Genomic DNA, 60,948 nt, shown 5'->3' on the forward strand with positions numbered 1-60,948 from the left:
ATTTGAAGAACAATAGTGTGAACGCCTCAGCATAACATAAGGTGGTGAACAACAATAGTAGGCTAATAATACAAAGAAAGAAACAACAGAGAAAGAAACAAAGACAAATTAAATAAAAAGTGTAGCTTGAGTTTCCGATTTCTTCTTTTTTGCTGACTCTATTTCACATTTTAACCTGTTAGTGACCTAGACACTGGGGAATCAGTGTTACAGAAGATCTTGTGATGGAAATCTGAATATGTAGCTGAGAAAATGATCCAGTTGTCTTTATATATTTTAATAAGAGCTTTGCAAAATATCAGTGTACAGTCACACAGAGTGCAATTGCAGACTGATATCAAACAAAGAGTGTACATGAACTTTATAGAAAAAAGAACAAAGGAGGCAGGGTCAGGATATGTATGTGTGAACAATTCTGGGTGCCATCCTGACTGTCTAAATACCAAGAAGAAGCAGGTGTGTGTTCAAGGACAAACTACCCCTTAGTTTGTATCGGACAATGCCAGATAAGGAGCTTACATGTGGGAACAGATTCACATTCAAGGATATACAACCAGGTCATACAAAGCTCAAACCAGGTTATACAAAGTGCAGAATATGATTTTTCTATTACAGTCTCTTCCAGTAGATATATTTCTACCATTGCATGGTTTGTTCATATCATCCAACTGTAGTAGTAAGTCAGCATTCTGGTAAATGGGGATGGAAGCTTAAAAATGTTATGAATTTGGGCCCCTGCACATCCACATCCTCTCCACATCCCTGATCGACAGCTCTGGGATCAAGCTGACAGCTGCTTCAGTGAACCCACAAGTAGTTGTTTAAGTATGGTGTAAGCATCTAAATCTATTCTCTTCAATTATTTTATAGATGAATCAAATTCTGCTTCTGAACCCAAACTGTTACAATCAAAAAGTAATTCATGAGAAGACATGGAGACTATCTCATCCGCTTATTTCATTTCCACAGTTATTTATTAAGCTCTCTAGTATGGATCCCACAGAAGGGATTTTTTTTCTGAACTGTTTTTTGTGTTGCCTCACAATACATTTTTACATTCCCTCTGATTCACAGAGGAAGGCAGATCTATGACAGTAGCATACAGCATGGGTGTATTATTACATATTATGTATTATGTATAGCTACAGCTGCTGGTTGTGACCATGGCACGAGTGGTGATTAAATCTTTGCCTTGACAGTTCAACCACAAGTCTGTATTAGTGCAGTTAATTTTAGTAGCACAGTTCTCCATGCTGTGTCGTAGTGTGTGCAGTGATTGTGACAGGCTCTAGCATTGCTGTGAATATGGCCTTGGATTGTCTGTATTAGTGCTGATCTGGCTGCAAAATCAAGTATTGACTACATGGTACCACTTCAAATTACTCCCCATGGATACAGGTGCAGCATCTCCAGTCATCCAGCAGGTGGCAGCACAGTACTGCATAAGAATTCTCTCACAATAAGTCAACAGAGATCACAACAGGCTGTAAACCTTCAAAGGCATAATAATCTAATCACATCAAATGTCATTTGTCAAAGCTGTCATTAATTTAGTTATTTCAATCTTCGCTTCTCTCACTGTGAGAGAGCTAGTAAAAGTTACAGTCACCTTCACTGGTAAACCAAAAGCTGAGACATCTTATAATGAGTCGCTGTTACTATTTGTATAGATTTGCACTATGAATATATAAGAAATAATTGCATAAACTAATTTCTTTTATTGAAATTTGTTACCATTGTTATTATTGTTTTATTGTTATCAGTGCCATGCCAGTAAGCATTAACAATTTGTGATGTGTGTTGAAGCTGCACTCGAGGGTCTGTCCTGTAACAAAAATGCAGAGTAGGCGGGGTGTCGAGTGGCGCAGTGGGCTGAGCAGGCACCCCATATGTGGAGGCTACAGTCCTTGCTGCGGTTGGCCCTGGTTCGAATCCCGCATCGGACAGCCCTTTAATGCATGTCATTCCCCCTTTCTCTGCCTCCCCATTTCCTGTCTCTCTCTACTGTGCTATCAATAAAGGCATAAAAAGCCCTAAAAAATATATACAAAAAAAAAAATGCAGAGTAGGCAAATTTCAGTCCAACATGAAACTAGGTTTTTAGTTGTCGGGTAACATATACCACACATGACTGAATGAAACTGTGCCCTAATTTGTGTAATGTCTTGTCACTCACTTACCTCAATTGGTGTTATCTCTAGTTAAAGGTGTAATGTGTAAGATTGTGCTACTTGCTCCACCTCCATACGGGGCAGCATTTCACCACTTCGCCCCTGTCCAGTTAAACATGTTGTTGTTTTCCCCATGTTCCTTATAATTTATAATTTATATATGCACTCATTGTTGTTAGTTAAATTTGTTGATAGCACTGAATTCAGCACAACTCAAAATATGAGTAATTTTAATACAAACAGTATGTTTTTATTTACCTATAAAAATATGAAGGCAAGGGGATACTGCATGACACATGGGCGTCAGGCTACAGCAGTATGAGGAAGGGATGATGACGGGCAGAATCAGAAAATAAGGTTTATTGCCAGGTAAGTTTTTATTTACAAGATATTTGGCTTAGTGTTTGGTGCAGTACACAATAAACATATTAACATGAAATAACAATAAAAAGGTAAAATGCTGCAACACTCAAAAAGATATACATACATAGATACACATACAAAAATAAAACTATGAAAAAAACTATGTACAAAAATGTTGATAAAACCCTGTTGAGCAGGATGTGCAGAAGATCACAGTTTAGAAAATATCTAAACTGTAAAATAGTGTTACTGTAATGTGGTTGTTGATGATTGATGAGGCCAGACGCAGAAGAAAAGGCAGGTGCTGCAGGTTCATAATGCATCTTCTTGATGGAGCACAGTCAAGGTCCGAATTCTGCATCTTGACACACTGAGACATAGATGAGGTTTTATCTGTCCCTGCCTGTGTTTTTCTGTCCATCCTTTGTTCTTCTTCCATCCAGAAACTAAATGCTATTCAGTCTTCTATGAATTTACTCTTGCCTTTTTTATTTTCAGTCTCTTTTTCCTTCTCCTGCAGTCTTTCCCTCAGCCAATTTAGCTGTCTGATACTGAAACTTCCTGTGCTTGGAAAACCTCATTCAGTAACCCAAATTTTAATTTGTTTCACAGATGAATCACCATAATTCACTCTCATGTAATTTATGTTTGGAGCAGAGATACACATTGGTCCATCACTGGGGATGACTGGAATTCTGTTCCTGATACAAACAAACATGTGATAGGACAATTAGTTTAGATCAGGGGTCACCAACCTTTTTGAAACTGAGAGCTACTTCAACGGTACTGAGTAAAACGAAGGGCTACTTCTTTGATACAAACTTCCTGAATAATATAAAGTTGCAGGGTTCACCTTTAATAATAGTATTATTATTATTAATAATAATAATAATAATAAATATTCATATATGTGAAAAGACTGTCTGATCACTTGTTAATGTTAATGATTCCTCACAATAATTATTACCAATGATTTACCATGGTAGGAAACACAGATATATTTAAACATGCAACATTCTTTATTTCTGTTAATCTCAATCTGTTTCAACATTTGAAAGTCAGAGTTATCACATCTCTGATATTTTTGTAAAGATCTTTCTTGACAGTTTTGTATGAATAAGCACATTTGTAGCATTTTAGTCAAAGTCACACCTGTTATATTTTTGTACAAATGATCACTTCTGTAACATTTTTTAGGAAATCTAACTGTCACATCTTCAAATCATGTCACGTTTGTACTAACCACTACCTTTCTAACATTTTTGAACAAATCATGAACTCTGTCCCATGTTTGTAAAAATGATCAGTTATGTAATCTTAAAAAAAAAAAAAAAAATCAACTCTTTCACATTTTTAAATGAATCATATCACATTTGTACTAATCACCAAATCTGTAGCATTTCTAAGAAATCATCACATCTGTTACACTTTTTAAACAAATTATTTTTCACATTTTTGTACAATATTTGAGTTTAACGTTGCCATGGTGTTTCACTGAAAACATCTGTTATCGCTTTCTTTGTCTGTAAATGTCTTTTAGTGGGAAGCCTGGCATTGCATGCTGTTCACCAGTGTATTGTAATCTGGGGTATAATTTGACACTGCAACTCTGAGTGAATCTCGTAGATGTGCATCAGTAAGACGTGTTCTGTGTTTGTTCTTGATGAAGTTCAAGGCTGTTTCACAGAAATAGGTTGAACCAAAAAGACAGGCAACTTTCATAGCTGCTGTGTATACACCTTTGTATTTTTCTGTGTCCACAAGGCACCAAAAGTTTGGGGGCTTTGAGGTGGAGGTCATTTTGCAACGTTAGGATTTCAATCTCCACCTGTCCAGCACTTAGTTGCTTCAGCAATGCATGTCATGTCCACTTGCATGAAAGGATTTGAAATGAATAACACACATGGCTCAAGCTGATCAAAGTCACAAAACCTGTTCTCAAACTCTTGCGCAAGTCTTGCGCAAGTCTGTTCATGACTTGGTTCACTTGAGTTCAAATGGTTCAGTTTCCCAGTGATGTCCATTAAAAATGCATGGTCAAGTATCTACTCAGTGTGCTCGAGCAGCGAAGCGTCTTCCCCTTTGGATTGCATGAACTCTTTGATTTCTGTGTGTAGTAACAGGTCACCATATTCAGCTGACAGCTCCTCCAATAGCACCTTGAATGTCCTGTGTTGTTTGGCTTTGGAGCGGAGGCTATTTATAATCTTCACGACGGGAGTCATCACCTGATCAAAGCCGGTCACTTTTGCACATATTGCCTGCTGGTGAATGATGCAGTGGTGATGTAGCGCACTGAAATAATATTCTTTATTTCTTGCCGATTTCATATCAGTGTGTCCAGTTACACATATGTTTAAATAAGTGCTTTAATTCAGTCAGTATTGTTTTTATTACCATGGTTACAAACATAATTTGTTAATACTTACCTGTGAGAAAGTTGGTGTACGTACCCTTTAGGAAGGGAGCACTATTCCTTTAAGAGAGAGAGACACACAGAGAAGCTGTGTTGTAGCTGTAAAGCAGTAGTGAGGCTAAGTTGTGCTTGATTTTGAACTGTGGACAGTGACTTTGACTTCCATGTGGAGAATGTGAGGAAAGTCCTGTAAAGAGAAAAGAGCTGTGGAATCAAACTTAGACCAAAAAAATGTGACTTCTTTAAGAGAGAAGTGTGCTACGTGGGACGTGCCATTTCAGAGGAGGGATATCGGATGAACCCATCAGATCATTCATCGCTGATTTCTCAAGGATTGCCAGACCTCTCTATGAGTTGCTGTCCCACCCAAAAACTGAAAAGAGACAGACAAAGAAGGGTCGGGGATGTCGCTCCCCCCAACTGCCTCCATCTCAGGCAGTGGAGTGGACAGCTCAACATCAGCAGGTGCTAGACAAGTTAAATGACACACTGTCAGACCCTCCAATAATGGCATATCCTGATCTTGAGAAGCCATTTGTGTTAAATGTTGATGCATCTGAGGAAGGTCTTGGGGCGTCAAGGAGGAGTATTGAGAGTGATAGGATATGGATCACAAACACTCACCCAAACAGAGAAGAACTACAGGCTCCACTCATGGAAGTTGGAATTCCTAGCTCTCAAGTGGGCTGTGACTGAACAATTCCGGGATTATCTCTTTCATGCACCTCACTTCACAGTATACAGCGATAATAATCCCCTGACATACATGATGAAGACAGCAAAACTAAATACTGGGACATCGCTGGGTATCAGAGTTAGCAGATTTCCATTTCACTCTGAAATACAGACCAGGAAATGTCAACCGAAATGCAGGCTTCCTCTCCTGTCGACCAGCAGAAATGGACAAAATTATGAAAGAATGCACAGAGGAGTGTAAACCAGAGGACATTGCAGCAGTTGGAGAAGGACTGCAAGCCAGAGCACAGGTAATACTGACCGGATATCAGCCATCATATGCAATGAAGATGTGCTACCTGAGCTGAACACTGTATGTGAAACTACAGTCCAACCGATGACAGTCGAAGAGATTCAGGCAGCTCAAAGAGAAGATGAGGTGCTAAGCTGAGTCATCACACTAAAACAACAGAACCAGCGCCTGAGATACAAAGATAAGCTTAAAGAGCCAACAGCAGTGAAACACCTGCTGAGGGAGTAGCTTCATCTTCATCTTGATAAGGATGGAATTCTGCGGCGAAAGACAACCTCCCGAACCAAACTTGTGGTTCCTGAAATGTTCAAGTCATTGATTTATCAGCAACTACATGAGGAAATGGGCCATCTGGGAGCTCACAGAATGACATCTTTAGCCAGAGAGAGATTCTTTTGGCCAAAAATGAGAGAGGAAATTGAACATTATGTGACAAAAGTGTGCCGATGCTTGAAACAGAAGAAACCAAATAAAAAAACAAGAACAACTCTGCAAAACATAACAACATCAGCCCCTTTTGAAATGATCTCTATTGATTATCTACATCTGGAGAGAAGCAAGGGTGATGTGGAATACATTCTAGTGAAAGTAGACCACTTTACAAAGTTCACACAGGCTTATACAACACCAAATAAGTCTGGCAAGACAGCTGCATGCAAAATCTTTGATGACTTTGATGGCCAAAATCCATCACGACCAGGGAAGAGAATTTGAAAATGAGCTCTTTAGGAAACTGCAATATTACAGTGGGATACTGTACTCAAGGACAGCGCCATATCATCCCCAGTCCAGCCCAGCAGAGCGCTTTAACAGAACTCTGTTAAGCATGCTTCAGACACTGCAGGAGACACAAAAACCTAACTGGAAAGACAGTTGGTGCTGGTGAAAGTTGGTGTACTTACCCTTTAGGAAGGGAGCACTATCCCTTTAAGAGATAGAAACACACTGAGAAGCTGTAGCAGAAGAAGCAGTAGTGAGGCTAAGTTGTGCTTGATTTTGAACCGTGGCCAGTGTTAATAAATGTTCATAAAAAGAAGAAGAATGCGTTTTCGGCCCATTCATTTTTGAGGGTGCAACAGTAATGTAGAAATTTTGGGAAGTCTGTGTCACCTTTGCATTGCGCAATGAAGCCTGCATGTCGGCCCATCATGGCAGGAGCACCGTATGTAGTCACCGACACCAGCTTTTCCAATGGTACCTTTTTCTCCACGAAGTACCTCTGTCAAGTTCCTGGACATAGCCGACACTCTTCTAACCAACGTACTTGCCCCCAGTTCGACATCGGAGAGAGTGGAAATGACATCGGGACCATTCTTCTCATCTTTGAAAACACAGTGTTTGCAATCAACATCATTGCTCCTTTCAAGACCTCCCCATCCAAAAGGGTTTCTTGTTCTTTATCAAAAAATTTGCAGCTCTAAATGAAGCTTCAGTTGCTTTTTGTGACTTTTTCACCGGGCTCGTGAAAAAAGACTGCTGTCTGACAAAAGCTCCCCTCACCTCACAGGCTTTTTCTGCCCATAGTGCGCTGCCAGGTGGGTAGTTAGCATGGAAGCTTTTGTGATACGTACTGAAGTGTCTCTCCACGTTGTGCTGCTTTGCTGTTGCCACAGTCGCCCCATTTTCGTCCACTTTTCTGCCATGTTTTTATTTTTTTTTTTGGGGGGAAGGTAAAAACCGCATCTAGCTCCCCATCGTAGCTATGCCCACTGGCTTGTCTCAGCAAAGACTGAGATGGTGGTTTGTCTTGCGATATTGGACTTTGAGCCCAGACAAGGTCAAAGTTCATATATACATAAAACATTTTTGTTTTTAAAATTTTATATTCAATATTGTCATTTTCAAATCTACATCAATGCAAGTGTTACTGATTCAAAAAGAACAGCAACACAATTGAATACAATCTTTAGACAGAGCTTCATGGTGACTTAGTGCTATTCTTAGTTAGAACATGCCCTGCGGGCGACTAATGTGGTCCCTGCAGGCGACCAGGTGCCCGCGGGCACCGTGTTGGCTGCCTCTGGTTTAGATCATACAAGTTCTTTATAATCAAACATGTTAGGTCTGTTGTGTGTGTATAATAAATATTAGGGATAGATATGAATAGGCTAAAACAGATACAGTATAAGGCAGTGGATCCTGAACCTGCTGGTTCTGGATCAGTCTCTTTGTCTTCCTTGTAAAAGAAAAGTAAAGAAAACTGACTGACGCATCTAGCTGGACAACAGCCGCAGGAACAGACTAAATTCTACTAAATGACTCACACAGCATCTTGTATCATAAAGTGGTATTACAACATGCAGTTGGTTAGCATGCTCATTTCAGTAGATGTCTCTGAAATACAATAGATGGAGGTCTTGGTCATTACATCATCACCGTGGCTCCTTCACATACTATTGATAGTGTTAGTTTATTTTTTGAACATTTTAAACTAAAATTCTGGCCAGATCTGGCCAGATCTTACACATTGCACCTTTAAAGTTTCCACGAGGGACTAAGGTATAGCAGTTTTGTAATGACAAGGTACATACTGACATACCTAAAATAACATTTCCATACTTTGTTTTGCCAGATACATTTTGCCAAAACCATACCTGTGTAGCATGAATACCACAATTTGAAGTTTGCTCTCGTTAAAGAATGGGGCACCAGTCCTCAGGGAGGACAATTTGATTAAAATAAAGATTATTCTGATCAATCTCACATCCAAAGTTGTGATTTCTCGATTACAGGGATCTCCGATCTTCACTTCAAAGAAACACAGGGCAACGACTGGGTCACGTTGAAAATATTTATTAACTAACTAAACAACGGAGTAATATCATGAACAATGATAATTAACATGAATCTATAACTAACAATACCCTATATCTATCAGCTTAACTATCAGTAATTTGGGCGATGGTGAAAGAGAATGAATTTGATTATGTGTATAGCATTTATTCGTAACGGTGGAATTTATTAGGTCGGAACTAGGATTATTCCGACATCAACCCAGTTCGGAGCAAAGGATGGAGTTGCCTACTTTGAGTTGTGGCGCGCTGTTGAGATCCTGGCTGGAGCCCCGCAGTTAAGTTGCTAGGCGACGGGGACGCTACGCTCCAAGTGGGTTTCTCTCAGAGATGACGGCCGTTGCCAAGGGGAACGGGCTCTGCCGATGTCTCGGTGGGTCAGCGTCGGTGCAGTCTGCCAGCAGACTTTCTTCCGTAGGCACTCTCGAGATCTGGTCAGCCGGTCCTGGTGAGGCGTGTAGCCGGAGGGCCAGAGGTTGACGACGGAATAAGCTCTAGTATTTAATTTACTTTGCCAGCTAAGTTGGAAGGAATTGGTGTTGGCCAAACGACACAAAACCTTCAAGTTATCGAAAAAGAAAACGATGAGATTGCTTATACACACCTGTGTGTGATTCAATTTATAAGGCTTGGCTTGCTGAAATAGTAAAACAAAAATTGCGCACAAAAGTATAAGAAAAATTTGAAGACAAAGAACACGAGGCTGGTACCAAAGCAAAAAGTAAAGTTTAGGCTAGAAACACGTTATTTTGTTAAATTTGATTCTACGCGAAAATGTTGTGTATTCTACTCCCACCATGGCCCATTCATTTTGACGACGGCCTATACCAACTACCTAGCTATGGTTTGGAATATATGAAATAAACTAATATATCATCATCACACTAATGGTACACATAGAATATATTGACTAACAATAAGATAACAATTTGTAACCACACAAATATATAGCTAAGGCTACAACATGAAATAGAAATATCAAAATGAGGTATTAGGCTGTACATCAGTTAATTCCCTAGAGGAAAAAGGGGTCCAGAGTGGTCTTTAGATGGCAGTATTGTAACGTGGTGAATATTTACCTTAGAACTGATAAAACATATCTCAGCCTCCCTTTGGGCTACAGAAATGAACTTTGGATCATACTTTCAGTTCAATGACATTTCAATCATGCTTTATAAATGTGGAATAGTTCATCAGTCCGGCTTGGAATGTAGGATGGTTTATGGCGGGGGTCTGTGGTTCCTCATGAGACCCCCCTTTGGGTAAGAAAGGGTGTTAAAGATGAGAGTGTTGTTTTCTCTTGTGAGAGAGAAACGAGTCAAGAGTGTGAATCCTGATGGTTTAGCACCTTGATGGGCTAAATGTTCCTTTTCATGTTATTTGATAAGAGGTGGCACCCACCTATCAATCCCAGATGAGTGTCAGGGATGCAACATGAATTCAGTGTCAGTCTGTGGGGGAGAGTTGTGGTTGTCTCCCATTTGTTGCAGGAGTGTTGGTTCAGGATGAGTTCCATGAGCTAGCCATGAATTCCGATGGTATCTTTAAAAGCTAGTCTATTGGTGAGGGGAGCTCATTTCGTCCCCGTGTTCTATCCAAGGGATAGTTTGATGATGGGAAAGTGGACATGGGAGGCTCTCCATATACTCCAGAGCACCCCAGTGTCTTTACCATAAATCTTGAACATCCGGTCACTGGCGTCCACCAGTGTCCGCTACACCTGGTTCCTTGGATAATGTTCAGTAGCAAGGTTTTTCCCATGTAAGAGTTCTTTTATTTTTACACCACACGGAAGTTGTTGACAGGTGGTTGGAGTGGATAGTAGTTTCATCAGCCACCTCTTCGTGAGCATTTACAACATTTGGCGACAGCATGAACACCCAGAATGCAGTTTAATATCAGGGATAAATTGGATCCAGGAGAGCTTTGTAGAGTGAATGGGTTAAGTTTCTTTTGTATTTGACCAGAAGGAACCTTTCAGCCATTGAAGCTGCAGGGTTGTCTGTGGAGGCCTTTCCAGTTCAAACTGATATTTCTCAATGTTTGCTCTCACACACTGTTTATACAGAGGTTATGGTGAAGGAAGGGGGCATTTACTGCTGGATGTCCATCTGTCTCTCTCTCTCTCTCACACACACACACACACACACACACACACACACACACACACACACACACACACACACACACACACACACACACACACACACTGTGAGTTATGCTGAACCTGTCCCCATATTGATAGCAAAGTGCTTGTGTCCTCCTCCACTGACACTTTGACCTTAATGACACAATGATATATTTTGAATAAACCAGCTCTCATTTAGCAAGATGATGCTCTTCCAAATGTACTGAATCCTGCTGGATTCTGTTAGTATTTCTGATCTGTTAACACTGGAGCTACTTTGAGTCAGATCTGCGCAACATAATGGGTTAAGATAGGCAAGTGAATCATGATGTCATGTTATGGTCCCTCACAATACTTATGCACTGCTGCAGTGTCATAATAATTTCTACAGATATCCATTCCAAAGACAAGTCGCCGTATTACTGAGCCATATTTTTATGTTCCACCTGCAGTAACCTCTCATCAAGTTACCTCAGGCCAGGGCCTGGATTTTATCAGTATTTATGCCTGTCATGCTTTTGTTAGCAGCACATACGTTTTTCTCCAGAATTTAACACACTGTGGCAAAAACGTTCCTGTGTAAAGAGGTGGAACTAATTATAATAATGACCTGTGCTGAACTACAAGCCTATAAAGTACTTATATCATGAACATTTTACACAGGTCAATAAATCTCTCTTGTTTTTTTTTGTTCTTTTCAGATATGTGTGTGTTAATGCAGAAGGAATATCTATAACACACCCAGATCAGGCATGTCACACTTGTAAATCAGATCTGTGATTTGTCACTGTGAAGAGATCCAAGTGCCAAAATGATACTTAATATTATTACTAATACAGTAATACTGACTGCTTTTACTTGAAGCAGTGTTATATTACTTTTTGGGCCATGTGGGGGCCAACATGGGGTCTGACACATCATAACCATATCAAAGTTTTATAGCTTAATGGGTTAGCAAGTACTGGCCAATTTCCACATACAGCAGTCCACCCCCATTTGACTGTTATCAGGCTTATGAGCAGACAATAGAGACCAATATCATCAGTAGATTTGTAATACTTTCTTTAATTAATTCACATTTTTTGGTTTTTCAAATAATTTAATTTATGTATTCATATGATTATTTTTTTCATAATTTAATTCTTTATTTATTTAATATCGTTGTTGCTCCTAAACATATGGAACATATTACAAAGACGGAGTTTAAGAATGAATTCTAATGTCTTAAGATGAATATTTGTATGGAGGAGGTTTTCTTTCAAGGGACAATTTTCTATAAATTTATGTTTCTATATTTTGTTTCCATTTCACTTTTTTATCTCTAAATATAATTATTTTTATTTTTTTATTTTTTATTTTTTTAAATCCATGCAATGTCAGGAAGTTGTTAGAAATTAAAATTTCCCAGTGTGTAAGATGACATCTTCAGGTACCTTGACCAATGGTCCAAAACCCAAGTGCATTCAGTTGAATTATTAAATCATACAAATTTTACTGAAATCAAACAATTATTGAAATTTTCTGTGAACTACTCAATTAATCTGATTGTTATGACAATATAACTAGTTTATAACAGACTGTCACTTATCTTCAACAATAATGAAATCAGTTTTTTCTGGATCAGATGGATGTAAAGGTGGAAACCTAAACTTCAGTTACTAAATTGTTTATTGAAAGATTAAACAAACACCAAATGATGAAATGGATGAGACCATGAGAGGTTGTCTTCTCATTCGCATATAACATACAAATGAATATTATATGATATAATAAAAAAATCTGGATTTTCTTTTTCAAGAGGCTACGTCCTGGAAAAGCAAAAGGCCTAGATAGTGTGTGTCCGAGGCTGTTAAAGGACTGTACAGCCCAGCTGGCTGAGCCTCTCCAGAGGATCTTTAGCTTAAGTCTACAAACAGGGAGGGTCCGGTCCTTTGGAAAACATCATGTCTTGTTCTGGTGCTGATATAAATGACTACAGACCGGTGGCCCTCACATCACACATAATGAAGGCCCTGGAGCGGCTGCTGCTCCGCCTTCTGAGGCCACAGGTTGAACATGCACCAGACCCCCTACAGTTCAGAACATATTGGAGTGGATGATGTAGTCATTTACATCCTCAACCAGGCCCATTCTTACTTTAATGAGCCAGGTGGTTACATGAGGATTATTTTCTTTGATTTTTCAAGTGCATTTTAATCATTAGAGACTAATAAGAAAAACAAGAAAGTATGAGAATGAAAGTAAAATGAAGTTTATTGTGAACAGAAAGAATAGATTTTTTGGCGCTTAGACCCCGGTAGGAAGTGGATCACTATGAACAAGATCCATAAGTTTAAGGTGCTTCCAATAAGAGGAATCTTCGGAATCTAGACACTGGTAGTGGTGATGAAGAATGGACCCCAGGAATGGGAATGTCTTGATGAGGGAACTTCTGATTGGATTGTTTGATTGGAGATGGTCTGCCATCCATGGTTGAGGTGGGTTGTAGATTATTCGTGGTGCTGAAAAGACATCATTTAACACCATCCAACCCCCCATTCTTAAAGACAAGATGGAAGGGATGGGAATGGATGCCTGCTTCACTTCCTCACATCTCTAACTACTCCTCAGTAGTTAGAGACTGTAGAACCGCAGAAGAAGTAAGAATAAAATATAAAGATTTGAATAATGCCTCAGCATTCACACTATTTATTAAACTTTTCATCAACAATTCAGGTCTTTTTCAACCATTTTATGCCATTCATTTTCTGTATCAAAATTTTGGTACATAACTAGTACTGGAGCTTTGAGAAAACTCAGACAATATATATATATCAATGCGTGCAGCTCAATCAGGAATGGTGTGCTATAACTTTTCTAAGTGATTTGAGTAACCTTAACGACATAAATGGCGACAACAAATCCCATAGTGAATGAATGGAGAGACGTCTTCAAAACGACCAACTTTGGAGCTCTACTGCTGCATCATACTTCAATGTAGAAAAATGGTTGAAAAGTTAAATGCCTTGAGACTCTTTTGGGTTAAATCTGTATTTTGACAACTATTACGGATGACACAGAATCACGGTTTACATTTTGTGTCATTTTTAGACCGTTTCAGACTTTATAATGGGTGTGTATTGCACAGAATGTTCAGAGCTAGAGTGGATGAGTTCATCGCTAGAGTGGGAGAAGCTCTAGAACTCCTATGAACAAATTCTGTTTAACTCGTCCTCACAGCCACATATTGCAATCTACACACATCATGGCTTCCTCAATAGTAGAAATTATTTTCCTGTTTCATACAATGTGTCTAGCTTAGCACACAGACTTACAGAATTTGAACATGAGCCTCAAAGCGATGGGAGTCCCCTCCACCTCTCCCATTAACTGCAAAACAAATTCATGAGCTGATTTCTCCAAAAATGCAGGAGTGACATTTTTCTGTAACTCAGTCCTTTGTCCACATTTTTGGCTCTAGAAACACCAAAGCCAGATATGCAGTGCACAATGATCTCGTGCCGGCCATGGTCTGCTCATGGTTCTGATAGGAGTTTTTTTTTTTTTTTTTTTTTTTTTTGACAGAAACACACAAACATAATCACCATGATTTGGATTAAACTTCAAAATAAAAGTCTCAACATGGTAAGAGGGAATTGTCTCTGTTGTACAAAACCTTATGCAATTTGTATTGCCAAACACAGAGGCACAGACACTTTCAAAAAAGAGTCTCAAAAAGGTCAGAGGTAGGTAATAAAAGTTTGATCTTTGAAGCTATCGTCTATATGGGGATATAGTGGTATAGCTTTATTGCAGATCAACTTCTGTTAGGGCATGTACATGTGTGTATACATGTCTTGCTATGGTCGTAGGGACAAATTTGGATTTGAAACCATCAGTGTGAGGTTATTTGGCCAGTTGTGAAAGCTTCTAAAGGCTTTTTGAGGGACACCTGCAGTGACTGAGATCAGTGTCAGGATACGTCTCTACGACATGAATGAAACTGAAAGTAACGTGATTGAAACGTGACATTGTTTGTCAAAGGCTATGTTCCAACTGACCTGCAAGTAAAACACAACCCTTTAATTCTTCTGAATGAGATGCAGCAGGGCTGCAGAAACCTGCCTCAACTTTTGCAGCAATGTAACATCAGCAGCAGCAGCAAGGTGCTGTGGTGGCCAGTAAGGAACATGCAAGCACGCCCATGGTAGATTATTGTGAAGATGAACTCTGTGTTTCTTCTGTTTACCTTGTGAATGTTGTGACAAAAGATATGTCATGATAGCTTTTCACAGTTGTAGAAACCTGTGTGAGAGGACTATAAACCATTGTGCAGTGTTTTTAGTGTCTGATATGTCTCCACACTCACAAACTTCCTGGTTCAGACCTCCTGTCTCAGCCAGTGGCAGCTGTTTATTTACCTTTGCTCTGGCTATGAGCAAAAAGGGCTCCAATGTTGTCTACATTGTCATCTAAGTTGTGTACTCCAACTATAGAGGACTGTTACACTTACTCGACAACTGAATCAAACACCTCAGCTGGGCTACTTCACTTCATCTTTTCTTACTCTCTTCTGTGATAGTTACAGTTATGCAAATATGCTTCAATTCTACAACTCTCCATGACCATAAAACATTAAATGAAATAACATATAAACCTAATGGCACTAATAATGACAGACAGGAGTAATACGAGTGTTGATTTCATCCTTCAAACCTGGAATTAATCATAATACAAGTGGTTAACTGATCAAACAACAATATAAACATTGCCTAAAGCTAATAGTCTATAAATGTGGATTACACAGCAGTTCTTTGACTGTAATAATAATAATATGGACATTCTGGATGTCATGTAGTGTGTGTTACCTTGTGTGAAGGATGCTGACAGTATGGTCACATGAAGGGCATTGTCTTAAAGCCTACATGTGTTGGGTCTGACCTCTACCTCATGAGCTGGACACCAAATATGTTGGATTTCAGTTGTCTATCAATTTATTGGCTATCATAAATTAAGAAAATATTAATATTAAAAATATTAATAGTAAATAATAACTTTAAAATTAATTAAAGTCCTTGGGGCACCAGCCTAAACTAACAGGCAAAATAGCCAATATGGTTTTAGTCTCAATTTATTACCATTAATCTGGAACTCTGATTAACCATTAGCTTACTAACTATAACCAAATTACCATATCAACAGTAAGTTAAAGTTGAAGGATTGGAATTCTACCAAGTAGAGGTTGGAAATATTCACGCTTGTGCAACATTAAACACACCAGTAGTTATACTTAAAGGCATTTATTTACAATGGAGCAGAGTAAAACACAATGTCTAATCTAGTATATACAGGTGTGTGTATGTGTGTGTGTAGGTGTATGTGTGTGTGTCTGTGGGGACACAGACAAAGGCAAGATGGCCGATTCAAAGTGATCACTGTGACCACATGACCTGAACAAAGAAGACTACACAAGATGGCGGTAAACAAAGAAACTACTCAAAATGGCCGCTGAGACCACCTGGGGTGTGTGAGAGGGAAGGTGTGAGTTTCTTTGTTAGCCTAGCTCATGTAATCTAAAGGTACCAGGTTAGAGGGAGGAGGTTAGCTTCATGCAGGTTCTAGAACTGAGACGTACTAATATGTGTGTGAACATACGTGTACCTGATTAACTGTATTACTGACCACAACCTAAGCGAATGTGGCAGTATAGTTTATGCGTTGCACATAATATACCTTGAACGCACCCTGATGGCCTGAAAGCCTATCCATGAGCAGGGGCCCGTATTTAAGATGGCCCTCTCCCCTGCTCTTCCGCTTTCCACATCACTTCCGGTAAGAGGCCGGCTCCCTTTTCACCACAGCGTGTGTGCTGCTGCGTGCCGCTCCTTTGTGCTCCCGTTTGGCTGTGGTAAGTGTCCTCTCTCTCTGCGTTGTGGTGTTTGCATTCAGACGGCTAATGCTAGTGTGGTCATAGGAAATGCTGGAGTGATGGAGTCATAGGAGTGTGTGTGCGCGCATCCACTTCTGCTGAAGGTATGTTCTGTCTCTGTTGCAACTGCATCATTTTCGGCTTAATTGAAGAGTGCTAACAATATGTTTTGGTTAGGTGAAACCACAGATCGGACTGCTGCTGCTTTGTCTCGGCTCTATTTCCAGCTTGTTTCCCGCCTTGCCTGCTTTGCTGCTGCTCTGCTGCTTTACCTGCTGCTTGGGTGGCGTTTTGACTGTTTGCATCTCTCGATGGACCTTTTAAAGCTATTGGCTTTCCAAAATAAGACTTTTTGCTGCAGTCTACCTGAAGCAGTCAGGTTTCCACCGTATCTCTGCATGGCATTGCTACGCATGCTTGGACTGAGCTTGATTTCCCCTCTTAATGATTTAATTGTATGAGTGTGAGGTGTGGGTTGTATAAATTAAATTTGGGCTAATTACTTAGGTCATTAATTTCTATTTCTTTTTTTGGGTTCCTTTGATTAGTGTCAACCTGATTTCCTTTGTTTTTCTTGTGTTAAATGATATTTTGAATTGTGTATTTTGGTATTTTGCTTTGATTTCTGTTGGGCAGTTATCATTTGGATATTTAGGTTTTTAGTTCTTTTGTACATCTGTTTTCTAGGTTTAACCTGCCCATTAATTGTTTATTTCTTTTGTTTGAGTTGCAACTCCCCTAATTATATTTTATTCCTGTTTCAGTTGTCGGAGGCCAGTGGTAGTGGCGGTGTCGGTGACTGGTGGTGGTGTCCCCTCGTTTGATATGCTGTGCTCCCTGGTGTTGGTTACTTTCAAAGCGTGTGTGTGGGTGATTTATTTCTATTTTATTTATTATTTATTTATTTGAGTGAACCAACTCCCCGTTCACTAAACTTGTCCACCTGGTAAACCTCTGCTCCTGACTAGTTTCCCTTCCCTTGTGTGAAATGATTTGACTATTATTATTTTTAGCTGATTGTAATAAAAGAATATATTTTATACCCTTTGACCACGTCTCTTGCCAAGTGAATAGAACGAACCTGTGTGTCTAGTATTTAAAACCAAAATTCTCTGGGTGAAATTCCCAGGGTGGCGTTGTCGTGCAACAAGTGTAAATTTCTCTCAAAACATATTTGACGTCTGTTAGTGTAATTATTCAACCTACCCTCGCCACACAACATTACAACAACCAGACATCAATCAACAAGTACATTAACAAAGTTAAGACTTCTGCTGCTTAGCTATGCTGTGCTGTGCTATGCTGTGCTGGGAAAGGTTAGGCCCAGTCAGTTAATGTTACCCAGACCTTGGAACAAACAAAGAGGTCCTTTCCAGTGTTGTTGTAAAGTCCAGTGAGTTGGGAGGCTTCCTGGTGGAGTAAAGTCCTGTCTGGCTGTGTTGCTTTGCTGTTATCTCCTTTGTTCTCCTTGCAGAGTTAGCTGTTCCCCGCTAACTCTGCTATGACTCCTGTTCCTTGGAAAATCAGCTGGCATTGTGTCGTAGCTGCTGATTCTGAAGAGAATTTGGTTCACTCTGTTTCTCAGTTAATCCGAAGCAGGTCGCTGCTGTTGAGGAGAAGAGTGTTGCAGGCTGCTGTGAGCAGGCCGGGTGAGAGAGCTGGTTTCTCAGGTAGCAGGGCTGACCTGGGCTGGGGCCTTGTTGCCCCTTGAAGAGCCGAGAGCAGAAGCTGCTCTCCAGAGCAAGCCGAGAAGAGAGAGAGAAGAGGGCCAGAGGACTGGTTTTGTTTGGTGACACCCTAGGGGGTCACATGTCACACGCTGACCCACATTGGCTGGCCAGTAAGGTCCGTGGGGGGAAGGGTCGTCCCCAGGTGTGAATGGTGAGGAACTGTGGAGTGTGAGTTCCTTTGTCCAGTGGAGCAAAGAAACATCTGGTCTCTTGAATGATGAGTCCCAACACATGTTACATGTCAAACATTCTATGGGATAGAAGTTTGGGATTTAACTATTACATAGAAACATTTCATGAGTTCCACAACAGTTAGATATTTATTTATATATTCTTCCTCAGATCTGTGTCTGTGAAGAGCGTTCGGCTGGTCACTACCCAGGATTGGAATATGGGTTGTAGTTTATGACTTGTATCTAGAGAGGGACAGAGGAAGGGAGGTTGGAGAGGCCAGGATTCATACCTTAGTGATAATCAGACCTTTTATTGTTATTTGTCCTCTATAAGAAACAATCAAATATCATTAGACAGTCTTGTTACAAACTGGAGATTTGCCTATATTCTCCAGTTACCTGGTGTCCATTGGTTGATCCTCTGGAGCTGACCCTTTGACCCTGGTTCTGTGTCTCTCTGGCATGCTAAAAGCATGGACTGTTTGTGAGAGAAGGGTCCTTTGTCTCTGTTTCCTATCGATTTGATAGTTTGATGGTGGGAAGTGTAACAAAGTGTCAATTGTGGGTCCATAACTCTGCATGTCCTTACAATGAACTTCTTTAATAGCTTGTGACTGATGCCAGGCCAGGTATGTACGCAACAAAAGGCAATCAGTCGGTTCATTCTGTTGGGCTGGTAGGTGATGGACAGACTACATTGTGCATGGTGCTACGTGAAATAAAAAAACGTTTTCTTGCTGAAACTCTGTACTCCTTATGTCCTCATTTTGCCTCCTATGGCCGCTCGGGCATTCTAACAATTGTGTTCAAACAAACATACACGAATGCACATATACCTACATTACTAAGTATTATATTATCTTACATTCATTTCCTTGAGACTTACCACAACCCTCACCATGACTGCTACATAAGTTTTAACTATACCCTAAACTCAGCCCTGTCTTTGGAACATTAAACCCAAAACTAAGTGAAATAAATCATTAGACCTGTGGAGTCTGTCTTTTTAGTCTGCATGATGACCCTTCACAATGTCACTGTGAATAACATTATTGTCTCCAGTGTGACACCATTCATACACGTGTCTGAGCAGCTGGCCTTGACTTGAAAACTGTGTTTGTCATCAGCAACAGTCATCACCCATGTATTACTCATTAATTCACTTTGGTGCATGACTCTGCATCCTTACCAACCACTGTGGAGTCAGCGGTTTGTGTCTGTATAGCAAAGGTTACTGCAGGCTTATGGGGTTATTGAAGGTTGCATAAGCTGAACTCTAATCAACTTTAATGGCCAAATACTTGGCACTTATTGTTAGACTACACTTTATATGAACTAGCAACAAACATATTTGAGGATTTATATATTTTCTAGGTAAGAAACTTGCTTATGCTGAGAAAATGTGTTTAACCCTATATAATAAAGTTGTGAGAGGGCTCATATATAGGCCTGTAACTTACTTTTTTGATTCCTACACAGTCATGTGACAATACAATATCAATCTTTAAGTTGGTGAACAGCAGACAGTGTCTGAGAGAGACACACAGTTCTCAGCCCTGTGAGCTGCACAAAATAAAGAAGAGATACAGATGGGCATCAAACAGTCTGCAGAAATATAGGGAAGCAATGATCAATGAAGAAATCCAGTGTCTTCCAAACTCCTTTCTGGTCCAGATCTACCCTAAGAATCCAGAAGGTGTAGAGATGTGTCTGGTAAACATTAACCACATATTTGAACATTTGGCTTCATTCAAAATGTCAAACAAAACAACCCAAAAAAATGAACAGAGAGAAGTTGTTTGATTCAGACTGCAAAACCATTAAGAAGATGTCAAACCAAAAATACAGAAATCCAGTCAGGAGATCCACCTTGGTTACTGTGAGACTCTAAAACAATATAAAAACACACTGAGAGCAAATAAAGAACAATATCTACAAAACCAATAACAATTAATAGAAGATTCTCTGGAGTCAAATAAATTCTGGGAAAACTGGAACCTATGTACCACGAAACATCACAATGAACAGTTCATTCAAAACAGAGATACTGAGAAAAATCATTTTGAAGCTCTCTAAAGAAAACCTACAGAGAATCAAGTTAAAGAGAATATTTCTGAAAAATTGAAAGATCTTGAAAAAGCTATAAAGAACTACACAATGTAATTTCCGAGAAATTGCTGTGGGTCAGCTGCTTCTTCTCAAGCTGAAGCTAAACTGCATTGCTGACTGCTGAGAAAAATCTGAAGCAGAGTTTCATTATAAAATGCCAGCAACTATCATTTAAAATGGAGCTGTCTGTCTGTGTTGAATCATAATGAATAACTGAAAAACTAGAATTACGGCCTCACAGTTGTATGCGTCATCCACTCAGACTAGTTTCAGATTACATCCCTGTCCAGAATCATATAAAATATTAACCATTGTGTAAAATTTGGTCATAATTGCCATGTGAAGTCTTGAGTAACGGGTAAAAAGTGTATTCTGAGGTCACCGTGACTTTGACCTTTGACCACCATAATCAAAATAGTTTGTCCTTGAGTTCAAGTGAATGTTCTTACCGAATTTGAAGAAATTCCCTCATGGTGTTACAGAGATATTATGTTCACAAGGCCAAAAGTATGGAAGTATTTCTGTGCCATCTGAGTTTGAATATGAATTTCTAAGATTGAATTTTTTCAGTATCAAAATCAGACTTTGAATTTTAAAAACCATCAAATTACTAGCACTGAATTTTTTTTTGCCTCTGAATTTTTTTCAATGTTGAAATAAATTCAGTGTAAAAAAAAAATCAATTTCTAAAAAAAATTCAGTCTAAAAAAATTCAACATCTCAAAAAATTCAACCTCAAAAAATTCAGTCTAAAAAAATTCAAGATCTCAAAAAAAATTCAGTCTAAAAAAATTCAACCTCAAAAAATTCAGTCTAAAAAAAATCAGGTCTGTCCTACCTGGGTGGGTGTCACATGACCAATGGAGCGTAACATGATTGGCTGGACGTTGGCTGAATTGAGACAGGGATCGATTGCTTCTCCCTGGTGACCCAGATGTTGAGTCTGGTTCTTTTTAGACTGAATTTTTTGAGGTTGATTTTTTTTAGACTGAATTTTTTCGAGGTTGAATTTTTTAGACTGAATTTTTTCGAGGTTGAATTTTTTAGACTGAATTTTTTGAGATGTTGAATTTTTTGAGGTTGAATTTTTTTAGACTGAATTTTTTGAGATGTTGAATTTTTTTAAACTGAATTTTTTTTAGAAATTGAATTTTTTTTACACTGAATTTATTTCAACATTGAAAAAAATTCAGAGGCAAAAAAAAATTCAGTGCTAGAAATTTGATGGTTTTTAAAATTCAAAGTCTGATTTTGATACTGAAAAAATTCAATCTTAGAAATTCATATTCAAACTCAGATGGCACAGAAATACTTCCATACAAAACTATGTGTTTTGAGGTCAACACTGCCTTGAACTTTGACCTTTCAACCCCCAAATTTAATCAGTTTATCCTTGAGTCAAAGTGAATGTTTTTGCCAAATTTGAAGAACTTCCGTCAAGGCGTTACTGAGATGTCATATCCACAAGAATGGGACATTTGTCTGTATGGATGAAAAGAGAACCTGAAACCAATATGTCTCCAGCTCTGGCTGTCACCAGCGCGGATGCATAAAAACTGCCAAATGTTAGTCACATTGATAAACACCACAGACATCACAGAATTCAGTTAAATTCATGAATTTCATGAATAGAAATTAACTAACCTGAATCAGCTGTGTATGTCCATCTGCAGAGGTTGCCATGGTGATTCTAAGTGCTCAATTCCTACTGAATGAGACATGGATTCAGATGAGACACACCTCTCAACCTCTGGCTTGCAAATCAGACGATTAAATCCTATCAGCTAAAGCTTTGTGTTTTCTGAGAGAGGAGACTCTGCTGAGCAGAAGTAGTAATGTAAAGTACTTGTCTGTGGTGTCAAAAGTAGCTCCAAATTAATCCAGTAATTCGAATATATGTAATGTGGAGTCAGTTAGAATGACAAACTGATATTAACTGCCCAATGTTTCCAGAATAAAACTGTGTTTATTTGCCTGCATGTCTGTCTGTCTGTCTGTCGGTCTGTCTATCTACCTGCCTGTCTGTCTGCCTGCCTGTCTTTCTGTCTACCTGTCTGAGTGTCTATGTGTCTGTCTGCCTGTCTATCTGCCTGTGTGCCTCTCTGCTTGTCTGTCTGTGTGTGTGTTTCTATGTCAGTTAGAATGACAAACGGAAATCAACTGCCGATTGCTTCCTGACTAAAACTGGACTGAAACATATTTCCAGGATGAACAGTTGAAATGTGTGTAAATCATTGTCTGTATTTATAGTTGTAGCAGTCCGTAGCTGGACCTTGACAGAAATGACACTAAAGTGGTTGATAAACACCACAGATATCAGAGGAGTCTCTGATCAGGTAATTTAATCCATCTATATGCCCCCTCCCTCCACTCAGAGGTTGCCATGGTGATTTTACCTGTTTAGTTACTGTACTGAGTGAGACAGTGATTCAGCTGAAATATACCTTTCGAACTCAGGCTTACCAGTAAAATATCATAACTGTTATCACACGAACATATAGATTTTCTGAGAGAGGAGACTTTGCTGAATGCAGCAGAGGTAGAAAGAGTACTAAAATATTCTACTCAAGTACTATTACTTTGATGAAATTTGAATTAAATACAAGTAAAATTACCTTTCTAAAAATCTACTCAAGTAAAAGTAAAAAGTAGCTCATTTAAAATTTACTCAGAAAAAAAGTTGCTTATTTACTTTTTTATCAGCGGGAGGGAGGTCTCTCCTGTGTAGTGCAAAAAGGATAAGGGGATGTAAATCTCAAACTAGTTGCTTTTAATCAAAAGAACACCTTTACAAATTAAATTGCAATAACAAAATAAAACATGTCGACATTTAGGGAGGTATAATTTGTCATTTTAGTGCAGACCATCCCAAACATTTTCAAACAATATAACCATTAAAGGTGGCACAAATTGTGGATTCTGCAGATCATCTTTCTTTTCTTCACGAACAAACACCAACAACAGTCATACTGAAAATCTATAAATCAAAACGGGTCAAGGTCAAGTGTTGTGACTTTCCCTAAATGACCCAAAGAAGACCAAACTCATTAGTATCAGGGACCCTCAAGATGTTTTTAAAACTGTGCCATTCTTTGATATCAGACTGTGCCCTATCTGTCAAATAACAAAAAATGTCAAATGAACTCCAAACATGTCAAATGAACTGCATGGCAGCTGCTATAAAAACTCTTAAAATGCCCTGCCCTACTGTAGATTTCAGTTCCTTTATTTGTGTGTCCATCTTTAGAGCATTACTCTTTGAACTTTCTGTTAAGTTTGAGCAGCAGTTGGTTTTTCAAAGTTATATAGTTCATCCTTGCGAGCTTTGCAGTGAACAGCAGTCCAGCACAGCTGAAGAGACACTCATACGCAGCTGAAGCAGGTAGGCCAGCGTTAAGTTTGAGAGAAAGTTTTTTGATGTGTGAAAATTAGTTCAGCAGATCCATCTTGTTTGAGACACAGGTCATCAATCAGTTCATGGTCTTCATTCATCCCACCTAAGTGCTTTTGGACACCATCCTGAATGGCTCTGATGAGTGGCAGACACATCTTGGAGGTTATCTCTAGTCTGCTGAGTTTTGCTTGTAGCTGGAAGATCACTGGCAAAAGCCACCCCATGTGTGTGTTGGTCTCAGACTAGAGGAAGTTTAAAGCTTTCACCAAAGGTTTTCATCACAGTGCAGTACTCGGTCAGGAAAGCAATTTCAGCTGGACTGAGCCTGTTTGTCATAAAGAAAATGTATACAACTTTTAGCAAATTTCCTGCAGAAATAGGTGTAGAATGTGTAGCCAAGTATGTAAATGCATGCAATGTCATGCACCAATGTCTTTTTGGCTAATTTGAGCAGAGCCTCTTACTAAACTATGAGAACTTCTTTTTAACTACCAATGCAATGGTACAAGTATTATTTAACTCACCTCTACATGCTTGCGCAGGTTTGATGTCGAGTTTTTATAAGCTGCTTGTTCAGTCTCTCTGGGCAAACTTACACTGCATAATAAAGCTGTTGCCTTTCTTGTGCTTGAAGCCAAAGTGGTCCCTTAAATATGGCCAGAGGTTCATTCATTTCCTTCGAGTTCAACTTCAGCAGAATTCAATGGAGTTTCACTTTCAGCTGGGTCTGCTGCACCACTGGTGTCTGAGCTGTCCATCTCAATCTTTCTACTACTTTCTATTACATTTGACACATTTATATTTTTTTTACTCAGTAACAGATGTGATTTAAAATTTAGGAAAGTACAATACTTCAAACAAAACATACTTAAGTAAAAGTAAAATTACAGATTACGTAAGTACATAAAACAACTACTCAATTACAGTAATGCGAGTAAACGTAATTCGTTACTTTCCTCTACTGGAACGCAGTGATACAAAATATTTGTCTGTGGTGCCAAAAATGTGGCCTGTGCAGTGATTTTAAAAATGCCTCCCTTTCTGTTTCCTCCTGATTTTCTGCTCTCATTTTACATTAGAGTGAATGGGTCCATTATATGGTACCCAGCCCCTTTGAAGTGCACAGTTCAAATTCTGTGAGTCTCTGTGCTTTGTTTTTCACATTGTTTCAAGATGACAAATTTGTCTACGTTTTGGGAAAGAATTATGTGCGTAGAATGAAATTTGTGACCTTGAGGATGAGTTATGATTTTTTTCAGCAGTTTAGACCCTTCTCCCTCTCTAGCGGTCAGGACCCAATCTAGCCCTGAACATTCCACGTAATACACACCCATTATAATCTCAAAGCATGCTGTTGCAAAACATGCAAAACATGCTGTACCGCTCTTGGTACAGTCATGTTTTAGGAGACACTCCTATGCGTCGTATCAGAGAGTTGAAAAATGACCTATATGGATGTTGTGGTTGGAGGACTTGTTGGTAATTTCCCCGAAAGCTGGAGAAAATTGCTGATCACACCCATCTTCAAGAATGCAGACAAATCTGATCCCAACAATTACAGAGATTACTTTAGATGTAATTAAATCAATTTATTAAAATAACAAATTGGCTATCAAAATTGAAGATAAATGCACAGACTTTGAAGCAAGGCTGCAATTTCAACCCCATCCTCCTCAATATTTATATTAATGAACTTGCAGTGTTATTAGAACAATCACCAGCACCAGGTCTCACACTTCAAGGCACAGAAATCAAGTGTATTTTATGCAGATGACCTGGTCATACTGTCTCCTACTAAACTAATGTCTTCAGCAAAATGTGGACCTTCTTCATCAGTACTATCAGACCTGGACCCTGACAGTTAACATGAAGAAGACCAAAATTATCACCTTTCAGAAAAGATCAAGGTTGCAGAGAAATGACCCAACATTTAAAATAGGGGGGACCCAAATAGAACACCTATACCTACCTATACCTATCTAGCTGTACAGATTAGTTCCACAGGAAACTTCTGCTCTGCTGTGAAGTAACTCAAAGAGAAGGCAAAAAGGCTTTCTATGTCATCAAGTGCTCAGTTCAAATCCAAATTCCAATTAAGACATGGCTAAAATTTTTAAATCAGTTATAGAACCAATTGCATTGTATGGCAGTGAGGTATGGGGTAACGCCCTAACCTGCCAAGAGTTAAATATAGAAAGGAGTCCCCTCAGCCAACTGGTCCTGAGGCTAGCTTACCTCTCACCCTCTGACATCACAAACCCCAGCCAGCATCAGAACAGTTAAACTATCACTCAGAAGATTAGACCCAACCAAAATATAACTAAAGACAAAGAAAAATACATCAACTATTGGAATGATATTACACACTCACAACTAGAGGCATATTTGGCCCTAAACAGACGGTATACTGTGGCAGACTACCTGACCACCTGAGACACTGGATTCTTCACAAAATTTGACCAAAAATTGAAAAATGTCATGCCAATAAAGCCCGTTGAATTGAATTGAATTGAGTTGAATTGAATTGAATTGAGAGATGAGCTGGTGAACAGCAGAGACACTGTGTCTGAGAAAGAGAGACAGGCTGGTGAACAGCAGACATATTGTATCTGAGAGACGAGCTGGTGAACAGCAGACAGACTGTGTCTGAGAGAGAGAGACGGGCTGGTGAACGGCAGACAGACTGTGTCTGAGAGACGAGCTGGTAATATTCCAGCAAAAAGAAAAAAAAAACACATTTTGCTCAGAGAGTGGGTGGAACATCAGCGAATGGGAATCAGCAGCTCAGGGGCCTTGTGGATTAATGTGGTCATGTTTATTGTCATATGAGTAGAGCTGGTAAAATAAATGCTGGGTTATCCTGGTCTTATCTCAGTACTCTACTGCAGGCCACAGGGGCCAGTCTCTATCACAACATCCCCTCTCAAATTAAACATGTACACATTCCTTATTATATAAACCAATGTTTGGAATATAACAGAATAATCAAACTTACTGATGTCGAGGTCATTTGTTTAACTTAAAGTCCAATCACATAAAGAAGTGAAACAGTTTGATCTGTATTTACATTTTTCAACTGTATACCCCCCAGAGGGAGTGACTGAGAGCGTGTGTGTTTGAGCAACCATGAGAACAGATTATAAGCATGAGGCTTCTAATCTGTTTTGCATATGTTAGTAGAAAAGGGAGAGAAAACAGAGAGAAACATCAGACAGACATACAGAACCATCTCGCACAATGAAAACTGTTTGGATAAGGACGGATGCTCTCAAAAAATACTTGGCAAGAGATTGGAACTATCTGTCTATCATATGACGATGTAGGAGAGCACAGAAGAGGAAATACAACACAACAACAGGCCACGGAGCCTTGAAAGGTAGTTAGCATGTAAAGGAAGGGAAATTGGTGCATAAAAAGCTTCAGTCTTACAAAACCAAGACAGTGCCTGTCTGTAGTTCCTCCCTCATAGAACACTGACTGGTCTGTACCACTGTAATTCAATAACAAGCAAACAGCATCGGGACTGGCAAGATGGTTGCTTGCTTGTGAGAAATCAAGGTCAGTGATTACCACCAGGAGAAAATATGGTCAGCACAATTAGTCTCCTTATCAGAAAGGAAATAACAATGACAATAAACAAGACTAGGTCTAAACCTAGTCTATGTCTGGACCACCTCTGGTCAAATCGTGATTTTAAACCAAGACGTTGTCTGACAAAATCTCCAAATACATATATGAATGAAGGAGACTGATCTGTGATTTCAGCTGTATGTACTCTAACATGATCACTCAGAAAGACAGTTAGGAGAGACAGACTTATTTTTTCAGGCTTTTGCCTTTATAACAGTCAGAGATGAGAGAGGGGATGACACACAGCAAAGGGGCCACAGGCTGGTGTGGAACCCAGGCCGCTGCAAAAAGGACTAAACCCAAAGACACGTCTGGGATCCACAATAGTTTATTCTTTATTTATTCAACTCCAGAATGTAACAGACTTTTATTAGAGGCAGGTCTTTATGTCTAACTCCCTCTGTTTGATATGTAGAGTTGGTCGTTGCAGTTAGTACGAAACCTTGTTAGTGATGACTTCTCTCTTTCCCTCCCTCTCTCTTCTCTGTGTGTCTTATGTTTAGTTATTCCTCTACCTCCTTTAGTAATAATGATACATGCAATGAAAGTAGTTTATTTGCTGTAATGGCACTGCCTATTTTTATGTCACTATGTTTTCGGGTTGTCCGTCCATCTGTCCTATTCTTGTGAATGCGGTATCTCAGTAACACCTTGACGGAATTTCTTCAAATTAAGGACAAACATTCACTTTTGGACTAAAGGATGAACTGATTAGAATTTTGTGGTCAAAGGTTAAAGGTCAAGGTCAGTGTAACCGCACAAAACATGTTTTTATATGTGTTTAGCCTCCACTGCAGCCTTGAATATGACCCCGGGGGGGGGGGGGGGGCTCTTTAGCACTGAGCTTCTAATGACTCTAATGACGAAACAATACATTACTAAAAGGTATCAGGTAACAGACTGCGATGCAACTGAGTTTCCCAATGTGAAGGGGTTTCTTCTACAAGGGAAGTTCCATACAACACAACCAATAACCTGTAACTGTAGTTGTGTTGGTAAATAAACTTAAGGCTTGAAAAATGAAACTGAAGAAACCATGCGAATAAAAAATTAAGAATTTAGAAAATTTATTTCCATTTTTCAGATTTTTTCCTGAATGCCTTATATAGTGTATATGTTTGTTCTCAGCTTTATGTTGTAGCGTTAACGCCATATTTTAGAATTTACTCTCGTTGAAATGGGGCACCAGTCCTCTGGGAGGACAACAATGAATTACTTCATTGCCAAATTTATCAATCTCATATCGGAAGCCATGACTTCTCGATTCAATGGATCTCCAGTCTCTACGTCAAAAGAATACAACAGGACAACAACTGGGTGTAAATAAAGGAGTTTATTAACTAAACTACTATCTACAGACTAAATGCAAGGTGTAATAATCATAAAGATGAATATAATAATGAAATGAGCAGTGTGATGAGTTGGCAATGGTGGGAGAGAATATGTTATGGCTATACACTATGGCTATACAGCTAATGATACTACATCTACAAATTAGGTTTGATGATTAAATATTGCTATATTTCGACATCAACCCAGTCATGAGCAGAGTGTTAAGACCGGCCTACTGTGAGTTGCGCTGTAGCTGAAGACCCTCGGCTGGAACCCAGGTGGCTGTGGTTGTTGTGGTAACCCTGGAGATGCGGGATCTAGGTGGATTCTCCTGGAGGCCGTGTCCCGTTATCACGATGACGGATTCTGCCGGTGTCTCAGCGATTCAGCTCTGGTGGAGTTTGCCAGGAGACTTTCTGTCTCGGGCACTCTTGATTTCTGCTCGGCTTCTCTGTAGGCGGTCGTGCAGAGGTGTTATCTGCCTGCGTCTCTTGCGGATTGATGCAAAATAAACTCTAAATCTCTTCACTTTGGCTGGATAACTTTAGAGGAGACTGGCGTTGACCAGATAACTCTAAAGTTGTCAAAATCTTCAAAAAGGAAAACTTGATGATGATTTAAAAGTTACAAAATTACTCTGAGGCACTTTTGTTGTTTTGGTTCATGTTCTGACTCCTGTCAGTGTCTAAATAATGTTAGTGGCCCCCTAGTGGCATGTCTAGGTTTTACACCTATAAAAGGCTGACTTGTGAAGTGACCTGCAGAACACATGCAGACTGTGCTACACCGCAGTGGTTGTTGTCGGAGCCTTGGAGTAGATCCATCAGTAAGTATGGCCGAATCTAGCACATTTAAGTTAAGTTTAAGGTTGTTAAAGCGCATTGAAGTAGAAAACCTTTTTTATATCTTTGGTTTGTAAAAAATTCTTACGATGCTAATGTTAACAATATCGTAGCTAATAGCATAGCATATTCAACTCATTAGCAAGCCTCATTTACGTTGTATTATATGTTTGTGTAAACCACTGACATTTACTGTTTATGCTGTTACGTAATCGTGAAAGGATACTTATAAAAGATGTGTTTGCTTGTTAATATTGTGTTACTTACTTGATCTGTAACCTGAAAAGGGAAAGAAAGTGTGACCAGTGTTGTTGCATGTATTTATTTCAATTGTACATTCTGTGTATTTCATTCTGTTGCAGTTTTACAAAAAGAAAGAACCGAAGATTTCAGTAAACAGCGTTCAACCTGGAATCAAGCCTACGGGGTCTTTTGTTGTTAGCTACCTGTCTACGATACAGCTCACGTATTATCCAGGACAGAATAGTAAAATGATGACCACTCAGCGGGAAAAGGCAATTGAACAACTGTGAACAGCACGCAGAAAGATTGCAAGATGAGTGAGCAGGATGAACGTCGGTCTCAGCTGAAGACGAGGTCTCGAGTCTCGGCGTCACACAAGTCCTCCAGAGCTTCATCCCGGACATCTGTCAGCGCTGCTGCGACTAGGGCCAGAGCTAAGGCGGAAGCAGCAAAAATTAAAGTATCCTTTGCAGAAAAGGAGGCAGCCATGATGAAAGAAAAGGCTTCAATAGAGGCAAGTCTTCACGTGTTAAAACAAGAGAAAGAGGCTACTGCGGCATCAAGAGAGGCTGCAATATTTGAAAAAGCAGCAGCAGCAGTCGAATTTGACGAAAAAGACACTCTTGGTGAGTTACAAGATTTAGCTCTTGAAGATCCGATAAAACGCACGAAAGACTATATAGAAACTCAGCAATTTGATACACATGCTCCACCAGAACTTCAAGATGCTATGCTGCTGCCACCAATCCTGTGTCGTGAAACAGTGAAAACCCGTCCCTCTAGCAACAAGGCACAAGATTCACTGTATGAGTCTTTTAAGGAGGAAACTGAACACAGACCGGTTACTGGGGAACACTATGATCCTCCCCCTGCCCCAAAGGTATTTTTGCCAAGGCATAAATATTCACCGGTTACTCCTGACACTCAAAAGAAATACACATCAGCTACTCCTCCAGCTCCTCACCCTGCCCAGTATAACAAATACTCACCTTCTACACCTCAAACCCATGACTTAGCCCACTATCTTATGAGAAGAGAGATGGTGAGCTCTGGGCTCCTTGCCTTTGATGATTGCCCAGAAAATTACTGGTCTTGGAAAGTGTCTTTCCTTGCAGCCACAAGGGAGCTAAACCTATCTGAGCAGGAAGAGCTCAACCTACTGGTCAAATGGCTCGGGCCCGAGTCATCAGCTCAAGCCAAGCGGATAAGATCAGTACATGTAAATAATCCTCGAGCAGGTGTTATAATGGTATGGGAACGCTTGGAGGAAACATACGGAAGCCCAGAGGTGATTGAAAGTGCTCTAATGAAAAAAGTAGATACTTTCCCAACTATTTCTAACAAGGACACACATAAGCTCAGAGAGTTAGGTGACTTGTTGAAAGAGCTAGAAGCAGCAAAGACTGAGGGATTCTTGCCTGGACTCATGTATCTGGACACAGCTAGAGGTGTGAATCCAATAGTTGAAAAGCTTCCCTTCTCACTCCGGGAACGCTGGATTGCACAGGGATCCAGATATAAGGAGGATTACCATGTCCCTTTCCCACCATTCAGCTTTTTTGTTGACTTTGTATGTTCCCAGGCTAAGACGCGCAACGATCCCAGTTTTGCATTTAACCTTTCCTCTACCCCCAGTCAACCCAAGTTTGAAAAAGCACCAAAATACCTCACAAAATCAGCTGTGACTGTTAGGAAAACTGATGTCACTGCAGTTGCACTCAAAGCTGTAGAAACAGGATGGTCTGGATTCTACACAGCACTGCAGGAACATTTTCTAGTTAAAGATTCATGTACAATATCTCAATACAACCTCCAGCACACTGTGAAAAGTAACAGGTACATTTACCCCCGTCCCTTCACGTGATTGTTTTCTGGGGCATTTATTTATGCGAGTTTGAAAATTAGGATAAAACTGCACATACATTGATGTAATGGATCAGAACTGAACAGTATATCCTTTCAGCACTGACACTACAGTGTATGCAGTTGGTGCACCTCAAGCTGGCACAGCTGTGAAGAAAAATGAACCGGACAAACAATGTCCTATACATAACAAACCTCACCCGCTGTCAAAATGTCGTGGGTTCAGAGGAAGACATCTTGATGACAGAAAAACATACTTAAAGGACAATTCGATCTGTTTTCGATGTTGTGCTAGCACCAAGCATATGGCTAAAGATTGCAAGACTACGCTTAAATGTGTAGAGTGTGAGAGTGACAAACATACCTCAGCGATGCATCCTGGTCCAGCCCCATGGTCATTTGGTGGGCAAGCTGAACACTCACCTGAGGACAAGCAAAGCGGGGAGAGTGAAGACATTGCACCTCCTATAGTCACTTCCAAGTGCACCGAGATATGCGGCGGTGCCCCAAAACCCAGGTCTTGTTCAAAAATCTGCTTGGTCAAGGTTTCCCACGCCGACTATCCAAGTAAGTGTCACAGAGTGTACGCAGTACTCGATGACCAAAGCAACCGGTCTTTAGTAAAATCAGAGTTCTTCAATCTATTGGACATCAACAGCAGTGCATCCCCCTACACTTTAAAAACATGCTCCGGCACAGTTGAGACTGCAGGGAGGAAAGCGAGTAACATCATAGTGGAGTCACTTGACGGGAAAACTAAGGTGACACTTCCCACCTTGTTGGAGTGTAATTACCTGCCTGACGACAGATCAGAGATCCCAACCCCGGAGTGCACCCAATATTTTCCTCACCTCCGACCAGTGGCTGATAAGATCCCTCCGCTTGACGATAGTGCTCCCATCCTGCTTCTGTTAGGAAGAGACATTTTGAGCTTGCATAAGGTACGTGAACAGCGTAACGGACCTCACAACTCACCGTACGCCCAGCGCCTTGACCTTGGCTGGGTCATAGTTGGGGAGTTATGCTTAGGTGGTGCTCACAAGACAGAGGAGGTCAACGCTTACAAGACTCATGTCCTTCAAAATGGACGCTCCTCGTTCCTCAAGCCATGCACTAACAATCTTCATATAAGGGAGAGGTTTAAAGGTCCCAACCAGTGCAGTCTTCTAACGCCATCTCACACGGAGGAGATCTTTCAAGAGACATGTAAAGATGGTTTGGGGGAAGGTGTCTTTCAAAGGACGCCTGAGGATGACAAACTAGCCATGTCAGTGGATGACAGTGATTTTCTCAGCATTATGGACAATAACGTGTTCATAGACGACGAAAACCACTGGGTGGCTCCGCTACCCTTTCGTTCACCTCGTAAGCCCCTTCCAAATAACAGAGAACAAGCCTCCCAGAGACTCCTCTCTCTCCAGCGCTCGTTCAGAAGGAGACCTGAAATGAAGGAGCACTTCTTTGATTTTATGCAGAAGGTCATTGACAACCACCAGGCAGAACCAGCTCCTCAACTACAACCAGGGCAGGAGTGTTGGTATTTGCCGACCTTTGGGGTTTACCACCCCCAGAAACCTGGAAAAATAAGAGTTGTTTTTGACTCTAGTGCTGAGTACAAGGGAACGTCGTTGAATGATGCCCTTCTCAGTGGACCCAACCTCAACAACACACTAATTGGTGTTCTACTAAGGTTCAGGCGGGAACAAATAGCTGTCACTGCCGATGTAGAACAGATGTTCTATGCGTTCAAGGTCAGACAGGATCACCGCCATTTCCTTCGGTTTCTGTGGTACAAAGATAATAATCCAGACAAGGAAATCATTGACTACTGGATGACTGTGCACGTGTTCGGGAACAGCCCGTCCCCAGCTGTGGCAACATATGGGATGAGGAAAGCTGCAGAACATGGAGAGACCGAACAGGGTACAGATGCAAAGCATTTCGTCTTCAGAAGTTTCTATGTCGATGACGGACTTGCTTCAGTGGCCAAGGAGGATGAAGCTATCGATCTCCTGCAGCGAACCAAGAGCCTTCTGGCTGACTCAAACTTAAGACTTCACAAGATAGCTTCAAACAGCACAAAGGTCATGGAGGCCTTTCCTGTGGAAGAACGAGCATCTGACTTTAAGGATCTAGATTTGGGAGCAGACCCCTTGCCCCTCCAGAGGAGTTTGGGTTTAAGCTGGGAACTCCAGACTGACAGTTTCACTTTCAGAGTGTCAAGAGACGTTAAGCCATTCACTCGGAGAGGCATGCTGTCCACGGTAAATAGTCTTTATGATCCCCTTGGATTCGCTTCCCCCATCACGGTCCAAGGCAAAGCATTGGTGAGAGATATTTCCTCAGAGCAGCATGAGTGGGACACACCTCTTCCGCTGGAGAAAGAGACACAGTGGAAGGCATGGACTGACTCTTTAACAGAGCTTGAACAGGTTTGCATTCAGAGAGCATACATTCCAGTCTCTATTTCATGTTGTAAATGGATAGAATTATGTGTGTTTGCTGATGCTTCGACTATGGCGATAGCTGCTGTAGCCTACCTGCGTGCCTTGGACTTTGATGGAAAATGGCATGTAGGGTTTGTAATGGGAAAATCAAAGCTAGCTCCATACCCCATGCACACCATACCACGCCTGGAGTTGTGCGCAGCAGTCTTGGCGGTCGAGCTGGCAGAAGTGATCCAATCTGAAATAGATGTAGAGTTGCAAGCCGTTAGGTTTTTCACAGACAGTCGCATTGTGCTGGGCTACATCCACAACAGTTCACGGAGGTTCTATACCTATGTAGCTAACCGAGTAGCTCGCATTCGGAGTTCCACCGAACCGAAACAGTGGCAGTATGTGTTGACTAATGAAAACCCTGCAGACCATGGAACCAGGTCAGTTCCAGCGGCTCACCTGGTCTCATCCAGTTGGTTGCTTGGCCCTCCTTTTCTCAAACAGTCAAGTTCCAGCCAGGAAGATGAAATGGAATCGTTTGAGCTTGTGCAACCAGATTCAGATAAAGACATACGGCCCCAAGTTACCTGTCTCGTAACCAAGGTCACAGAGCAGTCTCTTGGAGCTACAAGATTTGAACGCTTCTCTGTTTGGAAGACTCTAGTAAGAGGCATGGCAAGTCTTGTTCATGTAGCCAAGTCATTTTCCGGAGAGACAAAGACTGATGGATGTAAGGGATGGCATCAGTGTGGCCAACCACTCACCACAGAACGCTCTCAAGCGAAGGAGCACATCTTCAAGGCAGTGCAGGAGGATGTGTATAAGGAGGAGCTAAAATGTCTAACACAGGGCATCAGAGTTCACTGCCAAAGTCCCCTTGCAAAGCTTGATCCCTTCATTGACCAGAGTGGATTGATTAGAGTTGGAGGACGGATACACAGGGCAGATTTGGAAGACCAAGAGAAACATCCACTCATCCTACCAGCTGGTCATCATGTGACCACTCTCCTGGTCCGACACTATCATGATAAAGTAGCCCACCAAGGTCGCCACTTGACAGAGGGTGCATTGCGGACTGCTGGTGTCTGGATAGTAGGAGGAAGGAGACTCATCTCTAGCATCATATTCAAATGTGTCATCTGTAAGAAGTTGAGGGGCAAGAGAGAAGTTCAAAAGATGTCTGACCTGCCGGCGGACAGGTTGACAATGGACCCGCCATTTACTCATGTAGGGCTTGACGTTTTTGGCCCGTGGAGCGTCACCACACGGCGGACACGAGGTGGAGCTGCTGAGAGCAAGAGGTGGGCGGTCATTTTCGCTTGCCTAAGTACAAGAGCTGTCCACTTGGAAGTTATTGAATCGATGTCAACCTCGAGCTTCATCAATGCCTTGAGACGCTTTCTGTCCATACGTGGACCTGTGAAACACTTGAGGTCGGACAGAGGCACGAATTTCATTGGTGCATGCAGAGAGCTTCAGGTTAACACAGACGACCCTGAAATCAAGAACTACCTGCAAGACCAGGGCTGCACGTGGACCTTTAATGCTCCCCATTCCTCGCACATGGGAGGAGCTTGGGAGAGACTAATAGGAGTGGCAAGACGCATCCTGGATGGACTGCTAGTGAAGGATGGACCTATCAGACTGACTCATGAAGTCCTATCAACCTTGATGGCCGAGGTTATGGCCATCATGAATGCTCGACCTCTGGTCCCCATCTCGTACGATACTGAGATACCTGAAATGCTCTCACCTGCCATTCTGCTCACCCAAAAGGCAAGTGTCACTCCTGCACCCCTGGGAGACTTCAAACTGGACCATCTATGCAAGGTACAGTGGCGCCAGGTCCAGAGTTTGGCAGGCTCCTTCTGGAAAAGGTGGAGACTGGAGTACCTGGCAACTCTTCAGCCACGAAGGAAGTGGACCACGGAGAAACCTGACATCCAGGAGGGTGACATTGTTTTGATAAAGGACGTTCAAGCAAAACGTAATGAGTGGCCTCTTGGTCGGATAAGTAAGGCCATTGCCAGCTCAGACTCCAAGGTCCGTAAGGTTATGGTAAAGACTCTTAGCCAGGGGGTTCTTAAAGAGTATCTTAGGCCCATTAGCGATGTTGTTTTACTTATGTCACAGAAGAAAGAGTAAATAGTGGTATAACATATGTATACCAAGCGGGGAGTGTTCTGACTCCTGTCAGTGTCTAAATAATGTTAGTGGCCCCCTAGTGGCATGTCAAGGTTTTACACCTATAAAAGGCTGACTTGTGAAGTGACCTGCAGAACACATGCAGACTGTGCTACACCGCAGTGGTTGTTGTCGGAGCCTTGGAGTAGATCCATCAGTAAGTATGGCCGAATCTAGCACATTTAAGTTAAGTTTAAGGTTGTTAAAGCGCATTGAAGTAGAAAACCTTTTTTATATCTTTGGTTTGTAAAAAATTCTTACGATGCTAATGTTAACAATATCGTAGCTAATAGCATAGCATATTCAACTCATTAGCAAGCCTCATTTACGTTGTATTATATGTTTGTGTAAACCACTGACATTTACTGTTTATGCTGTTACGTAATCGTGAAAGGATACTTATAAAAGATGTGTTTGCTTGTTAATATTGTGTTACTTACTTGATCTGTAACCTGAAAATGGAAAGAAAGTGTGACCAGTGTTGTTGCATGTATTTTTTTTCAATTGTACATTCTGTGTATTTCATTCTGTTGCAGTTTTACAAAGAAAGAAAGAAACGAAGATTTCAGTAAACAGCTTTCAACCTGGAATCAAGCCTACGGGGTCTTTTGTTGTTAGCTATCTGTCTACGATACAGCTCACGTATTATCCAGGACAGAATAGTTCAGTTGGTCTTGACTTGGCTTATAAAAATAAAAGATTGCGCATGTTACTGGATGTTACTTGGAGCTTGTGGCAAAGAAAAATAAAAGATGTGAAAAGTGCAAAAATGACTAAGAGCCATGAGTTTGTGGCTAGCAGCTTAGAGATAAGAGTTTACATGGCTACAGAGCCGGGCTTTGAGGCGGGACTCTGAGCTTTGAGCAAAGATCTCAGCTTCTAGTTCCTGCATCGTTTTCTAGCTTCAGCTTTTCAGCCTCTAGCTTCATTTCTCGCATCTTCTTCCTTCTTAGCATCTCGCCGAGTTTCTAACTTTTCGCGTTTCTAACATTTCTGACCTCTTCTCAGCTTTCAGGCCTTTTCTTCTTCTCTGACTTCTCTTGACTTCTCTGACTTGAATTTCTGAACATGTGTGAATTGTTCACGACTGTTTTATCCCCTGGGGGGCTGGCGCATGTTTCAGGGGCGTCACCCGTCATCTCCTGTGTTTCCACTTGGAGAAGAGAGTAATTTTCCACTGAATTTTGGAATAATTTAATTCTATAGTTTACTTATAAACTCACACATCCGTCTTCCACCATGACCACAAAACATTAAATGAAATAACATATAAAACTACTACCACTAATAATGGCAGATAGGAGTAATAGGAGTGTTGATTTCATATTACATCCTTCAGACCTGGAATTAATCATGATACAAGTGGTTAACTGATCAAACAACAATATAAACATTTCTTAAAGCTAAAAGTCTATAAATTTGGATTACACAGCAGTTCTTGGGCTGTAATAATAATAATATGGACATGCTGGATGTCATGTAGTGTGTGTTACCTTGTGTGAAGGATGCTGACAGTATGGTCACATGAAGGACATTGTCTCAAAGTCTACATGTTACATTTCAAACATTCCAGGGGATAGAAGTTTGGGATTAAACTATTGCATAGAAACATCTCATGAGTTACAGAACAGTTAGATATTTAATTTTACATTCTTTTCAGATCTGTTTCTGTGAAGAGTGTTCTGCTGGTCACTACCCAGGATTGGAATGTGGGTCGTAGTTTATGACTCTTATCTAGAAAGGGGCAGAATAAGGGAGGTTGGTGTGTGTGTTCATGCATGGCACAGAGAGGCCAGGATTCACACCTTAATATTAATCAGTCCTTTTGGTGTTACTTTTCTATATAAGAAACAATCAAATATCATTAGACAGAGTCTTATTGTTACAAACTGGAGATTTTGCCTATATTCTCCAGTTGCCTGATCCTCTGGAGCTGACCCTTTGACCTTTGGTCTGGTTCTGTGTCGTTCGGACATGCTAAAAGCATGGTCTGTTTGTGGAAGAGGGATCCTTTGTCTCTGTTTTCTATCAATTTGATATGTTGATGGTGGGAAGAGTCGCAAAGTGTCAATTGTTGGTCCGTAACTCTGCATGTCCTTACAATGAACTTCATTAATGGCTTGTGACTGATGCCAGGCCACGTATGTACGCTACAATGTTGTTGAAAAACAAGGCCACAGTAAGGTGGCCACAGTATGGAGAGGAAGCATTAGTGTAATGACCTCTGTGGATCTGAAAGCTGGTCCGATGTGCTTCTGTTGTACCAGTGACCACACCTTGCCTCCCAGTTCCGTCTTCCTGGTGTACACCTGGGTGCAATCGGCACTCGGGGACAGAAGGAAGGGATAAAAGGGGCGGAGAGTTCAGAGACAATGGGAAGAGACACACACACACACACACACAGACAGACAGCTGTACCTGGGTGAGGGTCCTTTTGTCCTCTCTACCTTCTCCAAGCAGGGTTTGTTCCTCCACGCACAGTTAGGTGCGGTGGGGTTTTGTTATTTTTGTTTATGTTCTTTCGGGCTGGAGATTACCGGTAGTCATGTTATTTGTCTTTTGTTTTAGGTTAAGTTGGTTTAGGTCGATAAACTATGACTAATTTTGGGGATATTTCAATAAAGCTTGGGTGAAATGTTATCCTGGTCTGGTGTCCTTTTTACATATGTTGCAGCCTCCTGCCCCTTTTGAGCTTTATTCTTGGAGGCCGTAACATATTTGGGGGCTCGTCCATTCCGTTTTTTTCCCACGCTCATGTTGTTCTGTAGGCGTCCTTTAAAACGCAGTGTGGTTGAATGCTGACGGTTTTTTGTGGTCTTTTGCCTCAGCGTTGTAGCTGTGCATTTTTGTTTTAGTGCAGTTACTTTTGTTGGCAGACTGTATCATAGTAATTTTTTCCCCCCACATGTTACTTGATGAGAAGCGTGACATTGTGGATGATTACGTTGATACTTTGTATTGTTTGCCAGTGTTTCATATTGCCTACCTCTGGTGTGCTTTTGTTTTGTGCACACATTTTTTGGACGCCACTGATATTGTGCTGCTGCTGGCTGTCCCTAACATATTTCTGTCTGTGCAGTTTTTGGTGTGTTGTGCTACATTTTTGAAGTGGTGTTTTTGTGTCAGCCTGTCCTTCTTCCTCCTGACTTGGCAGGTTTTTTGTTGCGGTTGTTTTGTTTTTTTTTGCTCTTGACAATGGAGTTTAATATCGACTTTGTGGCGCAACCTAGTCTTGATAAACTACATCGTTGCACAAAAGAGCATTTGATAGCCATTGCCGATCATTTTGGTATCACTATGTCTAAACAGATGAAGAAACACGTGATAAAGTCTGAGTTATTGACTGCTTTGTCTGAAAAAGGGGTTTTGCCTTGTGATTCCAGTGTCTCAACAATGGGTTCCACAGCGGGACAACAAGATCTAGGGGAACAGCTCCGTCTTAAGGAGTTAGAAGTTGAGATGCGTCGTCTAGCTGTAAAAGAAAAAGAGCTCAGCATCATAATAAAAGAACAGGAGCTCAGTAACGAATTCGAATTCAAGATGGAGGTTGAAAGGCAGTTTTGGTTGAAGGAGCTTGAATTACAACAGTCCTCCTCACCTACTGTGTCTCAATCTCAGTCGGGCGAATTCAATGTGAATAGATGCATTCGTTTGGTCCCTCCTTTTAGTGAGAAGGATGTAGACAAGTACTTCACCTTGTTTGAGCGGGTTGCAAACACATTAAAGCAAATGTGTGGCCGCTGCTTTTACAGTGTGTGTTTACTGGCAAGACTCAAGAGGCTTATGCATCCTTGTCGCCTGAGTTAAGTCTAGATTATGGGAAAGTTAAAACCGCTGTACTCAGGGCATATGAGTTGGTGCCCAAGGCATATCGCCAAAAGTTTCGCCGGTTCAAAAAAACTGACTATCAGACTTACGTTGAATTTGGGTGCGAGAAAGAAGCTCTGTTCGATCGTTGGTGCCAATCTAAAAATGTTGAGGACTTTTGCAATCTGCGTAACCTAGTACTGCTGGAGGAATTTAAGAACTGTTTACCGGATAAAATCGCCACTTACATTAATGAGCAGAAGGTATCCACGGTGTCTGATGCAGCTTTTCTGGCTGATGAGTACATCCTCACACACAGGGATACCTTTGAAAAGTTCCACTTGTCCTCTGAGCATAGTGCTCCTGTAGCCAAATCCTTTGCTTTTCCAGGGACGTCAAACTCTCAGGGTGAGATGAGGCACGGTAGTAAGGAAGGTGGAGATGTTAATGTTTGGCCAGTTTGTTTTTATTGTAAAAAGCATGGCCACACTATAAACCCATGTTTTGTTCGTGGGATGACCACATTCAGCAGCTTCATGCAGTGTTTGGAAGGTTGTGTGAAGCCAATCTCACACTGAATTTGGCAAAGTGTGAATTTGGTCAAGCTATGGTGACATATTTGGGGAAAGTTGTGGGTCGGGGTCAAGTCAAGCCGGTGCATTCAAAAGTTGAAGCTATCCTGTCATTCCCTGCTCCTATTGTCACAGGACGCAAAACACTGCTAGAGTTTTATTGTTATGATCGGGTATCTTGTATATTTTGTTATTTAAATATTTTATTTTTGTGCGCTAAAGAAAGCAATGGACAATATTGATTTATTGATTTTTATTTGATTTATTGCTGTGCGCTACAAAAGCGATTATTATATTGTGATTGTGTTTATGGTTTGCTGGATTTATTGTGTGCTGTGTTAGACTTTTACCCGCTTCAAACGTAAACAAAGGCACTTGTGGCTGCAGATGGACACACCTGAGCCTCATCACATCAGTGATTGCAATCACCGGTTGTTCCTCCCTGGCTTTCTAAGGAAAGCACCAGATACCTGCGGCAGGTCGGACTGAGCACAGGTCGCTGTCGCCTTCTCCTCCTCCTCTCACTGTCCTGCTGCTGCTGCTGCTGCTGCTGCTGGACTGGATCCACGCTTCACTCCACGGTGTTTCCCTGGCTTGGTGAAGAACTCCAAACTCTAGATCAACGTTCGCAATCCTCCACAAAAAGCGGACCTGGATGACGGAGAACGGCGGCAGACGGCGGCATGTTGAATTGATGGGCATTCACGTAATGTTGTAAAGGAAAGTGCATTAGTTAAAGGCTAGGTTGACCCTTGAATTTGCCGGCAATGAGACAGACTGGGCGCTGATTCCACTCTTTCCCCCTGACAGCGACAGACGGCGGCGCGGGAATCCTGCACCGGAATCACGGAGCGGACTGAAGGCGTAGGGAGCCTGCTGGAGCGGGCCCTGCTCTCCCGGCTGACAACCAGGGCGACGAGGAAAACCCCGGGCGGCACTACAACACCGACTGGACTGTCTGGTATTTTAACTTGCAGAACTCAGTGACTGCCTCTGAGACTTGGACAGTGTTTTATTTTACCCTGATTGTTTCATCTTTTTATTGATAAAAAAGCAATTGCATTTTAAACTGAATATTTAAAATAAACATATTTTAACTCATCCGTGCTTCTCATTGTGTTGGTGTGGCCGGGAATCAGAACATTCAATTAAAGATTCATATCTTTAATTTCACACCGTGAGCTGCGCCGTTTTTTGGGGATGGCGGGGTATTATAGAAGCTTTTATAAAAATTTCTCTGCTGTTGCAGCTCCGCTCACTGATCTGTTGAGTCCCAAAATGCGCTTTCACTGGTCTGAAAGTTGTCAGTGTGCGTTTGACTGTGTAAAAGCTTTGTTGACTCATTCTTCAGTCTTGGCAGTGCCTGCATTTGATCGTCCGTTTAAACTCTCTGTTGATGCGAATGATGCTGGGGCGGGTGCCATCCTTCTTCAAGAGGGAGATGATGGGGTGGAACACCCGGTCTCTTATTTCTCTAAGAAATTTAACCGGCACCAACGTGTGTATTCCACGATCGAGAAGGAGGCTCTCGCACTTGTCTTGGCTCTCAAGCACTTTGAAGTTTATGTTGGCTCTGCTAGTGCGCCCGTTGTTGTTTTCACTGACCACAATCCTCTCGTGTTTATTAATCAGATGCAGAACACGAATCAAAGGCTAATGCGCTGGGCACTCTTTTTACAGTCCTTCAACGTGGAGGTCAGGCACATTAAGGGCCGAGAAAATGTCCTGGCTGACACGTTGTCGCGCTGTTAGTCGGCGTGAATGATGTCCGTGGCGCTCCCCCATTCACTATTTTACGGTGGGGGTGTTGCATGCGCCCTGGTTTTAACCCATAAGTCATGGTACATTACTTTAGATGTATAATCACTGTTCACAGCAGGCCAAAATAAGCCAGGCCAGGTGTCCGCCAGTGTACCAGAGAGAGATTATATATATATATATTATTATATATATATATATATATATATATATATACACACACTCTCAAAGGTATGTTCTCAGAATATATATCTGACCAACCTACAGCCGTTTGATTCTCAGACATCAAAGAAAACTCGACCTACAGTATATGGTTGTTTAGGTTGGAGGACCTGTTGGCTGATTTACAGTTTGCTCCTTCACTATCCTATATTAAGAAAGAACTTAAAACATTTATTAATTAGCTGCATGTGTTTGTTTTTTTTATACTTTATCATGTGGCGGCAGTGCATAAAAACATGTAGATATGAAGGTCTGGAGCTCCGCTTCAGTTCACATCAAACAGCTGAATGGGGAAAAAACGTGATCTCAGTGACTTTGACCGTGACTTGATTGTTGGTGTCAGATGGCTGGTTTCAGTGTTTCTCGAACTGCTGATCTCCTGGATTTTCACACACATCAGTCTCAATTTTTACTCAGAATGGAGCAACAACAAAAACATTCAGTGAGCAGCAGTTCTGCTGATGAATATGCCTTTTTGATGAGAGAGGTCAAAGGACAATGGGCAGAATGGTTCAAGCTGATTGACGCTATGGAAACTCTGGTAACTATGGTAACTCAGATAACCATTCTTTACATCTGTGGTAAGCATCTCAGAATTCACCAACCTTGAGATGGATGAACTACAACAGCAGACCACGTTGAATTCTATTGCATGTGGCCAAGAACAGAAACGGGCTGAGGCTTCAGTTGACACAGACAGTTGTAGACTGGAAAAACATAGCCTGGTCTGATGAATCTCAATTTCATCAAATTTAGATTCTCAAAGGGAAGTTTGCAACATATTATGGAATCCATGCCATGAAGAATTTAGGCTGTGTATATGGACATAAATACATACACAAATATATATATATATATATATATATATATATATATACACAGTTTATACATACTTATATATATGTTTTTCTCCAGAAAGTAGAATCTGTGTCTCCATGTGCAGCTGCAAACTATAGTTTTGTAGTTTTGTTTTTATGGTGGTTTTGGAGCAGTGTCTTTTTCCTTGCTGAGCAGCATTTCAGATTATGTTGATATAGGTCTGTTTTACTGTGGATATACATTAGATCCTTTGCTGTTATTCTGGAATTGACTTGCACTTTTTGCAACCAAGTATCTGACAGAAAAGATCTCCTTCCTGAGTGGTCTGACACCTCCATGGTCTCATAGTGTTTATTTGTGTACTATTGGATAAACCAGACTTGTGGAGGTCCACCATCAAATTTTTTTTTTAACATCTTGCCAGACGGCAAGAGAGGTACATAACTCTAAGTGGGCGTAATTTTAAATTGTCCAAATCACACAGAGGCAAAATGGCAGAATGTGTGAAAATAATAGTATCTGGACACCAGAAGACAATCAGCCTGTTTCTCTATAATTTCATGAAAAACTGAAACTACTGCACATAAAATATTCTATATAAATCAGATGTATCAACTTACAGTGATAAACTATCTTTTGCCATCCATCCATATACTGCTTATCCCTGTCTGGATGTTAGGGGCAGCAATCTACACAGGGCTGTCCTGATGTCCATCTGCGCCACGTCCTCCATGTCTTTACCAGTAGACCAGAGTGCCTCTCTGTTTGGACTGAAAGTGAGCTGCTAGCTGCAGACAGGTAAAATGGATCTGTTCCTCATCTGTGTGTTGTGCTCCTGTCAGTGTTGGAGCCTCTGAGTGAGATGCTCCGGTTATTAAATGTGTGTTTAAAAATCTTACTCAGTGGGTCTGCAGCAGCTAGATAGCATGGCTGCCGTGCTTAAACCTCTTTTACACTGGACCAGGAGGTGCAGCTGTATTACATGACTTGAAGTGGGTTTAACTGTCATGCTAAGTGGACGTTATTTCTTTTGATTTTCCCATGATGTCAATCAAAGAGGCACTGAGTTTGAAGGTAGGCCTTAAAATACTTCGACAGGTTCACCTCCAATTAACCTAGATTATATCAATTAGTTTATCAGAAGCTTCTAAAGCCATGACATCATTTGCAGGAATTTTCCAAACTGTTTCAAGGCACTCTGAACCCAGTGTCTGTAAACTTCTGCCATACTGTGATGAAACTGTGATGTAGCAAATTAAAATGGAAACAATCTGTCTGTAAACGATTGTTGAAAAAATTACTGACTTACCTTAACTATAGTTTGATAACATGAAATCTGTGGAGGTGGTTAAAAAGTCTAGTCTAAGAGTATGTAAACATCTGATTTCAACTGTATATATTTATTTGTATCTGCACAGGTTGAGACAGAGAAATGTACAAATGTATTGATTTATTATCTGTTTGCTCAGCATCTACATGTCATCACACACACACACACACACACACACACACAAACACACACACACACACACACACACACACACACACACACACACACACACACACACACACACGTACACACACACACACACACGGGATGCACTTTTGTTCAGTGGAAACCTTCAGATTGTCAGGGAATAAAAGTAAAACAGCTGTGCATCAATTTTATTTCCAGGCTCATTACAATTACTCAGAGAGCATGTAAACCTGGAAGCTTAACAATGACGTGAAGTTTTTCATGCGGAAAAGTAATATCAATAACTGAATCATCTTCCTTGTCATTGAAGTCTGACTATGGCTGAACCTGACATTTTGATGTCAGTGTCCATATGCTGCCAGCTCTTTAATCATATGTGTAATTGTTCTATAATTCACAGTATTAAAAAGTCAGGAGTGCCGGTTGAAAATTGGACATACCTGTTGAGCAGCACTCAAAGATACCTTCATCAGCAAAACTGTGCAGCCAATTGTGCATCATAAATGTCACACTTGTGCAAATGAGCATTATTTCATTTCTTTGATGCACCTGAATTAACAGTATTTCCTAATAAGCTCATAGCTCTGTGCAGAGTTTATCCGTTTATCTGCTCTGTTGCAACTTTTCAGCTTGCTTGACTAAAAATCTGTTTGGAAATGTACTCTATGCTCATTAAACTAACTACAACTTATGATATTGTTAAGCAGCATGTCTTGAATTATGATATTGAGAGGGTAGAAGTCATATAAAGGTCAGCATTGGCCGACAATCAGACATGTATTCAGTGACACCAGTGTCTGAGAGTAAGACAGCCAGAGAGAGCAAACTCCAAGGTTGAGCTATTTTTATCTATCTCCTACTACAGGGTGAAGGTGAAGTCAGTAAATGATTCTGATAACAGTAATGCATTCATCGATTAAAAACAAGTTTTGTGCTTCCCTCAGCAGTTTCACAGAATAATTGAGCTGACGTCAAAGTACCAAGCAAGTGGTGATAGAACAGAACAGATGAGCCAATGTTTATTTTTATGCCATGTGATGAATACACAGAAAAAGAACATATGTCACTGCAGAACTCTGGCTGTAATAGTCAATGCTAACATGTAACACAATTGGTAGTATTTCAAAAGTACAGAAATGCTGATACTTCACATCACTGATGATTTTGCCTTACAACTTTCCATTTTTCCATCTGATGCTATTAATTTCATTTTGATATAAAAATCATCTTTCAAATACTCGAAACACCCATTACAGTTTGTAATCCACAGCTACAACCTGGAACACTGAGGTCCACATGATATTTTTCTATGGGGATCTGAGCTACCTGAGGGGAGATTACATTCATCAATAAAAATACTCTTACCAGTCTGGAAATGCTTTTGAAACAGCATTTAGACTTTCATCTTATTGAAAAACAGGGTAAGTGAATGAAAAACATGATAATATGATTTCCTGCCAGGCTGTCAATCACAGTGAAGACTGCTTTTATTTTTTTATTTCTATTTCTATTGTTCTTTTTGTGTAACAATCAAGGAATGATAATTGCAGAGTTATTTGTCTACATTGCATTACCATGATGCAGAAATGTGGCTTAGTGAAATCTATTAAAGCCGATGGCTGTCTCCACAGTAGAAAATCAGTTGGCAGTAATTTAACTCCACAGGATTTTTAGTAAATAACCCAAATATGCAAAAACACTTTTATGGTAAGTAATATGAATTTATATGGCTCCAGGCCTGTTTTTCACAGAAACTGAGGATGCTACTTAGCCCTTTTCAACAGAGACATTGTTTGGCACAGTACATTAAAGCAACAAAAATGTATAGTTCAGTCTATTTACATATGCAGCAAAGCATCTTATTTAACACTGTTAAATATATACTATGTACAATATACATTAATCACTCTGTCTGACAAAGACAGAGCCTAGTGGTTTGATTTCAGCTTGTACCTGAAGTCCACATCATAGGTAGGCTGGAGGATTCCCAGACCAGCACGGGACTGGTCAAGAGGAGGGACTTTGATAGCAGGGTCCAATAGTTCCATATCAAAGTAAGACAGAACCAGACTGAGGAACTGCTTGATCTCATACACAGCAAAAAATCTGCCAGGGCATTTGGTGACTCCGGAGCCAAAGGGCATGTAGAAATAACGTAGCCGCCGCCCACTGCGGTAAAAAGTGGTTTTCTCCTGACCCATCTCATCCAGGAAACGGTCAAACTTGTACTCCTGCAGGGTGAAGAGAAGCGAAAGTAAGATAAGTTTTTGGCAGTACACAAACTGCAGTGATTTCTCAAAGAAGATAATTTTCTCATTCATTTAGTTGTCATTACAAAGGAGTCTTACACAGGGATCCTCATAGATTTCTGGATCGTAGTGCAGCATGGGTGGATAAAGGGCAATGACATCATCTTTCCTTATATGGTAAGCTTCTTGATTGTCAAGGTGAAGCAGGAAGTCTTCCTTGGCAACACGCACATTCATGGAAGCACTGGAAAGACGCATGGCTTCTTTTATGATGCTGTCTATAGACAGAAAAGCAGGTTCATGAGGTTCATTTCTTTACTATATTTAAAAGCACAAAACATGGTCATGTTCTGTTCAGTTTGATCTCATACTCAGCAAAATCTCATAGACCATAGTGTTTGTATTCAATGTAGACAGGGCTAGATTTAAAATAAGCAATAGTGGTTATCATAGAAGTAACTTCTATTTTCGGTGGAATTCTTACCTAAAACAGGCATGTTGTCCAGCTGGTCCCTGGTAAGCTTCAGTGTGGGGTCACTGGGGTCAACTGTCAGGCCTGAATCTTTCAAAACTTTCTGCACTTCCTCACAAGCTGCTTTCAATGCATCTGGACTCCTGAGCATAGATATAGGAGCCTGTTAGGGATGCACTATTTTTCATTGATAACTTATTTTCAATTCAACCTATGCAGGAACAGATACTTTCATTCCATTGCTATAGCAACATGGAGACTGTGGTCAACTGTTCAAGCAGCTTATTATGACCCCCCGTTATGTTTTATTGTTTTTATTGAGTCCTCAGGTGGCTGTAGACCTTTCAGGCTTTAATTTTTAATACATTTGTTTTAGATACTGAGTTTTAATGAGCAAAACAAAATTTCTATCCATTTAAAATTGAATCTATAACACAATAAAGTTTGTTAAAGCTGAATGGGTCTGAATACTCTCTTAAGCCACTGTACATCAGATGAAAGGGCAGGAATTGTATCCCTTATTATATAGAACACAGTCCTTCACTTTTATGGGACAGGATGTACCTGGACATGTGGACATAAACTAAAAGGATCATATTTAGTATATGGTTGCAAATCATTTGTAGTTAATTACTGTCTAAAATCTGTCACCCCTATCCCCCATAAAGAAGCACTCAAGCACTTTAACCTCTGCCATTGTTTCATTTCAAACTCAATGCATCTCATCAAAGAATCTTAATTACACGTCTACAATACCCACAATCAGCTGTCTGAAACTGATAAAGCCGCAGTTATATGATGTCAGAGCTCCAGCTGTACAGTACATAAGGTCAGGAGTGCACTGAAACAGTAATTCAGGGTTCAAGGGTTAATTCAGCAATTTGACTTGATCCCAGGTCACCCTGTTCACATCAGACTGCTAATTTTGTAGGTCAGTCCTATTTATTGATGAACGGTCCTAGACTAGTTATACATTTGGCCACTATGTTCATCTTAGAGGAAAGTTATCCAGATCACAAAAACACAACAAAAACCACATGACTACTTTCAGTTAGAACTCCCCACTTTTTGGATAATGAAGTGTAATTAAACATTTTATTACTGATGGCCATTATGATATGCTAACCAAATACTTAAAGATACGGCAGCAATATTGGCAGTGTGGACACGCTTGAAGGCTACAACAGTTCAGCAAGGTAGCCATCCCACACAGGTCAGGTAAGTAGTGTGAGAGTTACGCCTGAGATCTGTCAAGTCATTAATATGCTATGTCATTGCTGGTCAAGTTGACTGTTCAAAACTCAATGTGCTGCCGATGGGCACTCTGTCAGTGCGTAAGTTAATAGGTAATAAACAATGAAAAGATTAATGACAAGCATTTGGCTGGATTTGTATCATAAAATTTGTCTTTCTTCAGCTCTTGGTTCAGGTGTCAGTGAAGGCTGAGTGTCCTAATAGCATTGATCGCTAGCTAGCTAGCTAAATATCTAGCTATTTTAGCAAAGCAGCTCCTGATGGGCTCACAGTGCTTGCCAAACCAAGCTATCTTCTAATTGATACCTGGTGTCTTATGCATGGGCTATAGTTTTACAAATACACTATACTGTTGGACTGGTCTACTGAGACAAACCAGTTAGGGGTTAGATATGGGCATGTCTGTAAATATAGACATAAATATAGATTAATTCATATTGCCTAATTTTAAGCAAGTAGTGTTAGCCACTCTAGCAACAGACTATCTGAGAACAGAGCTGTGCAGCTTCATGCTAATAATTGGTCCTGAAAGGTACTGAAAAAGAGAACCTATTAGCATACCTGATCATATAAAAGAGACTCCAGAAGGTAGCAGGCAGGGTGTTAGCCTGTGAAGCCCAAAGCAGAGCGACGTGAGTTCTTGCCTTGCTCAGGTCATTGAAGGTGGATAAGGAATCATTCAGGATCATTCTCATAGAGATCAGATCAGACACATTCTTCCTCTTGGACAAGTTTTCAGCATGCATGGTCTTCGCTAGGTTCTATACAAGTACAGAAAGAAATTCATACACATGTTTTCTTTAATGTGAGATTTATCCTCTAAAAATGGTTAGAAATGGCCGCACAGATGTATTGTGGCAATTTCTGTTGTCATTTGTCCTTTGGTAGTAGAAGGAAAAGCCCACTAACCTCTCTGGCACTGTAGGCACTCTTGAAGACATGGATGGGCAGACCAGCCACCAGTGCCGGGAAGATCTTGTCAAACTCTTTGAAGTTCTCCAAAGCATTGAGCACTAAGGCTTTCTGGGCCGCCTGCCTAGCCTGACACTTATCTTCACCAAACTCTTTGCCAAAAAGTGTCAGGTAGCCAGATTCAAACATCACCTGAATGACAGCAGGACAAACGAAAACCTGTTGGGACTGCTGGGAACATTGTTTTCAGGTCCAGGACATGGACATGTAAATGCAAATGAGTATACAATTTCCAAAGTGAAATAGTTGCTGTGTGTCTTTTCCCTTAGGGGGGACTTAGGATGTAACAGACAACAGATTTTGTTGGACAAAATGTAAAAGTTAATTTTGTGAGTCAATCTTATCAAGACTGCCCACTATTATTTGTAGATCCTTAGGGTCAATAGCCATCATCAAGTGTCTTCAGTTCTCTTGTATGCCTCCAGGCTAAAGTCCAGTTACTGACCTTGTAGCAGAAAGCAAAGATGCCATCCACCTCCCAGTGGTCTTTGCTGGGACTGAGTGTGTCTGACCTCAGCATGACGTCCTGCAGGTGGCCCATCATGGTCTCTATTAGGGAGGGGAGAGCCTCACCCTGCAGGGTCTTCAGAAAGGTTTGGTGAAGGTTCTCTGTGGTGTGGCCATGGCGAGGGTCGAAGCTGTCATGGCCAAACGCCTGGTGAGGAAAGGAAGAAGAGTGTTAGGACCACATAGACCACATGTGGAAGAAGAAAAATATCCAGACAGAATACTGCATAAGTAATAAGAGATGACATCACATAAATTTACCTTGACAGATGTAGCAAAATGGAACTTCCTCCAATCAAGGTGCCTCCCTTGTCTGATGACTGAATGGTAAGAGAAGGGGTCACACAGGAAATGAATGTACTGGCCAGCGATCTTGCAGGTGAAAATATGGCCGTACTTCTTCTGGCGGCTGCGGAGGAACTGAAGAGGGTTGGCCCCGAATTGCAAAGCACAGCCCAGGTATGGGATGAAGCCATTTTCAACTGCAGGCTCACCAGGCTGCCTGTGGGCATAGACAATAAAACAAACTGTCACTATGGGAAAGTCAAAGTGTTTTCTATGTTTTCTGTCTGAATACAGAGGATTATAAGGATTGCATCAAGGATATACTGTAAATAAGTACAGGGATTATTCTTAAGTTTCTTACTTAGTGAGTATTTTGCTCTTTTGTCTGGTGATGAACAAACTATTATAAACATTTAAATGTGATACAGAGACGAGGAGAGAAAAGTGTCTCCTCATGTTATTCTGAGCTGCGCTGATAGAATAAGCACTGACCCTGTCTGGAATCAATGATACTCTGTTCAATTAAAATAAAGATGTCATTGTTATAATGTAGTTTTTTCAGGTTTCAGGAAGAGGTGACAGCATGTTTAAAAGCTTGCATTTTGTTTGCATTTTTTTGTGTTCCAACATTTGTAAAATATTCTGTGCTGACTTATATATAAAAACCAAGATGACCACTGGCCTGCAGTATACAGATGTTGGTGTACAAGATTTACACATTATTATGAAATGTAGAGCACAGTATACATTATCCAACTTTGGATACTGGTCAGGTGTATTCACAAAGAGCAGATCACCGTAATCCAAAAAAGGTAAAAACAAACAACAAAGGTCCCCAGGGCACCTTGCGATCTTGTGTCCCATCTTTTTTCCCTTCATTTTTGTCACCATTCTACTTTTGACCCTCAAAAGCATAAAACACCTCTCACAATAGGTTCTACTGCAGGATGCACCTTTGTCTTCCCAATGATGAAGGCTGATGATGCATGTAATAATTTAAACTCATTCAGATCACTCTCCCTGAAGTTGAACCATGGTTCTCCCAACAACCACAGCATTTCCACAACATTACAAATCAGTTTCCAAGGTTAATCGAGTTGCATACTAGTCTTATTATGACACTCTTGTAAACTCACTCATTCAAGTCAACTCTTGATAACATAATAACTGTATATCTTAATATTAAATTGTTTCTCCAATTTTGTCAATCTGACCACAAAGTATTATTACAAAAGAAAGCACCTAACCAGCTACATCTTCTTTCTGAATACACATGACCAGTGACTATACAACATAGGCTTTGACAGCAGCAGCTAAGCACTGCCAGTACATTGGTGACAATGTTTGCAAATCAGCAGTATGCCAACCAAGCTCAATCATCTCTAGAAAAGCTTTTGTTTGATTAACACCGACTGAATACATACTTATGTCATTCACAGTGACATGGTTACATAAGTGACCACATGAATCATGCACAGCATTGTTGGTTGCCTGGAAAAAGTTATGTTGATCTGTGTGCAGTAAACAATCAGTCTAGTTAAGCAGAATCCCATTAATGTTTAATGTTCTAACCACAGTGGGTAAGAAAAATACAGGAGCTTCAACAGTAAGAAATGCACATCCTATGTCCAGTCTCACCTGTGTCGTATCCCCAAAGCGAGCCACAGAAGGCAGCAGAATCCCACTACTACGGCCCAGATCAGAGCGATGCTTATTATCATGATGTTGATGTTGATGATGATGAATACTGGAAGATCCAATACAGCAGGATGCTCAGTAACAACTACTTATGTTCATATAGATTACACTGACAGGAACTGTGTCAGCAGTCCTAGAGAAAGTCAACAGTCCTAGAGAGGAGAATGTGTATTAAAGTTCCTGGAGTTTTCCAACCCAGAGACAATGAGACAATGTGTGTATGTGTCAGTGAGTAGTGTTGGTTCAACCCACTGTGATGACAGGCAGCATGTGGGAGGTTTTTATACCTGCTTTGTGCTCCAGGGTGGGCCCAAGGACGGCAATTTTTTTCATTTTGTTGTGCAACACACTGACCATTATTACCCTCTCTGCAATGAAGTTCTTAGATATGACCCTGAGTGTACTTTTGAACAAAGGAAGGGGAAGATTCTTCTCTGAATTTGCAACTAGGCTTTTGAGATCAAATTACTTTTTGAAATATTTCTCAGTGGAAAAATTCACATCATTTCACATCAATAAATGTATCTGCATGAACAGTATAGACTTTCTTATGTGTAACAGAAAGACCTATCTTGATTCCACATTTCAAATTAAGATAACTCTAGTAGAATAAAATCCAAATGGTGTGAATGTCATTTCAAATTCACTGAAGTGAAGATGTAAAATGTACCAGACTGTTATCTGTGGGACTTCTCCAGGAAATAGGATTCCATGCGTGAGAGAGAGAGAGAGATGGCCTTGACTGGAGTCCCTGAGTGAGAGAGAGAGATAGAAAGAGAGATGGCCTTGACTGGAGTCCATGGACAGGTCCACCTGAAGGGCATCCAGGTTGGTAAACAGATTCAAGGTCTCTGCTGGGCTCGCACTGTGTGAGTGTACATGTGTGTGCAAGCATGAGCAGGAATGAACTCCACTGTTGTACAGTATGTGGCAAGAGTGACCTGTTGAGACTTGCCATTGTGCAGGTGGAGCTAAATCCAGTTCATCAAGAAAGACAACACTAAAGATGACAAGAAAGCCAGTTTGATTGATTGTGTCTGTGAATGTTCTCATTCGTCCAGGTCATAGTTATCGCTCTCTCAAATTTAAATCGAAGGCAACTGATGAAGCCGCTTGGATAAGAGGCGAAACGTCTTACACAGACAAATACAAGTCCAGTTGCCTTCGATTTAAATTTGAGAGAGAGTTTGATTGATTAGAGTGAAAATGAATCATCCATCTACCTGAAGACAGTAACAATTCTCTAAACACAAAGTTTTGAAATATAAAATAAGTGTATGATAACGATGATGGGGTTGTGTTCAGAAGTGAAACTCTGGTCAAACTTTAAAGGAACTGTTTGTAAATTTTGCTATTGCTGCATAGCTGGCATTAACATTAAAAATTGGTAACTTACCAGTCTTGGCAAGAGCTTCAGCCATTGCATTTACAATACAAGTAGTTAGAATACACCCTCTGAGAAGCGCTATTTCTTCAGGGCAGCCTGGACGCTACACTGACTTAGAATCGGAAAGTGACGAGACAGGTCAACCAGGCCAGAGCTAGCTGGTTAGAATGTGTTGTAGAAGTGAGCAAGTACGGGAGGGGCTGTTGCACAACTGCTTCACGTTGATAACTCTTCTAAGTCATGTGTGCATATCAATATTAGATTGTAGCTTATATTTTAGACAGTGCTGCAAGTTACTGTTCTGCAGAAGTCTGAAACAGGAAGAACTAAGCAGAGCTGTGACATGCGAAGACATAAGGTCAAAGTCGGGACATGAACATGAACATGAACATTACAATTGCTAACTTCTATATAGAAATTGGGGGTTGCTTTCCACCGCTGAGGACAGCTGTTGCTGTTTATACTAGACTGGTAGCTGTTATGCTAATGTGACCAAAACATACAAATAGCTCTCACATTTTGGGGGGCTTTGGTGGCTCACCAGGTAGCACATGGGCTTACTCTCAACTTCAGCGGCTATGTGTTCAAGTCTGGCCCAAAGCCCCTTGCTGCATGTCATCCCCCTCTCCCTTCCTGCATTTCCTGTCTATTTCTCACTATGCTGTTAAAATAAAGGCAAAAATGCCCAAAAAATATGCTCCCACATTTTAAGGTTATCAGGACCCAAATGCAGATGAAGACAATGACCTGACACTGTTCACTGATTTATTAAACAGGAAGCTTACAGGTTGATTAGGAAGGAAGGGGTCCACAATAATGAAGCTATCCACAAAACGCAAATAAATCCAAAATCCAAATTACAGGAAAAATGGAAACTGAAGCACATAGAAATACCAGGGAAAACTGAACAGACGCATGAGGGGACTTTGGGGAAACTCAACAGAGGCATGAGGTGACACTGAGGAAACAGCAGACAAACTGACAAGGACTGAGGGAAAGACAGAGACTTCAATACACAAGGGAAGCAGATGTAATTAACAAAAGACAAACACATCAGGGCAGGGCAGACAATCACAACGATGAACAGTGGTGATTTAAAAAATTTGTTTACAGCGTTTTAAAAAGGGAAATGTGATATTATAGAACAAAGACAGACCATAGATAATGGTCTTTATATAATATACATACTGTATATCTATATATCTATGTATATCTATATCTATGTATATCTATCTATCTATATATATATATATATATATATATATATACATAAAGATATACTGTATATATTCAGATCATTATTTACAAAAACTTACTTAATTTAAAATTCTAATATGAATTTGTGTGTACACAACATTCTTAAGGTTTGAACAATTGCAATTTTTTTATTTTAAAATTGGCGTTGAAAATCCTCATACGTTATTAACCCCTATCTCAGTTTTAATTCATCATATATTATCAAACATCATACATATAATATTTTTCCACTGATATTAGTGTAGTATAAAGGGATTCCTATCATGCTGTATGCATCCGATCTAGATTCTCCGCAGATTACAGGGAAAAACTGAATATTCAGCATTAACACACAGTCAGTTTTGTGCTGTGAAACTTGAGGCCTTGAGTTTTTATTATTTTGCCCACATTAAACCAGGTTTTAGTCCAATATACTACAGTACCCACAGTCCCAATCAGCTCAGGAAAACAGGTGTTATTTAGATAGCTGGCTGGAAATCTGACATGGTGGTCAGGTCAGACAAGTTACATAATTCATTGTGTATTCAAACAAAAATCTCAATTATAATATTCTGATCATTGGTATTGATGAGTTCATGTGATCCATCAGTGTGCCACAGGTACAAGACAGCAGACAGGTTTATGTACTGTAGATTTAAGAACTAATAAGGTGGTTCTACTCATTTAATAATAAAAAAATATCTTAATGAAAGTCACAAGTTCACCAGCTCACCTATAAATTGACAGCTGTGTTATAAATACTAATAGAGTGATATGCATTATCCTGGACAAATGCAGCTAAACTGACTGGGTCAAGGTCAAGGTTTAGGGTGATGAGGAGCTGTTGTATTAGTTTGTTAGTTTTCAGTTTCTTATCTGGTAATCATATAGTAGTCTGACCTTTGCTCCCCTGTCAGAAAACAGCTGAGATATGAACCTCGGAAAATGTGCGCATACTTTAGGATTGAAGGGCTAAATGATTATACCAAAAAAATAAAATTACAAAGAATAAGTATGTATGTTTAAGGGAGTCAATGTTAGCATTAACAGCTGTTTACTTACCAGTGTAGAAGAACATCAAACTTCATTCCTTTACTCCAACAGTGTCTCCAGTGGTGGAAAGCAATTTGTTGTGCTTCTCTTTCTGCCACTTCTTTTCTTCTACTGAAGTTAGCATGCTAACTAGATAACTCCAACACAGTCGGCCCATCTCATCCATTTTTGATACTGAGTCACAGTAGCGTCAAGTCTACCCTGAAGAAGCAGCACTGCTCAGGGGAGTATTATAACCTCTCGTATTTTAAACTAAGGTAAGTGAACAGCTGTTAATGCAAACACTATGTATGGCTATGTAGTGACAGCAAAACTTACAAATAGCTCCTTTAATGACAAAAAACAATGAGGAGCCTCACTTTTTCTTTTCAATAAGTTATAGCTATGGCAATGAGAAAAAATATTCAGGTGATCCATTTTTTCTGATGTAAATAGACAAGTATCCTCACTGACAACTTTTATTTAGAATTTGTCTAATGTTAATCTGTGTAGTGACAGTCACAGCAGGTTTCTCCTTTGCTTTGGTGAAATGCAGCTGTGTTATGTAACTCATTTGTGGAAGACATATTCATTTCCTTAATCTAAAGTAACAGTAGTAATACCATAATGTAAAAATATTTATTTAGCACCAATTGTACTACTATAAACTGTTGGTAGTTTAATGTGAAACCATGTATCACACATAACAGTTTTCTGGACTGTTGTCAGTCATGAGACCAGCGACCATCTGTTATTTTTTGACATAAAATAACTTTTTTTGTGTACAATGTAACAAATTAGTTTTCATAATGTAGACATTTTACACATCATGCAAATCCTAAAATTCCAACTAATCAAATGAATTTGAGATATATCCCAGCCCTGCAATGGTTCTCCAGTTCATATTAGTTCATACTATAGTAACCTGGAGCTCCCCACCCCCTTTCAGGTTACTTCTAGCTAAATGTAAGCTGTTATCAATTTCTCTCTCTCTCTCTCTCTCTCTCTCTCTCTCTCTCTCTCTCTCTCTCTCTCTCTCTCTCTCTCTCTCTCTCTCACACACACACACACACACACACACACACACTTTTGTACTTCTATCTTTGTGAAGACATAAGTGAGAGCACATTTTCCCCATTCTGTGTGCTTCAGAATCAATTTCAAAATCTTTGCTTTGCTTTTAAGTTTGCTTATAAATCCCTGAATGGTCTTGCTCCATCCTATCTCTCTGACCTGCTTCAACCTTATGTACCTTTGCGGTCTCTCAGGTCTGCTGATCAGCTGCTCTTAGTGGTCCCGAAAACTAGAGTGAAACTCAGAGGGGATCAGGCATTTGCAGTTGCGGCTCCCAAACAATTATCAACACAAACAATCCCAATTAGGCAGGCCTCTGCACTGCCTGTCTTTAAATCTCTTCTTAAAACGCACCTCTTTTCCTTGGCTTTTGACAAAGTGTGAGATGCCTTTTTATTGCTTAACTGTTGTTGTTTTTGCATGTGTTTTATGTCTTTTTGTACTTTCAATGTGAGATTTTTTTGCTTGTGTTATATGTCTTGTTTTTATCTTATTATTATTGTACAGCACTTTGCTTAACAGTGTAACATTTGTAAAAAGTGCTTTATAAATAAAATTGGATTGGATGGGATTGGACACTCACTGACATTATGCAGCTTCTTCAAACAGCCCTTTAAAGGTGATTCAGAATTTGAGGACCAGCCAAAATGGCCTAGCTCCCAAGGTTTAAAACTGCATAATACAGTATGCCCATGTACAAACGACTGTACTTGTGACATGTTCCACAAATACTCATCCACACAAACTCTCTCACACCACACAAGCACACAAATGAATCTGTCTCAACAAGTGGAAGGTGATGCAACTGCTGTAAATAAATTACAGCCATGCAAACTGGCATCTCTGGAAGTTCATGATAAAAAGAACAGGAAGGTTTGGACACACATTGCCAAACCACAGTCACATCAGTCATACTCTTGTCATATTAGTACCAGTGCCAGTGCCAGTACCAGCTCTGTGAAATATACCAAAACTACAGTTACCCACCTGTCAAGCAGAAACCGATCAACCTTCACATCTGTCTTCATATCTTTCAACTCCCAGAGGTCCAGAGCTCACCACCATAGTTGGACTGGCCATCACGACTACTGGGATTAATCCCAGTTGGCTGCTGCAGCAGTGCACTGCCACATCGGTCGTACCGTCATCAACTTTTTAAAGTTTCCTGTCTGTCTCTTTTTCAGCCATTTCTGTGTGCATGTAATTTGCGGTGCGGGTCAGTCACAGTCCAGGTCTGAATTTTTTTTCCAGTCCAACCTCCAGTCTCGACCACTGGAAAGCCTTACCAATGTTAACGTGACTCTTTGCCTTTCTTGCTCTTTCTTGCCCTTGTCCTCTGCTTGAGCACGAATGTGCCCTGTTGCTTGTTGGCTGGAATAGTGCTGTGAGGCTCAGTGTGAGTTTATTATGTAATGTTTATTTCTCATTTACAGAACCAGAGCTGTGTAGGATCACCAGATTTCTTTTCAGACACAAAACGGACAGCTGAGGAGATTAACAGAATTTAAAAGAAATTAAAAGTATATTAGATTACAATGGCTACCTTTAACAAGCTCATTAAGAAGGCTGGTTCTGCTCTGGGAGCTGAACTTCAGACTTGGTGGATGTGTCTGAGAGTAAGCTGAATGTCTGTGCGCAAGTCAGAAACTTCTCAGCAAAATGGACAATCCCGCTCACCCCTACATGCCTCCCTATGACATCAAAGCAAGACTCAAAATTTATAGATGGTGCTGTATCTTCACTGCATCTATTTTACTTCTGGGGCATCATTTTTATCATTTCTTCCCATCACTTTAACCCAACTATGTTGTTCAATCTCTAACTGATCACAGTGAAGATGGTACAATGTGACAATTTCAATTCTGTCTCCATTGGTGTTCGTCACAGACATCCAAGCAGACATCATCAGCTACTACTGAGGCTCCCTCGCTCACCTGCTGCTATGGCGGCTGCTTCCTCCTGCATACCCTATATAGAGGTGTGGAATTTGACCACAGGGTCTTCTATATAATATCTGATTCCAACTTTATTCCAGGAAATCTAAAATCTAAATATGTTTTAGGAATTATTAGTTATCAGCTTTTCTATGCATAAAGGCTCAAAACTTTGTTTTTTATTGCTTTTCATTTAAAGTATGAAATATTGATTAATTTTCCCTTTTACTCTGGTTTGGTCTCCATCAACTCCTAACATCCGCCTCTTTAGCTGGTGAGTTCATCAGAGTTTTTTTATGCGTCAGCACCAGCGACAGCCAGGGCTGTCCCATTCTTGTGAATGCGATATCTGAGGAACACCTCAAGGGAACTTTTTCAAAGCATTCATTAGGACTCAAGGATTAGACTGATTAGATTTTGGTAGTAAAAGGTCAAAGTTCAAGGTCACTGTTGTCTCATGGTCTTCTGAATGTAATATATCAGGTTCGCCCAGAGGGAATTTCATTACTTCTGCCACAAACATTCATTTGGACTCAAGGAATGAACTGATTAGAATCTGGTGGTCAATGGTCAAAGGTCACTGTGACCTCACACAGTTTTGGCCTCTTGAATCTCTAAACTCAGTTGAAGGAATTTCTTTAGATTTGGCACATTCACTTGGACTGTGATGACATTTTATATCCAAAAGGTCAAAGGTCAACTTCACTGTGACATCATAATGTTCTGCAAAAACACTTCTGGCTATTACTCAATGCTGTAACTCAGGAAGGAGAGACTGAGACCTGTAACTTGCCTGATTGGTGGAGGAAGCAACCAGGAAGAAGTGATTCTAATTTTTCACTGAAACTAATGTCTACTGCTGCTTGAAAGGACACTAATTACAGCACTGAGAAGTAACCAAAATGCTCATGTTATGGGCCTTAAAACAAAAACAATGAGATGAAAGTAAAAGAAATGCTGTATTGAGAGGAACCACTGAGTTTCTTTGTGGATTTATTTTTTCACTTTCATATCTTCCAACAGAGACTGCCACACTAGTGACCAACCAGCACTGCAGTCATTATTTGTACTTACATGGCTCTCGACTCATGTAACTACAAATATGTAGTAGCTTTAAGGTTATTAAGGACATGTAGTGGTATAGGCAATGGCAGTGGTAAGACAAAACAGACTAACCATTTCTGAGTCCATTGTCCCACGACACTGGGCAGTTAAAAGCGCTCCTGCGTCATCATGCTGGGTGACCTACAGTGGTTATTACAGTAACACGTAACACGTAACAGTAACACGTCCCCAGGCACTTTATTTATATTGGGTTATAAATCCAGATACTGATATCAAGTACTAGCTGGCCTGTCTGAAATGGAAATGGTTTATCCAGGTTTGATCACTTCTGTGTTGGCAGGAGTCAGAGGCATATATGGCCTTAATAGCCTAGAATTAACTTAAACAGGTGTGGATGAAGGCCACAAGAAAGAAAGACACAGAC

At 40.4% G+C, this 60,948-nt stretch overlaps 1 protein-coding gene across 1 annotated transcript; it reads right to left on the bottom strand.

Moving 5' to 3' along the window:
- Positions 1-46,365: 46,365 nt before the first annotated feature.
- On the bottom strand, positions 46,366-54,267 carry LOC111233897 (cholesterol 7-alpha-monooxygenase). The gene is made up of 9 exons (XM_022761810.1): positions 54,193-54,267; positions 52,737-52,845; positions 51,075-51,315; positions 50,752-50,961; positions 50,244-50,438; positions 49,896-50,095; positions 48,093-48,223; positions 47,708-47,886; positions 46,366-47,590 (listed from the first exon to the last, which is right to left on the bottom strand). Exons 1-9 carry the CDS (start codon positions 54,215-54,217, stop codon positions 47,288-47,290), a joined length of 1,593 nt encoding a protein of 530 aa, XP_022617531.1. The 5' UTR covers positions 54,218-54,267; the 3' UTR covers positions 46,366-47,287.
- Between the last annotated feature and the right edge of the window lie 6,681 nt (positions 54,268-60,948).

The sequence above is a fragment of the Seriola dumerili genome, unplaced genomic scaffold, assembly GCF_002260705.1.
Source record: "Seriola dumerili isolate Sdu_G_001 unplaced genomic scaffold, Sdu_1.0 BDQW01000432.1, whole genome shotgun sequence".
In the NCBI taxonomy this organism is placed as follows: domain Eukaryota; kingdom Metazoa; phylum Chordata; class Actinopteri; order Carangiformes; family Carangidae; genus Seriola; species Seriola dumerili.

Excerpts from the sequence above, each read along its gene's own strand:
- LOC111233897 (XM_022761810.1), bottom strand. The coding sequence starts at position 54,217 with ATGGCTGAAGCTCTTGCCAAGACTG. Across the intron at positions 47,887-48,092 it reads GGACAACATGCCTGTTTTAG|ACAGCATCATAAAAGAAGCC; the intron begins GTAAGAATTCCA and ends TTCTGTCTATAG. Across the intron at positions 47,591-47,707 it reads AAATCTATGAGGATCCCTGT|GAGTACAAGTTTGACCGTTT; the intron begins GTAAGACTCCTT and ends TTCACCCTGCAG.